The 72,089-nt window shown below is 38.9% G+C and overlaps 2 protein-coding genes across 4 annotated transcripts in view; both read right to left on the minus strand.

Moving 5' to 3' along the window:
• Positions 1-6,030: 6,030 nt before the first annotated feature.
• Positions 6,031-36,721, minus strand: rnf139 (ring finger protein 139). Its single transcript, XM_059979988.1, has 2 exons — positions 36,124-36,721; positions 6,031-8,203 (listed from the first exon to the last, which is right to left on the minus strand). Exons 1-2 carry the CDS (start codon positions 36,284-36,286, stop codon positions 6,375-6,377), a joined length of 1,992 nt encoding a protein of 663 aa, XP_059835971.1. The 5' UTR covers positions 36,287-36,721; the 3' UTR covers positions 6,031-6,374.
• Positions 36,722-67,128: 30,407 nt separating this feature from the next.
• Positions 67,129-72,089, minus strand: part of adcy8 (adenylate cyclase 8 (brain)) — a 129,668-nt gene continuing 124,707 nt past the window's right edge. For all 3 annotated transcript variants that reach the window (XM_059980008.1, XM_059980017.1, XM_059980001.1), the window contains one exon: positions 67,129-67,654. In XM_059980008.1, the coding sequence (XP_059835991.1) occupies positions 67,167-67,654 (488 nt within the window). In that variant the 3' untranslated portion in view covers positions 67,129-67,166. The remainder of the gene's footprint in view (positions 67,655-72,089) is intronic.

The raw sequence follows: 72,089 nt of genomic DNA on the forward strand, positions 1-72,089 counted from the left end.
GTACAAAGTAAATGGCAGGATACTTGGTAGTGTGGAGGAGCAGAGGGATCTGGAAGTACTTGTCCACAGATCCCTGAAAGTTGCCTCACAGGTAGATAGGGTAGTTAAGAAAGCTTATGGAGTGTTAGCTTTCATAAGTTGAGGGATAGAGTTTAAGAGTCGCAATGTAATGATGCAGCACTATAAAACTCTGGTTAAAAGGTTACAGAGGAGATTTATGAGAATGCTGCCTAGTTCAGAGAGTATGGATTTTGATCAAAGATTAAGGGAGCTAGGGCTTTACTGTTTGGAGAGAAGGAGGATGAGAGGAGACATGATAGAGGTGTACAAGGTATTAAGAGGAATAGATAGAGTGGATAGCCAGCGCCTCTTCCCCAGGGCACCACTGCTCTGTACAAGAGGACATGGCTTTAAGGTAAGGGGAGGGAAGTTCAAGGGGGATATTAGAGGAAGGTTTTTCACTCAGAGAGTGGTTGGTGCGTGGAATGCACTGCCTGAGTCAGTGATGGAGTCAGATACACTAGTGAAGTTTAAGAGACTAGTAGACAGGTATATGGAGGAATTTAAGGTGAGGGGTTATATGGGAGACAGGGTTTGAGAGTCAGCACAACATTGTGGGCTGAAGGCCCTGTAGTGTGCTGTACTATTCTATGTTCTATAATTAACAACAGAACTTTAGTTATCCTCCAGCCATCTCATCTACGCCCAAGGACAGTTTAAATATTTATCCACCTAGCTCACTTCCAGACAGCGAGTACCTCTTTCATAATCAGGATATGGTTGATGACCTCAGTCCTCTTGCCTCAGTTCTATAGTTCTGTGTCTCCCAAATATAGACACAAAAAATAGACATTTAAAATCTCCATATCTTTCAGCCCGATGCAAAAAATGACCACACTGATCTTCAAGATCAGTTGTCCCTTGCATCCTTTTGCTCTTAATATAGTTATAGAAGCCTTTGGGTTACTTTCAGCTTGTCTGCTACAGCAATGTTAATTTAGCCCTCCCAATTTCTCTCATGTTCTCTTGATTTCTTATACCTCCAGATACCTCTGTTGATCCTAACTGCCGCTTCCTGATATGTCTCATTTTCCCTTTGCCAGGGTCTCAATATCCCTCAGTAACCAAGGTTCCCTAAACCTGTTGGTCTTGCTAATTGTTCTAACAGGAACATAATGATTCTGTACTCCCAGCATTTCACTTTTGAGGCCTCCCACTTACTAAGCACCTCTGCAGAAAACAATCTATCCCAATTCATGCCTGCCAGATCCCTTTTGATGTCATCAAAATCAGCCTAATTTAAAATTTTAAACCACTGACCAGTCCTATCCTCGACTTAATTAGCTTGAGGCTATTGGAATTATGAACACTTAGTCACTTTGAAACTAATTGAAAAATTATTAAAGGCCTAGTAAGTTATTTTAACTTACTAAAACTGAAAAGATTGCAAAAACAAGGGAATGGAATTGCTGAACTAACACAGACTTAATGGACTGAATGCGTGGGTATTTCTTCTATCATAATAATTCTTACTCTTCTAATAGGCTGTGGTTAATGAGGGATGATACAAAAATCTAAGGAGCAGAATGTTGAATCCATTTGGGTAAAGATTATGAATAATAAAAGGAAAAAAGTCATTGGTGGGAGCTGTCTATCAGTCACCAAATAAAAACATACAGTGGCACATGCAATAAACAGAGAAGTATCTGAGGCATGTAAGATAGGTGAATCAGGTTGATTGAGGAAGACTTGTGGGCTTCATAGAATGCAACCACAAAGGCTTTGTTGAACAGCATGTTATTGAATCTATAAGGGAATGTGTCTTCTTAGATCTAGTTCTGTTTAATGAAACAGGTAAATTTAGTTATCTTGTAGTTAGGAATCCTCTTGGGAAGAGTGATCACAGTATGACTGAGTTTCTCATACAATTGGACAGTGCAATAGTTCAAGCAAAAACCAGTCTATTATGCCCAAACAATGGTATAAGGGAGGATTTGGCAAGCATCGATTGGAAACACAGGCTATATGTTGGGACAGCTGACAAACAGTGGAAGACTTTCAAAAGATTTTTCAGGGTGCTCAACAAAAGTATATTCCAGTTAAAAGCAAGGATATTAGGGTGGGGAGACCCAGCCTTGGATAACTAAGGGAAGACATCAAACTAAAAGCTCGTACATACAAAGTCGCCAAGATTAGCGGGGAAATAGAAACATAGAAAACCTACAGTACAATACAGGCCCTTTGGCCCACAAAACTATGCTGAACACATCCTTATGTTAGAAATTACCTAGGGTTACCCGTAGCCCTCTATTTTTCTCAGCTCCAAGTACCTATCCAGGGGTCTCTTTAAAAAAAAAACCTTATCATATCCGCCTCCACACCATCATATTGTTGGCAGCCTATTCCACAAACTTACCACGCTCTGTGTAAAAAACTTATCCCTGGCATCTTTTTTGTACCTACTCCCAAGCACCTTAAATCTGTGCCCTATCGTGCTAGCCATTTCAGCCCTGAGAAAAAGCCTCTATCCACACAATCAATGCCTCCCATCATCTTATACACCTCTATCAGGTCACCTCTCATCCTCCATCACTCCAAGAAGAAAAGGCCGAGTTCACTCAACCTATTTTCATAAGGCAGGCTCCCCAATCCAGGCAACATCCTTGTAAATCTCCTCTGCACCCTTTCTATGGCTTCCACATCCTTCCTGTATTGAGGCGACCCGGAAGACTGGGAAAACTTTAAAAAGCAAGAAATTACCAATCAGCAAGCAATAAAGGGAAGTATAAAAATTGATAGTAATAATTATTTATAATTGCATAAAGCAGAAAAGAGTAGCTAAATTGAATGTAGGTCCCTTGAAGGACAAGGGGAAATAAATATTGGGTAATGAGAAAATGGTATAGGCTTTGAATGACTATTGTATTGTCTTCACAGTGGAGGACATGACTAACATGCCGAAGAGTGATGTTACGGATGCGACAGGAGGGGAGGGCATCGATACAATAGCTATTACTAAAGAGGTAGTGCTGACCAAACTTGTAGGTCTGAAGAGACAGGTCCTTGGTCCTGATGGAATGCAGCCCAGGATACTGAAATAAATGGCAGATGTCATAGTAGAGGCTTTGGTGATAATTACCAAAATTCCCTGGACTCTGGGCAGGTACCGGCATATTGGAAGACAGCGAATGTCAAGCCACTGTTCAATAAAGGATGTAGGAAAAGGGCAGATAACTATAAGTTTAACATCTGTAGTTTGGAAAATGCTTGAAGCTATCATTAAAGAACAGTGAGGCATCTAAAAAGAAATGGATCCATCAGGCAAACACAGCATGGATTCAGCAAAGGCAGGTCCTGTTTGACAAACTTACTGGAGTTCTTTAAGGATATAATGAGTGCAGTGGATAAAGAGGAACAAATGGATGTTATTTATTTTGATTTACAGAAAGTGATCGATAAGATGCTACATGAAACAAGATAAGGATGCATGGGGTAATGTATGGGGTAGCATGGCCAGAGGATCGGTCAGCTAAAAAAAATCAGAGTTAGGGATACATAGGTGTTACTCCAGTTGGCAATCAGGTGATGAATGGTGTACCGCAGGAGTCGGTGTTGGGCCCACAACTGTTCATGATATACATTATCAATCTGGAAGAGGGGACCAAGTGTAGTGTATCCAAGTTTGCTGATGATACTAAATTGAGTGGAAAAGCAAATATGCAGAAGACATGGAAAGTCTGCACTGAGTGAGCAAGGGTCAGGCAGGTGGAGTACAACGTTGGTAAATGTCAGGCCATCCACTTTGGAAGGAAAACTAGATGATTATTATTTAAATAGTAAAAAAAAATGCAGCATGCTGCTGTGCAGAGGGACTTGGGAGTGCTTGTGCATGGATCACAAAAGGATGGTTTGCAGGCCATCAAGAAGGCAAATGGAATGTTGGCCTTCATTGCTAGAGGGGATAAATTTAGAGAAGGGAAGTTACGCTGCAACTGTACAGAGTACTGGTGAGGCCACACCTGGAGTACTGCATGCAGTTCTGGTCTCCTTCCTAGAGGAAGGATATACTGGCTTTGGAGGCAGTGTAAAGGAGGTTCACCAAATTGATTCCAGAGATGAGGGGGTTAGACAAAGAGAAATTGAGTTGCCTGGGACTGTACTTGCTGGATTTCAGAAGACTGATAAGAGCTCTTATAGATACATATAAAATTATGAAAGTGATAGAGGCAGGAAAGTTGTTTCCACTGGCAGGTGAGACTAGAAATAGGGGACACAGCCTCAAGATATAGAGGAATAGGTTTAGCACCGAGATTAGGAGGAACTGCTTTTCCCAGAGAGTGGTGAATCTGTGGAATTTTCTGCCCAATGAAGCAGTGGAAGCTACCTCAGTAAATATATTTAGTCAATGTTGGATAGATTTTTGCATAGTAGGGGAATTAAAGGTTATGGGGAAAAGACAGGTGGGTGGAGATAAGACCATAGCCAGATTAGCCATGATCTTATTGAATGGCGGAGCAGGCTCAATGGGCCAGATGGCCTACTTCTGCTCCTTTTTTTGTGTTCTGATTAATTTTAAAATATTACAGATCCTGTTAAAGAACATTAGATTTATGAATGGGAAAGGAATTGTGGCGGAAAAAAAGATTACCACTTGAGGAAAAAAAAATCAAACACTAAGGGGTCTTTAGTATAGTTACAAATAAATGTAATATGGAAAAGAGAACAATGTATTTCCTTGAGGAGGAACCATCAGTCATAACAGTGGCTTAGGTTCAAAACACGAGCTGTAGCAACTGCTGGCCAAAACTTCTACAAGCACAAAACCTTAAATGTGAGGAATGATTTTGTTCACAGTTACTTATGGCACTGAAGAAATAGTGCAGAATTAATTTATGGAATTGCTGTAGAAGATGGGGAGCTTTAAGATTTTGAGAATTGAATACCAAAGTTTGCCAGTGTGTGGAATCTTCAAAATGTACATCGGTATGTGAGGACATTAACAGTGACCTGCATAGGAAGTAGTGCACAAGGATAGTAATGTGAATGTGGACACCTACCTGGTCTCCTTGGAACTTTCCAGCACTGATTGCACACCATTTAATGCCAAACAGAACCTTCAAGGCAAGGCTTGCTTCACCTTTCAAGGTCAGATTAACAGCACTTGTTAACCACAAACCTGCAGTCTGACATTATGGCATCCTTCTCAACAGTAGTACAGATTACAGGTACAGAAGGGCCAACAACAATTCACTCATGGTGCTCTTATCAAATCTACAGATGATTTTTCAAGCACAATAGCTTGATTACCCATAGCTAGATGCCTACAAAAGAATAAATCTAGGTGAATTTTTAAAAAAAAGTCATACCTTTGAAGAGGTAGATGGAAGACAACTTGAGGGGCTAAGATACCTGCACAAACTGGCTGAGCTAATTATTTTTGTGATGTATAATTAATACTTTGTCAAAGGGAGCTGACCATTTCAATGCAAGAAATGGTAATTAATTTTCCCCAAAGGGATAAGATTTTGAGTTAAATCTATTGAACATTTTCTATTTTAAGTATTTGAGGGATTTAAATACTCAACTGCATATGGTTTCTTTAAAAAAAAACTGCAGTTTACAGCCTAGGACCAACACTGCAGACCAAGAGACTGAGTTCCCCCCAAAAAAACACCTGGTTTTCAACTTGACAACTTCACATAAAGATCAGATCTGTGATGAGTTAATTTCACGAGTTGGAATTGAGAACCATCTATTTACAATTCATTTCAGTAAATAGCTATGTTTCCACTCTCATACATATTTTGTACTGTTTTAATACTGATATGACAAATGTTAAAAACTTAAATCCACATGGAAGGATGACCACCTTATTGGCTATGTGCCAGCATTCCAAAATGCATCACTCAATACTGTAGAAAAAATTAATGATGCCTCCAATATCAAGTAGGCCCCTGAAAAGGCTGAAATTTATTACAGAATTACTTGTATATTTCTTGCATTAACTTATGCACTTTCTTGAAAACCAAATAAAGTCAAACATTTTATTTCATTTACAGTATACACAAATTTATGGTACACAAGAGGCCAGCAGTTTTTAAAGTAAACCATACAGCAGGTCATAATAAATAAGTTGGCTGAAACCATTACTTGCCATAACCAAAGTCTTTTCATACCTGTTGTGCTTTGTCCATTCAGCACTCCAGTGATAAGTGGAATGTAATTTTTCACTTCCTAAACCCTTCTGATCACTGGTTTGTTGGGACTTTGAACAATCACCCAAGCAAAAAAGTCACTTTCTTTCCTGATGTTTGGTTGGCAGTTTTTTTTTTAAATATACATATAAAAGTTCAACACCTCTACAATCAGAAGCCTCACTCATCACTTGCATCTGTATCATCATCAAGATACTCATCCACTACCCCTATATTGGCATTCTGAGTTGCCCACTCCTCTTCATCATACTCGATGCTGTCATTGTCTTCATTGAGATCACTGTCAGCATCAACAGCAGCAGCTGCCACCACTAGGTGTTCTACCATTTGTTGCGGAACATTTCCATTGTTATTGGCAAATGCGATGCTATCACTTTGATTCTCCTCTATGTACACTCCTTGATGGCACATAGGACATGTATCCTGAATGTACAACCATTTACGCAGGCAAAGCGCATGGAAATAATGATTGCAAGGTGTGATACGCGCTGAAGTGGTGAACTCCTGGTAGCAAATTGCACACACATCGCCAATGTCATGCAAATTACTGCCTTTTACTTCTGGCAAAGAATTAATTTTCTTAACAGCAGTCCTCCGATTTATAAATGTTTTCCATCCATTGCATGCTTGCAAATAAATGTTAAAGTAAGCATGTAAGCACATCATACAGGCACGAATTTTACTCCCAGATTCAAACATCATTGTGTAAGCTCCATTTCCAAACATTATAACTCCGAAAATAAATTCTATAACATTCCCCGTTGAACGAACATAGTAAATGTAATCATCAAGTTTTTCCCATAGCACATTGTAATATCCATCAATTATAAACAATGTATACACAGTGAGGGAAACAATTACTTTTAAGCACAATTCAACACAGAATGCTGTCACAGCAAACAACCAAGTATTCAATGTGTGGACCTGCCACAAGGTGCAGCTTAGTATAATTGGAAGAATGAAAAGGCTAATGGAGACCAAAAGAACAGGCAAGTGTCTTCTGAAGGAGGAAACGTGGGAGGCACTAAGTGACATCAGCACAGGATCTGTCATTCCATGAATGAAATGCAGGATTGCAGTCAATAGAAGGCACATGTTTCGACTAAGGCGAACTAGTCTTTCTTCAGGTTCCAGTCCACTCAATCCTGTCTGTAGTGCCAAAATGAAAAATAGAATTGGAGCCACAAACCCTAATCGTTTATCTTCTTCCTCAGTAGACCCAATGAAAGCTAGGATTCCAAGTCCCAGATAGTGTGCTAATGATGAGATGACTGCACTCATACCAAGAACAGTCAATGTCGAATCACAACCACTTATTATAAGATTGCAGAGCACTTCCCAAGTGTCACTCCAGGAAATAAAATAACTTTTGTTTCCTGACTCACCTTGTGTTACTTTAACAACATAAACTAAAATGATGGCCTGTGCCATTAGCCGAGTCAACCAGAAAACTCTCAATACATCAGGGAAACGAATCCTCTTCCATGTGTCCTCCACAATAACTTGTAATCCATAGATACGATACATATGCCGTACCAGCAAATAAACATATCTTATTGTATAATAAAACCATTTTATATTAATTGCAATGTAAAGTACAGTCTGTGCTGTTATATACATGCCTGAAAAGGCAACTAACAGATTCTGAAAGTCTTCTGGTAACTCCAAGGCCAGACCCAGTATAGGCAGTAGGAAATTTACCATAGTTAATGCAGAAAACATTGATGGAATGCACAGTAATGCTGCATAACCAACACCAAATGTGAGCTGAACAACAATAAGAGCCAACCACAATGTTGGACCATTGTGCGGCAACAGCTGCATCCCAAACACTGCTAAGTAGTAGGCGTTGTAGAAGTCTATGTGCAGAGTGGTGTAGTAGTTTACAAGGACAGAAGTTGTAGCAAGTAGAACAACACAGCCAAACATGTACAGTCTGAAGAGGGCTCTTTGGGATAAGATGAGAACAACACACGATGCGAGAAGACCTGAAAGACATTGAAAAACATTATTAATGTAAATAGATAAAATTTTAAATACAATTTCACAACATTCACATGTAATCGCTTATTTGATATATCCTTCACATTTGCAGCACAAAAACTAACAACAATGCTTCATCCAAACTATTTCTTTTCATTATCATTCAGTTACTTACCTGCTTAATCTTAAATGACAAATTTAATCAAGAAAAAGTATGTAAAGCTGAGGAACCTAGAATCAAAGATTATAAAAGAAGCCAGAAATGAGCTTGAAGGGTATTAGGAAAGGCAGGCAGGGCCAAGAAAATTCCTTGGCAAATAGAATCAAAGAGAATCTCTAGACATCCCACACATACATCAACAGCAAGAGGATAGCGAGGGAGACGGTAGGACTATTCAAAGGTATAGTAGCTTGGATGTGGAAGATGTGGACAAGAACCTTCATTTGTAGTTTACATCACTATTAGTTATCAACAAGGACATGGAGGAATTGAAAATGTATATGGGAGGGTTAGTAAGTTTGGAGCAGCAGAGGCCAAACTGAGATCTGAAAGAGGTTTAAAGAAGAATATGAGAGGCATAGAGTACACAAACAGTAAGTTTGCACCATGGTTGAAATATCTAATACCAGGGATCATGCATTTAAGGTGACAAAGGAGGTGGGAGGTCATTTTTTAATTTATATATATATATATATATATATATATATATATATAGTGGTAGGTGCCTGGAAATGCACTGCCTGGGGTGTGATACATTAAAGACCACCAGATACGTTAGATACTTTGAAGGAATATGGAAGGATATGGACATTCTGTAGGCAGAGGGGATTAGCTTAGTTGGCCACATGATTACTAATTTAATTGGTTTGGTATAACATTGGGGGATGAAGGGCTTGCTCCAATGCTCTATGTTCTAATATAGTTGCTTCAGTTATTCCATAAAATAATGGCATGTGCTTTTGAACCATATTTTGAGTAAAAATTTCTCACTAACTCCTAACTGATTTTACAGATCAAATGCCAGGAAAACTACCTGTCCAACATCTGCACTACCAAATATTCTTATACCATAAAGACCATTACAAGGTCATCTCTCGACCTAGGGACTAGTCTGTGCATATTTATTCAGAACATTCCACCCCCAAAAGTGAACCCCAATGTTTCATAGCCTGATTAAAGTGTCAGAAATCCATTCAGCCTCCAATTCCCACTGCTGCATGTAAAGAGTTTGTACATTCTCCCCACGACCAAGTGGGTTTTCTCCAGGTACTCTGGATTCCTCCCACAGTTCAAAGTAGTACCAGTTGGTAGGTTAATTGTAAATTGTCCCTTGATAGGCTAGGGTTAAATCAGAGGTTGCTGGGCGGTGCAGCTTGAAGGGCCTATTTCATGTTGTATCTCAATAAACAAATAAAACCAAGAAGGTCACAGACTGGGAGAATGCACTCAATCTTTTTCCCCAGAGTTGGGGAAATAAAGAACTAGAGGGCTTAGATTTAAAGTGAGTGGGGAAAGATTCAATAGGAACTGGAGGGCAATTTTTGTTAAAACAGAGCGTGTTAAGTATGTGGAACTAGCTCCCACAGGAAGTATTGAGGCAGGTTCAATAACATTCAAAAGATACTCGGACAGGTACATTGATAGAAAATGTTTAGAAAGTTATGGATCAACACTGACCGATGGGATTAACTTCGACAGGCATCTTGATCCACATGGATCAGCTGGGTTAAAGTGTTCTTTTCAGTGCTGCATGCTCTATTGTAATCTTCTAGATTCCTCATTTGACAGAATCAAGAAGGAAAAAAACAGCAAAGAAATGAGGCCATTATATTCTTCATACTTTTTTTAAAATGGTTGAAGAGCGGGTTAAGTGCTCAGCTTGCAAGTTCAAGTACTTGGTCAATTTTCCATAAAATGGACTACGGCAAGTTTTCCAGGACAGTACTAGCTTGGTAGCAGTATTTTTTTTAATATAAAAAGAGCGTTGCAATAAGAAATGGTCCCCTAAAATGGTACGAGGGGTTAGTTACTTCAATTACTGGAAAGTTTATTCAAAACCAAATTGATCCACAGAATTTAATTTCCCAAATCTCTATTTAATCTGCTTCAAGGAAATAATTTGAATGACTTTAGAACATTACCTATAATCAAACCCAAGCACGAGAATACAAAAGTCAGACTCATGAGGTTATATTTCATAACAAACTTGAAGGAATTTTTAAGGGCATATTAAAATAGTTTCCGAAGCTGCACCAATACAGCGCCTGCCACCAACGGGTGCAAAATTAGGTGAGCAGCAAAATGCAGTCGAGGATTGTGTTAGTAAAAGTCGTTAAGTTGTAAAATTTTCCAATGTTTGGTCTGAGATTATTCAACCTCAAAGTTACAATGACAGATCAATGGATGATTTTCTTTCCACAAATGGAAGTAATTTGACTGAATCATTCAGCTTCTGTAAATAATAATCAAAACCCAAATGAAGTGGGTGTTTAAAGAGAGAATTTATCACTGTTTTAAGCATGGTTTCTGGATTGCTGACTTTGAACCATGACATTAATGTGCAAAAGGGGAAAATGTAACAAGAGTCATCCTCATCACTATCATAGTGTTCAATTTGAAGCAACAAAGTGTGGTCAGATTCAAATAATCCATTGAAAATCTACAGCAAGTATCACATGGAATTATACACCACATAGAGAAAGCCCCAGTACAGAATGTCTTATCGAATGACTGGACTTTGCATTGTGGAATCAGTCTTTACAGAATTCTTATAGTAAAGGAGGCTGCATTCAAATCCATAATGGTATTATATAACAACAGTCCATTTGCAGTCCAGTTAGTCCACTGTTTTACAAATTATTTTCCTTGAGTTATTTATCAAGCTACTTCCTGAAAGCTACTACATCTACCAGTTGCACTGTCAAGACCCTAAATACACAGGTGCATACAAGTTACTCATATTTTTGATTCTTTTACCCCCTAGTCCTCAATCCTGCTGTCAAAAATCAAAAAGCTGCTTACAGACTTCAGGATGAGCCAGTCCTCAGAGGATCAGAGGTGGAGAGGGTTTGTTGTTGCTCTGTCATTAAGTCAAGTCCGACTCTTCGTGACCTCATTAACCATAGGGCTTTCATGGTAAGATACGGAAATAGATTGCCAGGCCTTCCTTCCGCGCAGATACTGCTACTGCCCAGGTTGGGACCTGGCTGGGTTTGAACTCATGACCACCTGCCTTGAAGTCCAGTGCTGATGCCACTACACCAATGGGTTAACAACTTTAAATTCTGAGATGTTACCATTTCAGAGAACCTGTCCTGGGCCCAGCACATATGTGCAATTAGGTAGAAAGTACGGCAACACTTCTACTTTCTTGGGAATTTGTGGAAATTCCACATGACACCTAAAACTTTGACAAACACCTACAGAGTAGAAGAGTAGATTGACTGGTTGCATCACAGCTTAGTATGGAAACACCAAAGCCCTTGAAAGGAAAATCCTACAAAAAAACAGTGGATAAGGCCCAGTCCATCACAGGTAAAGCCCTTCCAACCATTCAACACATCTAGATAAAATGCTGTCACAATAAAACAGCATCCATCACCAGATACCTTCACCAATCAGACCATGCTCCCTTCTCACAGCTGCCAGCAGGAAAGTGGTACAAGACCCTCAGGACTCTCACAACCAGTTTCAGGAACAGTTGCTACCCCTCAATCATCAGGCTCTTGAACAAAAAGGGATAACTTCACTCAATTTTACTTGCACCATCACTGAAATGTTCCTACAACTCATGGTCTTACTTTCAAGAAATCTAAATCTGATGTTTGACATTTATTTTTTGTTTATTTATTATTATAAATACCACTTTTTGTATTTGCACAGTTTGCTGCCTTCTGCATTCTGGTTGAAAGCCATTGATGGGCAGTCTTTCATTGATCATATTATTCTATAGATTTATTGAGCATGCTCACAGGAAAATGAATTTCAGGGTTGTATAAGGTGACATGTACATGCTTTGAAAATAAAATTTTGAAAAGGAACTGGCTCCCTCTACTCTGTCGATACATTGGCTATTTTAATTAGTTGAATCACATCCCATTACTGCTTTTGCTTACAGAAGATGTGTTTAACCTGTTACCCTGCATTTTAAAAGTTCATTCATAAGAATGCTCTGCTATTCAATGGAATCATGACTAATCTGGCTTTTCTCAAGTCCACTTCCTCAAACTTACCCTGTTACCCAATTTCCTTAATTAGAATTTTGGACTTCTATTTTTATAAATAGCTTTCTTCTGCATTAATTCCACAGTTTTTGCATCCTTCCCAAATTGTGAGGACTCTAGTAAAATTTTAATAACCTAGCATCCAATGGGTTAGAAATTATGGAGCTGCAATTGGCTCACCCAGAATGTGTACGGGTGAGTATAAAAACAGATTGTGAGCTAGAGCTAGAATGCGGTTGATTTGCAGCCAGTTGAGGTCTGGAGAGTTTGCATATTCTCAGTTCTCTTCAAACAAACCAGGAAAAGATAGTTATAACAAAAATAAAAAAATAGTAAATGCTGAAAATTTGAAAAAAATAGAAAAGACTGGAAGAAACCCAGCAGGCTAGGCGCTCTGAAAAGAAAAACAGAGTTAATGTTTCAAGTCAAAGAACCTTTGTATCAAGGTAGTTGGGACTGTAGAGGATTCAGAAATGAAGAAATACCAGGAAATCAGAGGAATGTGGTTTAGACAGAAGCAAGTCAGTCCAACATCGTCACATTAAAAATGAGTAAATTACAATATTACAATATTACCAACCGTAGTTTTGTCTGTTTTCTCACTGTTTCTATGATGCTTTATCATAATTTGGTATACTATTTTTCCCCATTATAGCAACAAATTTAATATAAGTAAAAAGCTCTAAAAAATCACTTTACCCTGATTTGTCATACCATTTGCCTTAAACAAACAGAATGAATGGAAATGTCTTCCATCTAAATACTGGAAAAACTATGGACTTCCCTTTGTTAATAATCTTCCAATTCTGTACTCTTTCAATTTTGACAAAAATATCGTTTGCTGGCTGGGTATAATGCTTTCTATGATTTATGCTCAACTACTCCCACTCTAAACCATCCTGTCTGTATTTACCCAATTCCCAACTAATGTTTCTCAAAATGTACCTCTTGAAACTTCTTCTACTGGCTCCTTCAAGTTAAAGACACTCTACTAAATGAGATAACTATATAATTAAATAATATATATTGCACTTGAAAGGTTGCCAATTTGGAACATTAATCTCTTTTTAAAAATCTCTCCACAATTGTTGAACATAGTACCTGTTAAGATGTTATAGCAAGAAAAGTCAACAATTCCCAAATGCATTAGGGCTTTAAAATACATTATGTACTGGTTCTCCTGTTCCAACGCAATATTCAAAGTTGCTGACGTCATCACTGTTATCGTCCAAATCAAAAGTGGTGACAAATCAGCATATAGAAAGGAGACTGAATGTCTGGCTGAGAGATGCAACAGCAACCACCTGTGATCAATGTCAGCAAACCAAGGAGCCCAGGAGGAAACCAGAGGTCCATAAGCCAGTCCTCATTGGAGGATCAGAGATGGAGAGGGGCAGCAACCTTAAATTCCTCAGTGTCATTATTTCAGAAAACAAGTGCACTTATGAAGAGAGCACTGTGACACCTCTACTTCATTGTAATTCTGTGAATATTTGGCAAGACGTCTAAAACTTTGACAAATTTCTATAAATATATGGTGGAGAGTATATTGACTGGCTGCATCACAGTCTGGTATGGAAATACCAATGCCTTTGAACAGAGAATCCTGCAAAAAGTAGTGGATATGTCTATCATGGGTAAAGCTCTCCCTACCACTGAGCACATCTACACGGAATGTTGTTGCAGGAAAGCAGCATCGATCTTCGGGGACCCCCACCACCCAGTCATGCTCTCTTCTCAGTGCTGCCATCAGAAGGTGGCACAGGAGCCTCAAGACTCAAACCACCAGGTTCATAAACAGTTACCACCCTTCAACCATCAGGCTCTTGAACCGAAGAGGATAACTTCACTCAACTTTACTTGCCCCATCACTGAAATATTGCCACAACCCATGGGCTTACTTTCAAGAACTCATATTCTTGATATTTATTGCTTATTTATTATTTCCTTTTGTATTTGTACAGTTTGCTGCGTTTTGCAGTGGTTGAATACCCAAGCTGCTCAGTCTTGCGTTAATTCTATTATGGTTATTATTTTATTATGGATTTATTAAGTACACCCACAAAAATGAATCTTAGGGTTGGCTATAGTGACAAATATGTACTTTAATAATAAATTTACTTCAAAGTTTATTCCATGCAGATGTCTAGACTTAGATTTGACAGAATGGAAGTGATCACAAATTTCTCAAAGTAGTAGAAGGAAGAAGATATACAAAGGAAAATAAACAGTACACTTTCTAGGAAATGACTTGTTCTTCATATCAAAATGGTGCATGTCAAATTATATTATTTTCTAAGGAAGTGCTACTTAAGTGATCTCTCATTCCATAAACCCCTAAGAGGAAAATCAGAAGAAATGAGCTTCCCCCTCCCCCCACCAAGTTTAAAAATAATTGACAGAACTAAACATGATATCTACAGTATTAGACAAATAAATATTTTTCATAGTGAGTACATTTTGATGCAAAGCCACTTCCATCCTCAAGTGATCCTAACATAAAAACCAAGATTGACAGCAGAAGAGCAAAAATATTCAAAAAGCATTGTAGAATGGATAAGAGGAGGTTCTTAGACCTTTGAAGACCTCTGCTACTTGAACTAATAGATACTTGTTTGTGAGTGCTGACATGCAGTTCTAGAACATCTACACTTCATTCTGCTCTACTTCATCAAACCCAACATCTTTTCTCTGAATGTCTTCTGGAATTTACCAACCTGAAAAATCTTCATTGGAGTCAAACAAGCTACAATTCCCCAAGAAACCCTTCACCGATGTAACTTTGTAAGGGTTATATCACCCCATGAGAATTATGTATCCAGCACACATACTCTTCCAAAATTTTTGAATGGCTAAACTATCATTTAGAAAGCGCTGAAAGCTGCAGTAAAATCCTGGTTTATGAGTCATAATGATGAAGGGAAGTTACCAGGACTAAAAATGTTCAATGGATGTTGTCACTGCATTCTTGATGTTGACCAGGTGTCCAGAAACATTAGTCATAATGAGCAAGGCCCTATTGTTCAAGTTTTTCTTTGTACTACATTGTCTAAAGAAAGGACATGGTATGATTTTGGAATAGTACTATTGCCCAGGTTTCTTTTAAGGTCACTTGAAGATTGGTCTCCAACTACCCCTATAGAGCTTTCAGTTTCTCAGTGTATAAATTTGCAGTCACCCCTTCAGCATTGTCTCTAAGTCCAAGGGAAGACATTGACACCTGAAGTAACTTACCCTTGTGTGAGAAAGTATTATATTTGATAATAACCCAGTATCATCTAGGGTTTAATTAACTAGTTGTACAGAAAAGTGTTTGTTGCTATTTATCAACACTTGCTGCATCTCCCAAAATTAAGTTAAGCTGCAAAGTGCACTCCATGAAATAGTTATTCACCCATGAATGGCTTGAATGTATTAGCACTAAGATTAATCAACCCTCAAGGCTTTTCTTCGCCCCCCCCCCCCCCCAGTCTTACCTGTTCCCAGGTCAATGTCAAATGTAGAATTATTATGGTCTTCCAACTACATGTTTATCCCTTTTTCTCTTCACTATAACATCATTGTCTTTACAACACACATAACACCTCCAAGAATAATAAGCATTCTAGTTCCAAACAGAAATAATTCCATCAACAGTCCACACACAAAAGCTGGAGGCACACACTGAGTAAGGCTGCATCTATGGAGGGAAATGAACAGTCAACACTTTTCATTGAAAAGCTTTATCAGGGACAGAAAAAGGGGAGATTGCCAGTATGAAAAGGTGAGGAGAAGGGTGGAGCAAAACCCAGTGGGTGATAGGTGAGAGAAGAGAATGGTGCAAAAAGCTGGCAGGTGATAGATGGAAGTGACCAAGGACTAAAGGGACCATGGAATAAAGGACAAAAGGTGGGGAGGTGAACCAATGAGAGGAATGTGTGCATGATGGAAAGATTGAGAAGGTGGAGGAGATTCTGAGTGATTACCTGAAGTTAAGAGAATTGGATGTTCATACCATTATATTGGAGAATATCAAGTTAGAATATGATATGCTTTTCCTCTAATTTGCACCTAGACTTTATTTGGCATGGTGGTGACTGTGGACAAACATGCTTGCATGGGAATGGGATATGGAATTAAAATGGCTGGCCACTGGGAGATCCCAGCTGGTTCAGTGAAGGTGCTCAATGAAGCAGTCCCCAATCTGCACTGAATCTCACCAATGTCTCTATCAACAGTAAAGAGGCTTCTCATGTCATTAGACCCTGCAACTGTTTTGTTGACGCAGCTGCAAATGGCATTTTAAATGCTACTTACTGCAAATATTGGTATAATCTCTTAACATTAAGGATTATTTGTGATAACACAGAAGCTTCATTAATTGAGAACATTCACCACAAAGAATGAATCATTTCATTAAAGCAAAAAAAGTGATCCTATGCAAGTGATTAAACCTAACTGCTTCTCCTCTGGATAGTCTGAGAGATTTACTCAAAGTGAAACAAATTCACTTCCACAACTTGTCTGGTCATGCTCATCTCCCCACCCTCTCTCCAATGCAGCTGGAGAGGGGACACAAAAACAAAGACAGACAAGTCAACTCCTCCATCTGACTCTGATGCAGGCTTTGTGTGGAATAGCTGCTCTAAGCAACATAACCTTCACTTTAAAATGGAAAATTCAAGCAGGCTACAAAGTTTCAGGAAGAAAATGTAATCAACCAGAGATACAATAGTACAAACATTTGAAGTATCATATTCAGTGCACCTTACTGAACCAATACAAGGTCCAGAATAATAGGTCAGAAGTTGTAAACTTGAAGTTGCCAACGGCAAGTTCAGAAAACTTGAAAGTAGGGATGTAAATGGTAAAGTTATTATAAATAAACTTCTGAAACTGCTCTAAAATTGACTGTTTGTCCCTTAGACAAGGAATCTCACGTAATTAATTCCCAATTCCCAAATTACTCAACTGAGTGCAATTATGAATCAAAGTAGAGAAGATCACAAGGGCTCCAGAAGAATGAATTTCCATCAGCGTTTGTACGAGCAGAAACAAATAAATTATAGCCTTGATAGTAATACCAAATAGTTTTAAAAAATATATAACTTAAGGAAAGTGTCGCAAGGAAAATGTTCCAAATAAGAAAGTAACTATTAGCAAGCCCAATTAGATATAACTGGAGGGATTTCAATCAAATACAGCTTAAGGAGAAATTAAATGGTGACAAGACAGGCTTGTTAATTTGTTAGCCAAAGTCTCCAAATAAAAACATCAATGCTACTCAGTAATATACAGCATTTCTCTCAAAAATAAAAATTCCATCTCTCAACAGCAGCAGTAGTATAGATGACACCAACAGACACTAAAATGAAGATAGCTTCACATATGAATTTCTGTAAGCAATGCTGCAATCAGGGATCATGTTCAAGTATGTGAAATGATCTGCAAGCTGCTACTTCACAGAATACATTGCCCTATGCAGCCGATTTTAAAAGTATGTACATGCAGAGAATTATGGAGAAATGTTAATGCTTTTGACTGCAGTTGTTTTTTAAAAAAACAGAAATAACTAATCGTTCTGAACAATAACTAAAATAAAACCAATGAGCCAGTCAAACCCCTAATCACACAATTACGCTTTCATTGAACTGTTCTGATTTTGCTTTACAATATATTTCTAGCCTTAATCACTAATTGGTTCACTATCTCCTTTGAGTTCATGTGTAACTCTAAATCACTTTGCTACTGAAGACAGTTGAATCTGTAAAGCTAAACTTCAATGTCTTTCCTTTTTGAAATAAACTCCAGTCCATTCAATGTTTGAACATTTCCTCAATGTGCTGAGTTTGAAAATTTCAAAGGGGTAAAGCTGATTATGGGGATGCAATTTCATCCTAGGCATTCTAAATCTATACCAAATCTTATCAACTTCATCTATAGTGCTATCAACTATACATTCCTTGGAATTTGAAAATAAGTCCCAAGCTTTAGTTTTCTGTACTTTCCTTAGACTTATTGTGGGGATTCACCTATTTAACTAGGGCTTCAATTTTTCCAGTTTTTATTTACATAGGGGTGTGTCTTCAGTTTTTAAATTGTTCAGTGAAATCATGTTTAAGGCCACAAGAGGAGCAGAATTAGGCCATTTGGCTTATTGGCTCTGCTCCACCATCCATCATGGATGGATTTCTTTCTTTTCTTTCTTTCTTTTTCAATCTTTTTATTGAGTTTCATATAAATATAAAAAAACATAACATAATAATGAATAAGTTATGAATACAATAGACTTAAGATTACATTAATAATAGGATAATAATATCCATGGATGGATTTATTATCCCTTTCAATTCCATTCTTCAGGCTTATCCCTGTAACCTTTGACACCGACTGCTCAAGAACCTACCAACTTCTGTTTTAAATATACCCAATGAATTGCCTTCCGCAGCAGTCTGTGGTAGTGAATTCCAAAGATTTCCCACCCTCTGACTAAAGAAATTCCTCCTTATTGCTGTTCTGAAGGCATCATCCTTCTATTCTGAGGCTGTGCCCTCTGGTCCTAGACTCTCAGTTATAGGAAACATTCACTCCTCTAAGTAGGCCTTTCAGTATATGATAGGTTTCAATGAGAACACCCCCCCCACCCCCACATTCTTGTTATCTCCAGCAAGTATAGGCCCAGAACCAAACACTTCTTATACATTAGCCTTCTCATTACCAGAATCATTCTGGTGAACTTCCTCTGGACCTACTCCAATGCCAACACATCCATTCTTAGATAAGGAGCCCAAAACTGCTCACAATGCTCTGAATGTGGTTTGACTAATGCCTTTTAAAGCCTCAGCATTGCATCCTTGCTTTCATATTCTAGTCCTCCAGAAAAGAATGCTAATATTGCATTTTTCTTCCTTAGCACCAACTCAACCTTCAAGGCAAACATTAGGAAATCCCGCACAAGGACTCCCAAGTCCCTTAACACCACAGATTCCTGAATTTTCTCCATTGAAAAATTGTCTTCGTCTATTCTTTCTACCAAAGTACACTTCCCTACACTATATTCCACTTTTTGCCCATTCTAATTATCTCAGTCCTTCTAGAGACTCCCTGCTTCTGCAACACTACCCACCCCTCCACCTATATTCGTATCATCTGTAAGCTTGGCCATAAAGTAATCAACTCCATTATCTAAATCACTGACAAGTAACATGAAAAATGTCCTAACAACAACCTCCATGGAACACACTCTGGAGACCAGCAGCCAACCAGGAAAGGCACCCTTTATTTCCACTCTTTGCCTCCTGCCAGTCAGCCACTCTTCTATCCACGCTGGTATCTTTTCTGTAATCCATGGACTCTTATACTGTAAGCAGAAACTACTCAGGGGTGCTTTACAAGCCCTTACCAGTTCAAAGCAACTGTTATTACTGCCAATGATTTTACATGCATTTAAAAAACAAAATTATGTGCAGGCTTGACTAAATCTTTTCCTAATGCCAAAGTAATATAATTCTCAATGATTTTGTTGGAATACAGATTGAAAGCTCTCAATGCTTAAGAGCTGCTTGACTTACCCATTTTGGCACCACAGAAGACAAATTATACGTATTGAAATCTGTCTGAAGGCATGCATTGTTTGCAATACTTTCCCCATTAAGTTCCTAAAAATCTATCATATATTTCAAATAAAATATACTCAGAATTACACGATTTGCATCCTTACGATAGCAAACCATCATGAGTATTAAAATATTGATAAGTTACCTTAAATATCTCTTCATCAATGAACTGTGAAATATACAAAGGGAGGTACAGAATATGCAAACTTAAATGAAGACTGCACCCAGCAGTCCAAGATACCACCAGAATGCAGGTGGTCTTGACTGAACATCTTAGGGTAGGACAGTAGTGCGGCTGGTAGAGCTGCTACCTCGGAGCAAAACAATCTGGTTCAAACCTGGTTATAACATGAATAAAAAACAATCATGGCTAGAGAATTGGTTTATTGGTAGGAGACAGTGAGTGGGAATAAAAGGATCCTTTTATGGTTAGCTGCTAGTGACTAGTGGTGTTCCACAAGTGTTGGTGTTGGGACCACTTCTTTCTATGCTGTATATAAATGATTTACATGATGGAATAGATGGCTTTGTTGCCAAGTTAGCAGATGATATGAAGATTGGTAGAGGGGCAGGTAGTGTTGAGGAAACAGGTAGGATGCAGAAGGACTTAGAGTAGAAGAATGGGCAAAGGAGTGGCAAATGAAATTCAATGTTGGAAAATGCATGGTCATGCACTTTGGTAGTAGAAATAAGTGTGTGGACTATTTTCTAAATGGGGAGAAAATCCAGGAATCAGAGATGCAGAGGGACTTGGGAGTCATTATGCAGGACACCCTAAAGGGTAACTTACAGGTTGAGTCGGTGGTGAGGAAGGCAAATGCCACGTTAGCATTCATTTCAAGAGGTCTAGAATACAAGACCAAGGATGTGATGCTGAGGCTTTATAAGGCACTGGTAAGGCCTCACCTTGAGTATTGTGAACAATTTTGCCCTCCACGTCTTAGAAAATATGTGCTGGCATTGGAGAGGGTCCAGAGAAGGTTCACAAGGATGATTCCAGGAATGAAAGGGTTATCATACGAGGAAAATTTGATGGCTCTGGGTCTATACTCACTGGAATTCAGAAGAATGAGAGGGGGATCTCATTCAAACCTTTCAAATGTTGAAAAGCCTAAACAGAGTAGATGTGGAAAGGATGTTTCCCATGGTGGGTGAGTCTAGGACAAGAGGACACAGCTCAGGACAGAAGGACGCCCTTTCAAAACAGATACGGAGAAATTTCTTTAGCCAGAGGGTGTTGAATTTATGGAATTTTTTGCCACCTGCAGCTGTGGAGGCCAGGTCTTTGGGTATATTTAAGGGAGAGACTGATAGGTTCTTGATTGGGCATGGCATCAAAGGGTAAAGGGAGAAGGCTGGGAACTGGGGTTAAGGAGGAGAAAAAAAAAGGATCAGCCATGATTGAATGGCAGAGCAGACTCGATGGGCCAGATGGCCTAATTCTTATGGTCTTATAAAATAAGGATTGGAATGAAGGTTGTGTAAAGGTTATAAAGACCTAAGCAATAATTGGGAGGTTTGTGAAGAAATGTATAAAATGTTGCCTTACAAGATGACCAGCAGTAATGACTCCAGAGACCACCCAATGAAGAAGACAACCCTGAATTAGGGAATAAAAGAATAACTTGCTAAGATCAAAATCTGGCCATATTCCTCAAGAATGGATGATATCTGAATACAAGTTCTGAGTTTTGGAAGTTATGAAAGTAACAAAAAGAATTGTGTAACTAAAGAATTAAGTAATTGTTTAAAACGATGTGGTAAACGTTTGAATTGTTTGAATCAGTTGTGATTAATAAGGACAGTAATTGTTAGGCACAGGCATTGTCCAGTATATTTATATCCTGTGCTGTATTTAATTGGGCACATTTGGCATCCTTGGATAAGCTCAACAATAAGTATGTTTATCGTCATCTCGAGCTGAATCACTCAAGTAAACTACCTAACTTTTGTGCTAAAAGTTGGGATGGTTGTACCTGCCATTGGTGGTTGCATTATAGCCACCAGCATCAGACAATAATGAAATCCAAGTGATTGTGACAGATAGTCTTGCAAAACATTTGAGTTACAAAATAGCCCAAATAGGTAAAAACCTTAGTTAAGGAAGACTCATCAGGGACAGAAGCCCTGGGGGATTTGTTCTGGGAGCAGGCTCAAACTATTGAGAGCAAAAAGGACAAAGAATTAAGTAAATCAATTGCATTTGAATGTGCATCACAAGAACTGAGAAGCTAAAAAGGAAAAAAGGCAAGAAACTAAAGCAACAATTAAAGAAAAATCAATTTGAGGGGTCGCTGTTTGAACTGCTTCTTTTAAGTGCTGTATATCAACGATTTAGATGCTGGAGTAGATGGCTTTGTAGCCAAGTTTGCAGATGATATGAAGATTGATGGAGGGGCAGGTACTGTTGAGGAAAAAGGAAGGCTGCAGAAAGAATCAGACAGATTAGGAGAATAGGCAAGTATGGCCAATGAAATACAATGTTGGAAAATGCATGGGATCACACTTCGGTAGAAGATATAAATGTGCAGACTATTGACTATTTTCTAAATGGGGAGAAAATCCAAAAATCTGAGATGCAAAGGGACTCGAGAGTCCTTGTGCAGAATAACCTAAAGGTTTACTTGCAGGTAGAGTCGATAGCAAAGGCAGCAAATGCAATGTTCGGATTCATTTCAGGAATACAAGAGCAGGGACGTGATGCTGAGGCTTTACAAGGTACTGGTGAGGCCTCACCTTGAGTACTGTGACAGTTTTGGGCTCCTCACCTAAAAAAATGTGCTGGCATTGGAGCGGGATCAGAGGAGGTTAACAAGGATGATTCTGGGAATAAAAGGGTTAACATACAAGGACTATTTGATAGCCCTGGGTCTGTACTCACTGGAATTTAGAAGGATGGGGGGGGGGGGGGGGGGAAAATCTCATTGAAATCTTTCGATTGTTGAAAGGCCTAGATTGAGTAGATGTGGAAAGGATGTTTCACATGGTGAGGAAGTCTAGGACAAGAGGCCACAGCCTCAGGATAGAAGGGTGCCCATTGAAAACAGAAGAGGAGAAGTTTCTTTAGCCAATAGTAAATTTGTGGAATTTATTACCATGGACAGCTGTGGAGGCCATGTTGTTGGGTATATTTATGGCTTGAGGCTTTTGAGTGGACTCAGCATCAAAAGTTATAGGGAAAAGGTCAAGGAGGGGAAAAAATGGATCAACCATGATTGAATGGTGGAGCAGACTTAATGCTCCTATGTCTAATCCCAGCCTTTGGTATAACTAGATTTTGCATGTTTTTCTGGTGACTGTGAGGTGCTCCTCTGGGGGGGGGGGGGGGGGGGGGTTCAGTTTCCACCTAAATTTGTATGGGTTGGCAGATTAAATAGCCATTGTTACTGCCTCGATTTGTAGATAAATAGCAGAACATGGGGAAGGGCAACAGATGGGAATTCGAGAAGAAAATGGATGTGGTTAGGATCACTGAAGTTAAAATGTGTACTTGATGGTTAGCACAAACTCAAGAGGCTGAAAGGTCTGTCTCTATGCTATCTCACTCACTGAAAATATGAACATGTTTATCCATTGAAATCTTTAAAAGTGACTTTACAATAACATTTATGGGGACTTCCGGTAAGATGGCAATTGCTTAGCTGCTCCGAACTTTTGTTCCGTTACTGTCGCTAACTTTGCACTAAATGTCTCCATTTTTTAAACCTCAGTCGGGAACTTTTTCGGTACCTCTTACTTGCCTGTGAACTCCTCTAACTTACAATGTCTAGCAAGAGCTCTAAATCTGGGAGAAAGGAAGCTCCGGCTCTCTCAGACGAGACCCTGGCTGCGCTCGGTCAGCTCCGAGACGAAATTTTAAAGGAATTCAAAACCGCTTTCAAACAGCTGGAGGTCAAGATTGATCAAATCAACGACAAACATGCCCAACACTTATCTCGCATCGATTCGACTGCTGAAGATTTAGAAAGTCGTGTTCGATACTTGGAGACTCTCTGTTCCAGCTTGGAGGAAAAGTGTAACAAACTCCTTTTCAAAACGGTGGATCTTGAAAATCGCAGCAGACGCTGCAACCTTAGAATTCTTGGATTGCCAGAGGCCACCGAACAGGGATCAACAGTGAAGTTTTTCGCCGAGTTTCTCTGTGAGATATTCGGGAAAGATTTGCTCCCGAACCCGCCTGAGCTCGAACGGGCACACCAGGTCCATGTTCCCGCCGGAATTCTGGGCAACCGCCCGCGACCAGTAATCTTGTGCTTCCATCAATACCAGGTAAAACACCGTCTGATCGTAGAGGCATGTCACAGAGGTTCTTTTATTTTCCAGGATACAACCATTCGCTTTGTGGAAGATTTTGCACCCCAGACCTTAAAGATGCGCGCTGAGTTTAAAGGCGCAATGAAAGTACTTTTTGATCGTGGTTTTAAACCTTTGCTTCGTTCCCCTGCTGATCTACGAATCAAACTTAACACTGGGAAATACAAATGGTTTAAGTCAGCCAAGGAAGCTGAAGCATTTGTGGCAAGTCTTCCGGCTATCCAGCCATCTTCGGAACCCGATCAGATCTCCTAAAATGGTGGATAAGTACTTCTCATAGTAAAATTACTTTTTCTGGACTCAGACTTTACTTGAATCATTCAGACATTATTCAGCGAAACTCTAAGGGCTGTTGACAATCTCTCCCTGGATTTGGTGTGTGTGAAATCTATATTTTATTGTTGTACAACTTTATCTACAGAGTTCTACAAATGACTTTAACTTGTTTTGGAGGTTTGAAGTCTTCAGTGAAGGCCTTCCTGTTTGTTGGTTCACAGTTTAATTGCCGATCTACTTTTCCTTCTTTTTATATTTATTTATTTTATTATACTTTTTTCTTTTCTTCACCCCTTTTTTCTAATTTCTGAATTTTTTTCTCTCTTCTCTGTAAATGGTTGATAAATACTCGTCTTGAATTTATAATTTTCCCCTTCCTCTCCTTTTTTTATCCCTTTTTTTCCTTTCTCTTACTTTATTCTTCTATAATTTTTTCGCTGGCAGGTTTTGGTCCTCTTCTGATTTTCTCTGTATTAAGTTTTATATGCCCGCAGAAGGTGTTCTAATCTGTAGTTATGTTTTTTAGTGCATAAACTAGTTACTATTTATTATAGTATTTATACGGAACTGCTGTTAATGACACAGATCTGGAAGTTGTATTTGGGTTAATTTTTTTGGTAGAGCTAGCTACTTGTTTTGGTAGCCGTCTAGTTTTGGGTTGTGTGGGTGGGGTGGATTTTCTAGTTCCAACATCACTCACTGTATATATTATATCTCTTTATTGCTCAGGACATGTATATGTGTCGATTTTACGAATCTATGTTTACATCTCTGCTCCCAGACTGCTATTGTACTGCTTGACTTTTTATATGCCTTCTGCCTTTTATGCATTAGTAATCGATAATGGCTAGTGCACTTAAATTCGTGAGCTGGAATGTGAAGGGATTGAATCACCCTGTTAAAAGGAGGAAGGTATTCTCACATATTAAACAACTCAAAGCTGACATTGCTTTCCTTCAAGAAACTCATATTCGTTGCTCTGATAACTCCTGGCTTTTGTCAAAGTGGGCGGGTCAGCATTTTCATTCATCCTTTACCGCTAAAGCTAGGGCAGTCTCCATTCTTATTAACTCAAATATTCCTTTTGAACTCCATAATAAAATATCTGATATAAATGGCCATTTTATTGTTTCTGGTAAACTATATAACACTAAAGTTGCACTAGCAAACCTGTATGCCCCCAACTTTGATGATGTTTATTTTTTTGAACGTTTTTTTCCCTCACTACCAGACTTAAACTCATACTCTCTTATACTGGGTGGTGACTTTAAATGTTGGTTAGATCCCAATTTGGATCGATCGTCCTCTGTTACTAGACCACCTACTAAATCTGCCTTAGCTATCCAATCGTTTCTCTCTAATTATGGTATCTCTGATATATGGCGTTTGCTCCATCCTACGGAGAGAGATTATTCTTTTTTCTCACATGTTCACCATACCTTCACTATAATTGATTATTTCTTACTCGATAACCAACTTATTCCATTTGCCCACTCTTGTGACTATCAGAGTATACTGATCTCTGACCATGCCCCAATTACTCTCTCTCTGAATTTGCCTGGTCTCCCTCAGAGGAATAAACACTGGCGTTTTGATTCAACTTTACTATCGAATGATGATTTTTTAAAATTTATTAAGGATCAGATAAACTTTTATTTTAACACTAATACATCACCTGAAGTGCCATCCCAGATTGTCTGGGATGCCATGAAAGCATATCTGAGGGGGCAAATAATCTCTTACACAGCAAATCTCAACAGAAGATCTCGTGCAGATCGATTAGACCTCATTAACCAGATTAAAGAATTGGATCAAATATATGCCCAAACTAAGAACCCTGAATTATACAAGAAGCCTGTTGAACTCCAAACTAAATTTAACCTTCTGTCCACTTAACCTGTCGAACGCCAACTTCTTGAAAGCAAGAGTCGCTTTTACATTCATGGGGATCAATTTGGTAAATTCCTAGCCAATCAGCTGAGGCGTTCCAAAGCCAAACAACATATTACAAAGATCCGGAAGGAGAACGAAGACTTTACATCGGATCATTTAGAAATTAATGACGCATTTAAAAATTTTTATTCTCGGCTTTATTCCTCTGAATCTCTGAATGACAATATCTCAGTTGATCAATTTTTACAGAATCTGAAAATCCCCTCACTTTCATCTGATTTCAAAGCCAAACTCAATACGCCTATGTCTTTATAAGAAATATTTAATGCAATTTCTGCACAGTCCTCAGGGAAATCTCCTGGACCTGATGGGTTCCCTGTAGAATTTTATAAATCATTCTCTTCCCTTCTTTCTCCTCAATTACTTTCAGTATTATCTGACTTGTTTAATTACAGCAAATTGCCACCCTCTTTCAGTGAGGCATCTATTATTCTTCTTTTAAAAAAGGGCAAAGACCCAACAGAGTGCTCCTCGTATAGGCCGATCTCTCTGCTCAATGTTGATGTAAAGATCTTAGCTAAAGTTTTGGCTCATAGATTAGAAACCGTCATTCCCTCCATTATCTCTGATGACCAAACAGGCTTTATTAAAAACCGCTTCCCTTTTTTTAACATTCGGTGTCTATTTAATATCTTATACTCACCTCCAACTGGGATTCCTGAATGTGTTATTTCCCTCGATGCGGAGAAAGCATTTGATGGTATAGAGTGGAACTACCTTTTTGCAGTTTTAGAAAAATTTGACCTTGGTCAAAGTTTCATCTCTTGGATCCAATTGCTGTACCTGTGTCCTACTGCCTCTGTTTTAACCAATTTTCAGAAATCCCAAGTATTTAATCTCAAACGTGGCACCCGCCAGGGATGCCCCTTAAGCCCCTTTCTCTTTGATTTGGCTATGGAACCTCTGGCGATAGCATTTCGAAACTGCCCTGAATTGACTGGGATTTGGAGAGGGGGTGTTGAGCATAAAGTTTCTCTCTATGCTGATGACTTATTACTCTTTCTCTCAAATCCGTCTACATCCTTACCTCTAATATTTTCACTTCTTGACCAGTTTAGCCAGATCTCTGGCTATAAACTTAATTTACATAAGAGTGAACTTCTCCCAATTAATAAAGAAGCACAAGAACTAACATTTCATGATCTCCCTTTTAAAGTAGTCCATAATCAATTACTTATCTTGGAATTACAGTCACAAGGAAGTTTAAAGATCTCTTTCGTGAAAACTTTGCCAATCTTTCATATGCTATAAAACAGAGTCTGGTACAATGGTCACCTCTATGTCTTTGGTAGGTCGTATTAATGTTGTTAAAATGTATGTTCTCCCCAAATTTTTATACCTATTTCAATCTATCCCAATTTTTATTCCTAAATCTTTTTTTGATTCCTTAGACTCTATTATTTTGTCATATCTGTGGCAGAATAAGCGCTCTAGAATTAATAAAATCCATCTCCAAAAATCTAAAAAAGAGGGTGGCATGGCTTTACCTAACTTTCGTTTATATTATTGGGCAGCTACCTTCTGGTCTTTCTTCCATGGCCAACCCGAATGTCCTAACTGGGTGGCGGTGGAGCTGAGCTCCACTAAAGAATTGTCTATCTCTGCACTTCTTGGCTCTGCACTCCCTAGTAGTCTGCCCAGATCAATAGCTAATCCTCTTGTTAGACACACTTTGCATATATGGGCTCAGATCAGGAAATGCTATGGTTTCCAGGGGTTTTCCATTTCCAGCCCTATTGCTCATAATCACCTTTTTTTTACCTACTACATACGATTCAGCACTCCAGGTTTGGTATAGGAAGGGCATTAGACATTTAGAAGATCTTTTCATTGATAATCGCTTTGCTTCTTTTCAGCAGCTCTGTTAAGTTCAATCTGCCCAATGCTCATTTTTTCAGATATCTCCAAATCCGACACTTTATTGCTCCTTTAATTCCTAACTTTCCTGAAATGCCTGCGAAAAATGCTATGGACCTATTTCTTTCCATGAATCCACTAGGTAAAGGCTTAATATCAATCATCCGAGATAAACTAGCAGCCTTACGATGGACCCCCATGGATAAAATCAAAATGGCCTGGGAGCAGGATTTAAATATCTCCTTATCTGAGGAGAGCTGGGATTCAGTTCTCAAATCGGTTAACTCAACCTCTCTTTGTGCTCGCCACTGCCTTTTACAGTTTAAGATTGTTCATAGAGCCCATATGTCTAAATCTAAACTATCTCAATTCTACCCTAGCGTTAGTCCGCTCTGTGATAAATGCAAGAGGGGCGTGGCCTCTCTCATCCATATGTACTGGTTCTGTCCTAGCTTGGAGAAATTCTGGAAAGATGTCTTCACTACGTTATCGTGTATTCTGAATCAGCACCTAGAACCAAACCCCTTAATTGCTCTGTTCGGTTTTTGGGGCGAGACAGATTTATGTCTGGGTCCAACCAAATGCCGAATATTATCCTTTGCCTCTCTCCTGGCTAGACGCTTGATCCTCCTCAGATGGAGAGATGTTGCCCCGCCCACTCATGCTCAATGGCTTAACGACATCATGGCCTGTTTGGACCTCGAAAAAATTCATTATTCAGTTCTCAATTCGGATCTAAAGTTCCATAAGGTCTGGGGACCTTTTATCGAGTACTTTCATAACCTTCTTCTTGACTAGGGTTTTTTTTTCTTTTCGGTCCCTTGCTTTCAGCTCCTTTTTTTTTCTGGTAGAAGGCATTATTACCCTCTGTTGCTCAGTGTATTCACAGTCTGGGAGTTTGGTTGTCCTGACTTATACTCTCTATATTGTGTTGTGGTTGGTCTGGAGTTGCTGTTGTTTTTTTCTTGTGTTGTGGGGCTTGGGGAGGACACTAAGCTTACTTGTCCTTAATTCAGGTGCTTTTTTTTTGCTAAATTCTCTTCCTTTGTAGCATATTGTTATTGTATGCTTAATTTTGCACTGTTTTAATGTTCCTCATTGGGATTTGGGGTTTTTAATTTGTAAAATGTTTTGAAAAACTAATAAAAAAAATTTTAAAAAAACAATAACATTTATAGTGCCATGAAAAATAATTCAGACCCCAACCCTTTCTTCACATAAATGTGTATCATAACCAAGGATTTTGATCAATTTAACAGGAGTTTTTATCTGTGAATCACATGCTCCCTTTTTCACAATAGAGCCCCCAAAACATAAAAAATTATAAAGCTTGAAAAACTAAAAATTTAAAAAATGAGATGTCAGCAGTTTAAAAGTAGTCATCCGCCTTTGCTCAGTACTTAGTTAAACCACCTCTCATAGCTATTACAGCCAGTAGTCTTTTTGGATAAGTCTATATTAGCTGTACACAATGTGATGGAGAAAGATTTGTCTATTCCTTCTTGCAAAATTGCTCAAGCAGTGCCAGGAGTCGGGAAGTGGTGGTGGAAAGCAATCTTGAGGTCTTGCTGTAAGGTCAAAACTCTGACTGAGCCACTGAAGGATATCAATTTTCTTCATGTGAAGCCACTCCATGGTTTCTCTGGCAGTGCGCTTTGGGTCATTGTCCTGCTGAAAGACAAACTTCCACCCCGAGTTTAAGCTTTTGACAGAAGCTAGCAGGTTTTTATCCAGGATCTCTCTGTATTTAGCAGCATTCATCTTTCCATCAAACCTGCCCAGATTGCCAGTCACTGCTGCCAAAAAGCTTCTTCAAACACGATGCTACCTTCACCATACTTTACAGTAGGGATGGCGGAACCTGACTGATGTGCAACATTAAATATACACCACATGTGCCACTCAGTGGTGAGGCCAAAATGTTCCACTTTAGCCTCTTCCAACCACAAGGCCTTCTTCCACATCTTTACAGTATCTTCTAAGTACTGTAAGAATCAAGTAATATGCAAAAATCAGTCAAGGACATTTGTTTCTTTGCTAGAGCTTCTTCCTTGCCACTTTTTGATAAATACCCTTTTAGTAAGGCATTAGAGACTGTGCAGCCATTAAGTTAATCTCTAGTTGCAGCTGAACGTCTGCAGTTCACTCGTGACTGCTGGCATCACAGTAGCCTCTCTTATCAGTGTCATTCTTCGCCAGTGAATGAGTTTAACGGGGCAGCCTCACCTATGCAGCGAGGCTGTGGTTTCATAATTTTCTCCCCACAATGGACTGCACTGAGCTCAGAGGCAAGTTCAGTGTCATTGAGATGGTCTGGAACCCTTCCCCAGATTTGTACTTTATTTTAATTTCCCTGACTTGCCTTGAATGTTGTGTCTTCATTTTGGTTTGGTCTGTTGAAAATCCAACATATTGTTGGACTTTACAGAGAAAGGGGGTATTTATAGTGTTCTTATGAACTAATTGAAAACAGGTGACCCTCCATTTTCTACATCAACAAATTGGGTGAGTTGGTATGAGAAAAGTTAGTGTAGTAATTACTAAAGGGATGAATACTTATCCAGCCTTAACTTTTAATGAATTGTTGACAGGTTCTGGAATTTTTCTTTTGATTTGACATGATGCACAATGCTTTGTAGATTAGTTCAAAAATGCTACTTCAATACATTTTAAATTTAGAAAATGTGACAGCAAAATGAGACAGGGCTGAATACTTTTTCAAGGCACTGTATGTAGTCCTCTGGCACGAGTTCCAAAGGCAAGAACTACAGCAAAACTGTCAGAGTCTCTCATTTACCCTGGTTTCCTTCAGCCTGCCTGGAGTAGCATTTCCACTTCCTTATTTTGAGTTTTTCCATTTCAGCAAACCTATCACAGAACTTGCTCCACTTTGTTCACTTTTGCTTTATTCCATCACAAAACCAAATACAAGCTGCTCATGTTGATTTATAAGAATTGCAGATGCAGCAAATATTAAATAACTAAAAAGCCAAAAAGCTCAGTATGTCAGGCAAAGTCTGTGGAAAGAGAAACTAATGTTTCAAATATCCCAGAGCAGCAGAAGCTGAGGAGAGACCTAACAGAAGTTTAAAGATTACAGGAGGCATGGATAAAGTTGACAGCTGGCATTTCCCCTTCAGGGTTGAAACGTCTGGTACAAGAGAGCATGCATTTAATATGAAAGGGGGCAAGTTCAAAGGAGATGTGGGAAAGATATACACAGAGTGAAAGATGTTTGGAATGCATTCCAAGGATAGTGATAAAGGCAAATATATCAGAGGCATTTAAGAGGCTTTTAGATAGACACAGGAATATGCAGAGGTTGGAAGGAATATGGACATCATGTGGGCGAAAGGGATTAGTTCAGCAATGCACAATATTATGGATCAAAGGTCCTTTTCCTGTGCTGTGCAGTTCTATAAAACTGGCCCCTTCAGCTGAAATGAGAAAGAGGGTAACAAGTTAACTTTGGTAGGAGTGAAGGTGAGGCAGATTCAAAGGTCCAATTGAATGTCAGAGAAATATATACAATATACATCCTGAAATGCTTTTTCTTCGTGTGTTTTTTTTAAGCATGTTGCACCAGTCAGCCATTCTTGTCTGGCACGTGGTGTCAGGATTGGTCTCCTTCCCGATTAATCGGGTCAAGATATGAACGTTCCTGACTCGACCCTTGTATTTTCTTTTTACGAGGCTGAGTGGTTAGCTCGGATGGAAAGCGTGCTCAGGGGGCGGCTCAATTTGGATTCGAACTCGGGAACCTTTGCTCCAGAGTCCGGCGCTGATACCATTGCACCACCAGCCAGCCTTTTCCTTCGGTGATTGATAGAATGAACAAAACTTCTTACAGGAGGTAAATTATGTGGCAGTTCAGTAATACGTCACATGGAGAAAGCACCTCATGTTATATGCTATGATCCACCGTGTCACAACCTGTAGGTCAAATGGTATCATCTCTGCAGCCCCATGAGAAACTCCGTTAGCCTCTCTAACTCTGTCTTCTCTACATCTTACAACTTCATCAAATTTTTTATTCTTCTTTTAATGCTTTGTCACACTTTTACATCCCTTCACAAAGGCAGCCTCTTTTTTTATACCCAACTTAATTTCCTTTGTACATTAGTCTGTTCGTATGTTCCCATTATTTAAGTTTCATTATTGACTTTTGTGCATGTGATCATTCTGCTAATTGATGATTGCTTGTGGCTATTTGCACTATTGCCAGTTAATTGAGCCATTGGTTAATCAAGACAGCCAGTTAATCAATTTGGTACAACTTTCAAGGAACAAAAACTAATCCAGAAAATAGTCGGGATTCCCTTCATTTATTTGGCACATTAAGTTGCTAAATAGTTTCTCACTAATGTCAGGTATATGTACTAGTGAAGCCATTAGACATCAAACCATGCTCGGAGCAAACAGATTTTAAACAGCACATACAAAATGCTAGGGGAACTCAGCAGACCAGGCAGCATCTATACAAAAGAGTAAACAGCTGACATTTTGGGCCAAAACCCTTCATCAAGATGCTGCCTGGCCTGTTGCGTTCCTCCAGCATTTTGTGTGTGTTGCTTGGATTTCCAGCATCTGCAGATTTTCTCGTTTGAGTTTTTAAAATAGCGTCAGTTGTGTGCACGTGCTCAAAAAGCAGTGATTATTGTCGCTGATAGTTGGGGAGAATTAGCAGTAAAACAATTTGGAACTGTCTTGCTCATTATGACATTCAGGCTTGGAGATGGATAGGAGTGACTATGAAACGATTTTATTACTTCAACAAAGGTAGGAACTACAAATAATTTGAAGTTATTGACAATCACTTTGAATGCTACAAATGAAAATGAAGACTTGGAGGATAGCATTGTATGAGTCAATTATCTACACTAGATGTCTGCACTGATTTTGTTCATTTACAATTAAATGAACGCAGCAGCATACAGGTACGCTGGATGAATTTGTCCGTCAATAACAATTAGGAACTTCTGCAATTTTATAGTACTGATAGTGTTGTAATTTGCTCCACATTTCATTTAAATACATAATTTGTTACTCAGTTAAATAATGGTAATTTCTTTTTTTAAAATACCTTTTTCATTATTTCCATCAAACTGGATAATTAGAGCAGCTGATTAATTGGGCCAAAAGTCCCAAAGTGTCCCAATTAACCTGGATCACTGTATAGGGCATCAATGGAACCACACCTCTAGTGTTGTACACAACATTAGTCTTACCCAAAGCGTATACTTATTACACAGGGTGTGCAGTGAAAATTCTAGTTCTTGGAATGGCTGTTCTGTCACAACAGGAAATTGAGATTAGGCCTCTATTCTCTTAAATGTAGAAGAACAAGCAATCTCACTAAATATTTATAATTCTCAAAGTCCATCAAGTAGGATGCAATAATTCCTCTGGCTGAGCAACCCAAAGTTCAGTCTTCAAACTGTACAGTTTCTCAGCCGACATGTTAAATCTTTGGAACTGTCACCCCTGAAGAGTGTTGCATTCAAAATAATTGTAAGATAGATATATTTCTGGAAATTAGAGCTTATTATGAAATATAGAGACAAAGCTGAAAATCACCTTTGAGATTGACAATGTCATGATTTCATCAAATGGCAGAGCAGACTTAAAGGACCAAATATCCTGCTACCTCCCATAAACACAAGAGATTCTGCACGCTAGCAAACCTCAAGCAACACACGTAAAACACTGGAGGAACTCAGCAAGCAAGTCAGCATTAGAGGAATAAGCTGTTGACATTTTGGGCCAAGACCTTTCATCAGGACCTGAAAGGGGCAGAAGTCAGAATAGGGTTATGGGGGGGAGGACAAGCTGACAGATGGCAGGTGAGACCAGGGGAGAGAGGAGAAGGAGGATGGATTGGGAAGTGGGCAATGAAATGCTGGGAGGAAATATTTGGAAGAGGTGAACAGCTTAAGTAGTAATTTAGGACAGTGAACTATGAAAAAAGTCGTCTAAGAATTGGTCACACAAGTCTTAACTACGCATTATACAGAATAGGGAAACATCTAACTGGGTTGTGTGAATACTAATCAACCAGAAACAGTTGAACACGTATTGATAAAATGTAAGTAGTATGAAAGAGAAAGAGTGAAGATGATAGGAGCGATTAAGATGAACAAAAAACTGCTGTGGGTATAGAAGACATTTTAAGAGGGAGTTCAAGATAAATACGGACCTATATCATGGAGTATCTGAAAGATTCTGGTTTATTATATAGAATTTAATGCAATTCTTTTTATTCCTCCCGTTTATCAAACGATCCACACTCCACTCTAGAAGGTGGCGGTAACGCACCTTAAAGCTGGCTTGCCAACTGCCATAAAAGAAGAAGAGCTATGAAGAATGGGAGGAAGGGAAGCAGTGGCAGGTGATGGGTAGTTGAGGAAAAGAAGAGTGAGCAGTTAACCAGAAAGAGGAAAGAGAGAAAGAGAGAGAAAGAGGACAAGTAACCAGAAATTAGATAAACTGATGTTCATGTCAGCAGGTTGGAGACTGCCCAGCCAGATGCTGTTCCTCCAATCTGAGTTCGGACTCATCAAGGCAGTAGAAAAGGCAATAGAGAGACATGGTTAATGGTAAGACAAATTGAAATGGATAGCAACCAGGAAATGGTGTATTTGTAGCGGATGGAGCAAAGGGTGCTTAAAAAAGCAGTTCCCCAATCTGCATTCCATCTTATTGAAGTAGAGGAGGCTACACCAGGAGTACTGGATACCGCAACAGAACCATAGGCAATGTGTCACCTCACCTGTACGGAGGATTTGAGGCCTGAACGGTGGTGGAAGAGGAGATGTAGTGGCAGCTGTAGCTCTTAGCACATTTGCAGGTACAAGTACCAGGAGGGAGATCAGTGAGAAGGCCATGGAGGTTCACTGGTGAGTGTGTTCAAGCCACTTATTGTATCCAGTGCACCCAGAGGGGCTTCCCTTACATTGGTGAAACCTGACACAATCTGGGGGACCTATTTGTCAAGCACCATTGCTCCACCCATCGCAAAAGGCAAGACTTCCTCGTGGCCACTCACTTCAATTGGACTTCCCATTCCAATGTACCAGTCCATGCCCTCATCCACTACCACAAAGAGACCACACTCAGGTTGGAGGAACACCAAAGGGAAGGGGGAGAAATAATCAGTAGCTGGAAAAATCAATGTTCATGCAATCAGGTTGGAAACTACCCAGACAGAATATGATTCAGGTTCACTTCCCTCTAAAGCCTCTCCTCCTTCCGTTTCTTCCATAGTCCACTATCCTTTCTTATCAAATTCCTTCTTCAGCCCAAAACCTCTTTCATCAATCTCCTCCCAGCTTCTTAATTCGTCCTCCTCCTTTCCCCCTCACCTGGAGTCACCCATCTCCAGCCAGCTTGTACCCCTCTCCTTCCCTACCTTTTTGTTCTGGCTTCTACCTCACTCCCTTCCAGTCCTGACGAAGGGTTTCCGCCGGAAACGTCCACTGTTCATTCCCCTACATGGATGCTGCCCGACTTGCTGAGTTCCTCCCGCATCTCCACGTTTCTCAGACCAACTTCTGTTACTTTTTGAACTGAGGGCATTCCCCCCCCCCCTCTAAATCAAAGAGATGAACTCATAGTGAGTGGACAGAGCAGAGAGAGACGGCAAGCAAATGCACTCCAGGCCTTTCCTGCCCCACTGCGGCGCCTCAGAGCGTCCAGCTGTCACTCACCCAACAAGCGCTGCGATACCTGCCGAGCCACCACGGGCAACGGCTCCTCTCCGTCATAGTAGGAGTTCAAGATGGCGTCGATGACGAAGATGCAGGGGACCCTGAGGGCCACGTCCAGGACCCCACGCAGGTGGCTCCCCACTGACACCCACTGCGAGGACATCGTCAACGATCCCCCCCGTCCCTCACTGAAAGCCGTCGGCGGAGCCGCCACGCAACCTGCCGCTCCAGATATCCGCAAAGCTGGCGGAGATGTGGCCGCCGGCGAGTCAGCTGTCTGCGCTGTCTTGCTGCCCTCCTGCCGCCGCCGCCGCTCCTCTCCTCGCCCCCTCCATACTCGAGGGCCGTGACCAACGCTACAACCCTTTTCCTCACTCCTCAGAGAACGTCACACAACACTATACGTCATAATCAGAGCCACCGAAAACCCGAGGCGGCGCGGAGGAAGGAGACGCACGTTACGTTCGGCGGGCAGGAGACGTCTGCGACGTCATAGAAGCACGCACGGCAAGAGTTTGACTTGCCGTGGCGTGCGGGGCAATTGTGAAATATCAAGCTGGAATGTGAGCTATGCTTCTCCTACCTGACTTGTTGAGCATTTTTATCAGTTACTGTTATTATCTCAGCTGTGGTATTTACTTACGTTTTCCGAAGATTTGACCCTCTCGTCTCCCTGTTTCAAAGCAACTTTCATTGTGGCCACCTTTGTCACGGGTCGCTGAATCAGGAGACTGCAAGGAGCAAATATATACTGTTTACGTGACCTTTGGGTGGATGACAAGATAAATCAGAAGGATCATATGTTGCCCAAAATATTGGAAGATTGAAAGGAAATTTACAAAAGATGGAAAATTGGAGCAATGAACATTGATAACCATCACAGACAAAAGGGATATCAAGCCTAATGCTCAGAACAGAACACTTACTCTGAGAATAAACCTCAAAGTCAAAGTAAATTTATTGTCAAAAAATACTGTATATGTCACCATATTATACACCCTGAGATTCATTTTCTTGTGGGCATTTACAATAACCACAAAGAAACGAACCGATGAAAAAAACACAAGTAAACAACTAATGTGGAATGTACAAATTGTAAATACAAAAAGTAAATAATAATAAATAAATAAGCAGTAAATATCAAGAACAAGAGATGATGAGCCCTTGAAAGTGAGTCCATAGGTTGTGGAACAACAACACACACAAAATGCTGGTGGAACACAGCAGGCCAGGCAGCATCTATAGGGAGAAGCGCTGCTGACGTTTCAGTCCGAGACCCTTCGTCAGGTCTCGGCTCGAAACATCGACAGCACTTCTCCTTATAGATGCTGCCTGGCCTGCTGTGTTCCACCAGCGTTTTGTGTGTGTTGTTTGAATTTCCAGCATCTGCAGATTTCCTCGTGTTTGCTCCATAGGTTATGGGAACAGTTTAGTGTTGGGGGGAGTGAAGTTGAACTCTCTGCTTCAGATTGAGGGGCAATAACTGTTCCTGAAACTGGTGGTGTGGGTCTTAAGGTCTCTGTACCTCCTTCCTCATGGCAGCAGTGCGATGACAGCATGGCCTGGATGGGATAGGTCCTTGAGGATGGATGCAGCTTTTCTTGTAGATGTGCTCAATAGTGGGGAGGGCTGTTTCCACTGCTTCTTATAGGTTTTTCCTTTTCAGGGCATTTGTGTTTCCACACTAGACAATGATGCAATCTCCATCTCACAACTATAGAAATATGTCAAAGTTTAATGCTGAATCTTCACAAACTTCAAAAAAAAGCAGAAGCACTGCCTTTGCTTTCTTTGTAATGACACCTGTTGGCCCCAGGACAAATCCTCTGAAATGATAACTCTGATGAATTTAAAGATGCTGACCCTCTCCACTTCATATCCCTTAATGAAGACTGCATCATGGACCTCTGGTTTCCTCCTTTTGTAGTCAATAATCAGCTCTTTGCCTTTGCTGATGCTGAATGAGAGCTAGGAACAGACGAGATTCTGTGGGTGTGATAGAGACACCAGGATGGCATGTTGCCTCGCAGGTGCCAGGGTCAGGAATGTCTTGGATTGGGTCCATGGCATTCTAACGGGGCAGGATGAGCAGCCAGAGATCTTAGTACATATTGGCACCAATGACATAGGTAGAAAAGGTGAGGAGGTCCTGAAGAGAGATTTTGGGAAACTAGGTAGAAAACTGAAAAACAGGACCTCTAGGGCAGTATTCTTTGGATTGCTGCCTGTGCAAGATGCCAGTGAGGATAAGAACCAGGATGATTTGGCAGGTGATTTTGGCTGAGGAACTGATGCAGGGGGCAGGGGTTCAGATTTCTGGATCATTGGGATCTCTTCTGGCTTCTTCTTGTACGAACTGTAAAAAAGGAACAAGTTACACCTGAACCTGAAGGAGATCAATATCCTTGGGGCAGGTTTGCTGGAGTTGTTCAGAAGAGTTCAAACAAATTTGGCAGGGGGATGGGAACCAGTGATAATGCTGAGGTTGAGGTAGTTGGTTTACAAACAGAGGCAGTGTGTAGTGAGACTGCTAGTAAGAAGAGGCAGGGGACAGGACAAAATTGCAGTCAACAGGATGAATTGCAATGTAAAAAGGAGACAGAATCGAAAATGGCGAATACAGGACTGAAAGTGTTATATTTGAATGTGCACTGTATACAGAAAAAGCTTGATGAACTTGTAGCACAGTCACAGATTGGCATGTATGATGTTGTAGGCATCACTGAATCGTGGCTGAAAGAAGATTATAGACATTCAAAGATACAGATCGTATCAAAATTGGGAGAGGGGGTGGCATGGCACTGTTGGTAAAAATGAAAAATCATTAGAAAGAGGTGACATAGGGTCAGAAGTTGTTGAATCATTGTGGGTACAGCTAAGGAATGCAAGGATAAAAAGACACTGATGGGACTTATATGCAGACCCCTCATCCCCCCGAACAATGATAACCTCCAAAAAGACCACAACTTTGTTGTGGTTAGGAGTCATGTGTGTTTCAATGACCTGAGAGCTATGTTGGCTGGAGTCAGGACTTTATGCTTTGACTCTTGATAGGTCACTCATTCTAAACAGGTCAAAGGGTAGAGGCCAGACTAAGAGTGGCCCACCAATCCTCCAGGTTTAGGGGGAGGGGTCAGCTCAATGCTATCAACACTGGCTGGTCAAACAAAGCTGTTCCGGCAAGAGCATTGAATAATCCTTCTACATCTGTGTGTGATGGTATTGCTGGGTCTCTAGCCAGGACTTGCGTGACTGACAGTAAACCAAATGGAAACTAACACGATGAAGGAAGTCGTGAAAGCCCTCAGAGATGGAGGACCATCATTGCTGTCCTAAATGCCAGTGGAGTAACCGGCTAGAAAAAAAAGCAGTATTAAGGAAGTGGTCTACAAATTCCAATAGGAGATAGAAAATACATGCCGAATTGGCAATGTTACAATAGTCATGGGGGATTTCACTACGCAGGTGTGAATGTGTGTGTATATATATATCCTAAAGGCAAAGAAGTATTCTACAGGCAAGATAACATAACCATAGAAAACAGGAGAAGTCAAAGCCAATATAAAGCCAAAGAGAGGGCATATAATAGAGCAAACGTTAGTGGGAAGTTCAAGGATTGGGAAGCGCTTACAAACCGACTGAAGGCAACTACAAAAGTCACTAAGAAGGAAAAGATGGAATACGAAAGTAAGCTAACCAATAATGCTAAAGAGGATATATACAGTTTCTTCACTTACATAAAGTGTAAAAGAGAGGTGAGAGTGGATACCTGACCACTGGAAATTGATGCTGGAGAGGTAGTAATGGGGGACAACAAAATGGTGGATGAACTGAATAAGTATTTTGCATCAGTCTTCTCTGTGGAAGACACAAGCTGGAAGTTCAAGAGTGCAGGGGGCAGGTGTGTGAAGCTGCCATTACTAGGGAGAAGGTTTTTGGGAAATTGAAAGGTCTGAAGGTACATAGGTCACTTAGACTAGATGGGTACACACCAGAGTTTTGAAACAGGTGATTGAAGTGATTGTGAAGGCATCAGTAATGATCTTTCATGAATCACTAGATTCTGGAATAGATTTGGAAGACTGGTAAATTGCATATGTCACTCTACACTTCAAGAAGGGAGAGAGGGAGAAGAAAGGAAATTATAGAGCAGTTAGTCTGACCTTTGAGATTGGGAAGATATTGGAGTTGATTGGTCAGGATGTGATTTTGGGGCACTTGGAGGAAGATTCTAGCCTGGATAAACAAGGATAGTCCTTGTGCATGACTCCATAAAGGTTAATTTGCTGGTTGAGTCAGTGGTGAGGAAGGCAAAAGCAATGTTAGCATTCATTTCAAGAGGATTATAGTATAAGGGTATAGAAGTCAGACTTCATAAAGCACTGGTTATGCTTCACTTGGAGTATTATGAGCAGTCTTGCGCCCCTTATCTAAGAAAGGATGTGCTGACATTGGAGAGGGATGTCCCTCTCCAATGTCAGCACATGAACACCTATTTCATGAAAGGATGTTCATGAAAATGACTCTGGGAATGAATAGAGCAAACACGAAGAAATCTGCAGATGCTGGAAATTCAAACAACACACACAAAATGCTGGTAGAACACAGCAGGCCAGGCAGCATCCATAAGGAGAAACGTTGTCGATGTTTCGGGCCGAGACCCTTTGTCAGGACTAACTGAAAGGAAAGATAGTAAGAGATTTGAAAGTAATGGGGGGAGGGGGAAATGCGAAATGATAGGAGAAGACCGGAAGGGGTGGGATGAAGCCAAGAGCTGGAAAGGTGATTGGCGAAAGTGATACAGAGCTGGAGAAGGGAAAAGATCATGGGACGGGAGGCCTCAGGAGAAAGAAGGGGGGGGGAAGCGCTAGAGGGAGATGGGGAACAGGCAAACAACTAAATATTGTCAGGGATGGGGTAAGAAGGGGAGGAGGGGCATTAACGGAAGTTAGAGAAGTCAATGTTCATGCCATTAGGTTGGAGGCTATCCAACCGGTATATAAGATGTTGTTCCTCCAACCTGAGTTTGAATTCAATTTGACAGTAGAGGAGGCCATAGATAGACGTATTAGAGTGGGAATGGGACATGGAATTAAAATGTGTGGCCACCGGGAGATCCTGCTTTCTCTGGCGGACCCAGCATAGGTGTTCAGCGAAACCATCTCCAACGGGATTCCACTACCAAGCACATCTTTCCCTCCCCTCTCTTCCTGCTTTTCACAGGGATCGCTCCCTGCATGACTCCCTTGTCCACTTGTCCCCCCCCCCATCCCTTCCCACTGATCTCCCTTCTGGCACTTAATCTTGTAAGCGGAACAAATGCCACACCTGCCCTTACACTTCCTCCCTCACCACCATTCAGGGCCCCAAACAGTCCTTCCAGGTGAGGCGACACTTTACCTGTGAGTCGGCTGGTGTGGTATACTGCATCTGGTGCTCCTGGTGTGGCCTTTTATATATTGGTGAGACCCAACGCAGACTGGGAGATCCTTTCGCTGAACACCTACGCTCTGTCCACTCAGCATTTAATAACATCATTCCCACAATCCTGATTGAGAAGTTGCAGAACCTGGGCCTCTGTACCTCCCTCTGCAATTGGATCCTCGACTTCCTAACCAGAAGACCACAGTCTGTGCGGATTGGTGAAAACATATCCTCCTCGCTAACAATCAACTCCGGTACATATCAGGGATGTGTGTTTAGCCCACTGCTTTACTCTCTGTATACACATGACTATGTGTCTAGGCATAGCTCAAATACCATCTACAAATTTTCTGAAGATACAACCATTGTTGCTAGAATCTCAGGTGGGACGAGAGGGTGTACAGGATTGAGATTTGCCAACTAATGGAATGGTGCGGCAGCAACAACCTGGCACTCAACGTCAGTAAGACGAAAGAGCTGATTGTGGACTTCAGGAGGGGTAAGACAAAGGAACACATACCAATCCTCATAGAGGGATCAGAGGTGGAGAGAAAGACCAGCTTCAAGTTCCTGGGCGTCAAGATCTCTAAGGATCGAACCTGGTCCCAACATACTGATGTAGTCATAAAGAAGGCAAGACAGTGGCTATACTTTATTAGGAGTTTGAAGAGATTGGGCATGTCAACAAATACGCTCAGAAACCTCTATAGTTGTACTGTGGAGAGCATTCTGACAGGCTGCATAACTGTCTGGTATGGAGGGGCTACTGCACAGGACCAAAAGAAGCTGCAGAAGGTTGTAAATCTAGTCAGCTTCATCGTGGGTACTAGCCTACAAAGTACCCAGGACATCTTTAGGGAGCGGTGTCTCAGAAAGGCAGTGTCCATTATTAAAGACCTCCAGCACCCAGGGCATGCCCTTTTCTCACTGTTACCATCAGGTAGGAGGTACAGAAGCCTAAAGGCACACACTCAGCGATTCAGGAACAGCTTCTTCCCCTCTGTCATCCAATTCCTAAATGGACATTAAAGTTTTGGACACTACCTCACTTTTTTTAGTATACAGTATTTCTGTTCTTGCACATTTTTTAAAAAATCTGTTCAATGTACGTAATGATTTACTTCTTTATTTATTATGTTTTATTTTATTTATTATTATTATTTCTCTCTCTTTCTGCTAGTTTATGTATTGCATTGAACTGCTGCTGCTAATTTAACAAATTTCATGTCACATGCGGTAATAATAAACCTGATTCTGATTGTCATTCTGTTTTAACTCATTTTGTGGAATGACTGAAACAGCCAAACCAGTATCCAATTTCATTTTAATTAATTTGCTGTTCACGTCTGGTGTAAGCCATATTGTCTGTCTCCTTTTCCAAACTGTAAATCTGAAGGGCATCCTGTCCTGTTTCAGTCTCATCATTATCAGATTTTTCATCAATGACATGCGTTTTGGTACTCTTTTAAAAACTGTAACTTGGCCTTCTAGCTTTTTCTCTTCTCTGAGCAATCCTTTATTTTTGTCAGCCCAACATGCTCTTTGTACGTTTGTATTTGACCTACTTTGTTACATTTTCTGTAAGTTTCGCTTTTAAATCTGCATTTGTTTGGTGTATGTGAGCCCCTGCCACAACAGTAACACAGTTTATTTGTCCAGGCTGGTTTCTGTTTAGATGCTGCAATTTCATTCTGATGCACCATCAATAACTCTCGGAGACGGGAGGCGAACGATAGGCTTTTATTAGTAGCAAAAGTGACCACAACATCTTGGAGACTGAGGGAGGAGCAGTGCCTCCAATCGCCTTTATACAGGGGTCTGTGGGAGGAGCCACAGGAGCAGTCAGCAGAGGGGCGTGTCCAGACAGGTATACATATAGTTTACCACACATTCACGCTCACTTTCATTTCTAACTGCAACTCAGTTGTGTCTCTGTCTGAGGTTTCCATTGAAAAAGCGATTTCAATTGCTCGTTGGAATGTTCACTGTGCTTCAGTTGTGAACTGCTTTTGAATGCTTTCTTGTGAGTTTCCACAAACAATCTCTTAGTGCATTATTAAGCCCACTACCGAACTGACAATGCTCAATCCAGCCACGTACACCGAAATGGACTCCCCTTCATTTTGATTCCGTTTATGAAACCTAAAGCATTCTGTAATCAACAACAGCTTTGGTTCGAAGTGTTTCTGCATCACTTGGACAATTTCAGCAAAGATAACATCTAATAGTTTGGTTGGAGCAGTTAAACTTCAAAGCAAACTGTATGCCTTTAAACCTAATGTGCGTGGCAAAATTGACACTCACTTCTTGTTGCAATTGCTTCAAAATACTGTTCCAATAGTTCAGTATACATGAGCCAGTTACCTGTTGTGTAATCAAACGTGTCAATCGTTCCAATGATCCATCCACTTCTGCTATTTTTTAATGATTATTATCACCCAGTCCTCACTTTTTATGAACACTGAAATTGTCCATTAATGGCCTTTAAAAAAACTCGATAATGTATCCATTCCGAAGAGTATGTGCTAGCTGCTTTTGTTTTAAATTCAATTGTCTCTCCCTGTTTTCAAATTTGACCATTCCTTGCATTTTTTTTAGTTTTAATGCCTCGCTGCACACCAATAGGTTGATAGCCATCTTGAATTCATTTTAAAAATACCTTGTCACCAGTGTTATGTTATGGAACTTCAAAACATTAAACTAATTCGAGGATGATACGGGTAGTCTGACATGCAGGTGTAGCTTCATCTTTTACTTTAAGCGAGATGCACACTTTGCACTTGGTAGCGTGATGATGAATGCAATTAATGTAATTTTACATATAACACACAATTAATTATTTAAATGAACAGGAATACTTAATCAACCAATATTTATGCAAGATTACTCAAATATTATTGAAATATTAAATACACAACAAAATGTTTAAGGGGAACATGAGGGGAAATTTTTTCACTCAAAGGGTCTTGAGAGTGAGGAATGAGCTGGTAGCGCAAGTGGTGCATATGAACTCGATTTCAAAGTTTAAGAGAAATTTAGATAGGTACATGGACAGTGGGGGAGGGGTGGTATGGAGGACTATTGTGCAGGTTCAGGTCCATGGGACTAGACAGTTTAACTGGTTTGGCACTGACTAGATGGGCCAAAGGGCCTGTTTCTGTGCAGTACTTTTCTATAACTCTATAAGGCTGGTCTCAGATTACACACATCTGATTTATGGATAACTATACATATGAATGACCTCCCATTATATTACTAAATTCAAAAGTATGATAAATATATGCATATTTGTTACAAGTATATCCTAACTACTTTACACACTCCACTTCTAGTAATAGTTTTTTTCTTCCATCTTATGTGTTTTTGAAGTATTACAATACAGTGGAAGCATAGTTGCCATGTTTAGTGATTTTATTTTAGTGTATTTTCTGATTTATGGACAAAGTCAAATGCCTGTAAAAACAGAACCTATTCATTACAAGCGGATGGCCTATAATTTTTTTTAACATATTGTTGATATGGTTTGGAATGTACTTTTTGAAAGAGAAGCATAAATACTTGGCAGCAAATATTTTCAGGGCTACATGGAAAGATTAGCATATGTCCTGATAAAGGGTCTCGGCCTGAAATGTTGACTGTCTTCTCTTTTCCATAGATGCTGCTTGGCCTGCTGAGTTCTTCCAGCATATTGTGTGTGTTGCAGGGAATGTTTTTATTGGCTGCTCTACCAATGATTCATTACAGGAATGGTGATTTCTTTCCTTGCAGTGATACAGAATGATCCTATTTGGTACATCAGTTCAAAGTTACCTTCCAGCATAGCAATTAGTCCCATTGTCCCACTCATAACTTCCTTGTACCTTGCATATTCATTCACTCACAGAAATACAAATCAACTCTGCAATTAATTTTACCACTAACCTACATTAAGGAATAATTTATGGTACCCAGTTAATCTACAAGCACACACATAAGATGTGAGAGGAAACCAGAGCACCTGGAAGAAACTGATGCAGCCATCGAGAGAATGTGCAGACTCTGAGCTGACAGCCACTGGGACAGGGTAAGAACGTATCAGGATCAAAGCTGGGTCTCTGGGCTCTGGGTAGTACCACATACTACCTTATGTTGTATCATTCAATGAGGAGAAAAACATAGAGGAAGTGTAAGAATAAATGGAAATATACTTATCAATTTAAGCTCTCACAGTGCCAAACTACCAGGGAAGTCAGGTTTAGTGCAATGTCCTATAAATGTCTCCTTTTAAGAGAAAGAAAATTCTGAACCATTAGAAACAAAGTTAATGTGGGTCAAACTTGCTATCACTGATCCTGTGGCCTTTTTATTTTATGCTTGGTGGGAAGGGAATATTTAATTGAAGACAGTGGGATAAGAATAGGCCTGAATGCAGTTTTAAGCTTGTTCTGCATAACGGAATAGTTTTAGTTTTAGTAAAGTTCTATCAGAAAACAAAACTGCTCTTCTCTATAAAACCTCAAGGAAATCTCTGCCACCTTGGGCTTCCCTCAACTATCCTCAAAACCTACCCAACTCTTACTCTAATAAAGAATGCTACAGTCCAAATAATCCATCATTGGCAGCAGCTCTTAGCACTTCAAATCTCCCTCTTTCCCATAGGCTGGCCAATATTGTTCTGCTGCTGGTCTTGAATGAGATTTATGGAACATGTGCAGTTGAGGTTTGTGTTACAAACTGTCATTTTTTTTTCTGCTTCTGCCCCTGGCCACATGATGACTTTAGTGCTTGACATTTTGTTCTATATAAATGCCTGAGTTCATAGTTGCCCTTTCTGATGGATTGAAAGAATGCACTGACACAAAACCTCATGCTCTGGTAATTTTTCTCTGTGAAGAACTATCCCTGTTCCAGATGCCATCTGCAGAATATCCAGCAGCAAATGTGCAGGTTTGTGGCAGCCTCCTTTGTGAAACAAAAGTGAATCTAGGCTGATTTTCAGAGGCTACAAACGTGGGGCTTAGAAAAGTGAATCTCAAGTTTCAAAGTAAATGCTCTTATTGATTTTAAAATGTTCCTTTATTTCATGCAACAGACATGCTTTGGTGATAATAGGAATCAGAATTATGTTCTGGGCCGTTCAAGTCAAGTTTATTGTTATGTGGACAAGTTCAATGAGGTACAATGACAATAAAAAAGGTGCAGCACCATCAGAGGGACCTAATTTCAGGCAACACACAGAATATAAGTTATTCATAAACCCTATATAAATTAAAGAAATGAAAAGCTGTACAAAAACAAGATGATAGCACAAAAAATAAACACAGAGATCAGTTCGTGGTAGTGCAAGAGGAGTTTTAAGTGCTCCATTGCTGAGGTAGGGTTAGGGTTGTGCAGATCACTTCAAGAACCTAATGACTGTAGATCTGGGACTTCAGACCTCTGTACCTCCTGCTTGACAGTTGCAGCAGGGAAGGGCATGACCAGGATGGTGGGGATCCTTGATGATCGATGCCACCTTCTTGAGGTAGTTCCTCCTACTGCTGTCAGTGGTGCTGTCCACTACTCTTTGCAGCCTCTTGCGTTCCTGAGCTTTGGAATTTCAAGGGTTCCAAGTGGATCTAATGATGTTTCATGGTCCCAGTTGTAGGTAGATTCATGTAGAGTTCTAAACCAAATCAAAATTCTTCTCCTGCTTTATAAGAAATCTTGCTGAAAAGGCCTAAACATCTCGTTTATCTGAACAACCAGGATGCTATGCATGGAATATCTCTATAAATCACTATATTCAAGCTGAGGAAAATTTTAAATTATTAAAAGGTCATGAATTTCAGTAATATGGTGTCACTTTGATTCCAGTTGTTCCAGTGGGAAATATTGTGTGATGCTAGTGTGGCATGTGGGAGGGGGTTGGCGTTTCTATGGTGTTCTCTCCACCAGAATACAGTCTTTGAAAGCTACTACTTACATGTTTTCAACAAATGACTGACCATAATATCTTGTAATTGTGGTAGCTCACCCGATCTCTCGCAATATGTATTAATTTTAGGCTAGCTGACATGGTTCCAATTGGCTACTTTTCATGCACTTCTCAGTATCAGTAGTGCTGCTGAAAAAATTAATAAGAATGTAATTTGGTAATAAGTGGAAAATGTGGATGATCAAGAGAATTATAAAATGTAAAGCTGCTACCAGCTGCAATGCTTTGAAATGCATCAATGCCTCAAATTTTCCACCTTATCACACAGATTAGAGTACCTTAACCACAAAGACTCTAAAAGTTCAACAAAAAAGTTCACCACCGTATCTGCTCAAGGCAAACATTAACTGCTGACCTTGCTAATGATACATCCTGAATATCAATTTTAAAAAAAGCATTATGGCCATTTAGACTTCTCAAAAGAATTTAAATGCTCAAAATCAATTGATTTGTTTAATTGAATCTGAAGGTTGACAAAATAAAAGTGATTTAACACATAGAAGTTCTAGGTCATACAGTGACAATTTTTTTCTCATTTATTCCTACCAACACAAAAGGCAACCTACTCTCTTAATTTTTAATTAAGTCTTAATTAAGCCATCTCTTAACTCTTAATTAAGCCTACTGTTAATTTTTACATCTAGCAGATCACCCTGGTTTATTTTCATGCCTACCATCCTTTCAATATGACATTGTTTACTAACAGCACTGCTTACTCTTTTATGGCCACATCTTGTAAGTAAGTATCTAGGCCTGAACTTTTGAAATCCCATTTAGCTGCTCACCTCGAGAATGCATGCTTAGCGCACTGCTCTACTCTCTCTACCCCGATGACTGACGGAGCACAGCTCAAACTCCATCAGTAAATCTGCCCATGACACAATGATCGTTGGCATAATTTTAGATGGTGAAGAGGAGGTGCATAGGAGTGAGATAGATCAGCTGGTCACAACAACAATCTTGCACTCAACGTCAGTAAGATGAGCTGCCAACAATGGCTGGCGAGCCCCATCTGCCTGAAGCAATTGGTTTTAAGGCACCAGTAGCTCACCTTTTCTTCTCTTGTCAGTAGAAACAGTTCCACTGGGTTTCGTAGCTAAGCCACACATGAAGGCCAGGAACTGGACTTGGTTGTCAAAGGCTTTTTGAGATGCACATTATTGGGAGCATTTAATAGATAGTGGGAGCTTATCCCCACCCCCACCGCAGCTATAACAATCTTAAGGAACTACTAACAGGAATACTAATTTGGATACTATTGGGGGACATGTCCTAGCATAGGAAGGCGTAAGTGGTCTGGTCTCTGGCATAGAGTGACACAGAAGGGAAGGGAGAAGACAAAATGAGCTGTACTGATAGGGGATTCATTGGTTAGGGGAATAGACAGAAGGTTCTGTGCAAAAGAACAAGATTCCAGGATGGTAAGTTGCCTCCTGGGTGTTAGGGTCAGGGACCTCTAGGATTGAGTCCACAGCATTTAATTTTTTTTAATTGAATTTTCAAATAGGTTACAGAAAGAGAAAAAAAATTGAAAAGAAAATATTAACCCTTCCCCCCTCCCCCCTAACATATCCCTATAGAAAAAGAAAAAAAAAGAGAGAAGAAAAAAGAACGAAAGAAAGAATGCCTGGATATCGGAAGATCCCCACATGCTCCATGGAGTTCATAATAGCTTTAGTATATATATTTATTCTTTTCCCCAGATAACCAATAATTTTATCTTCAGAACACCTATATATTTAATCCTATCTTTTGTAAATAAGGGCACCAAATTTTCAGAAATATTTCATATTTATCTCTTAAATTATAAGTAATTTTTTCAAGTGGAATGCAGCTAAAAATTTCATTCTTCCAATGATCTATACTTAAGTATGAATCTGATTTCCAAGTAACTGCAATAACCTTTTCGGCTACTGCCAATACATTTTATATGAATTCTTTCTGATATTTATTCAATTTGGATTTCGGTTTTATCCCTTCAATATCGCCTAGTAAAAATAATGTTGGATTATGTGGAAGTTGTGTTCCAATAATTTGTTCCAATAAAACTCTTAAATTTGTCCAGAAAGGTTGAATTTTAAAACAAGACCAAGTAGTGTGTAAAAAAGTACCAATTTCTTGATCACATTGGAAACATTGATCAGATAAATTTGGGTTTAATTTATTTACTTTTTGTGGTGTAATATATAATTGATGTAAAAAATTATATTGCACTAATCTTAACTGGACATTTGTTGTATTTGTCATACTGTCAAGACATAGTCTTGACCAACTTGTTTCTTCAATTTTAATATTCAAATCAGTTTCCCATTTTTGTCTTGATTTATGAATTTAAGTAAAATGTGTGCGGAAGTTCCTTTAGAAAGGTAAGGTGTCAAGAATATCGTTTGAAAAATTGACATGGAAATTTGACCTAGGAGGGTTACAACTTCCTACTTTAAGAGTTATTATAAAGCAAATCAACTTAGATTTATCACATCTTTTTTTGATGAAGATAAACCGGCATGGATTAGAATAGAACTAGAAAAAATAGGAGAAAATATACCAGAAGATTTTATGTATAAGTGGGAATCTAAATGGATTCGGGAAAAGAAAGAATCTCTTATATTTAAACATTTGATTGATTTACGGGATAAGATAAATGTTGATGATGAGATAAAGAAATCTTTATTAGCAAAGAGACCTTTAATTCAAAATAAACTTATTCCTTTTACAATGAATAACCAACTTTTATACAATTGGTTTCAAAAAGGGTTTAGATATATAGGAGATTGTTTTGAAGGAGGTATATTAATGTCATTTGATCAATTAAAGAATAAATACAAAATATCAAACAACACTCTTTTTTGTTATTTCCAATTAAGGGCTTATTTAAGAGATAAATTGGGTCAAACAATTTTATTGCCAAAACCTAATGAAATAGAAACTTTAATTCAAAAAGGAAAAACTAAAAAAATTATTTCTTGTATGTATAGTTTGATTCATAAACAGGCAATTAAACAAGTCCACAGCATTCTTAAGTGGGAATGTGAGCAATCATAGTCCATGTTGGTACCAATGACATGGGCAGGAAAGGTGACGAGGTCCCTCAAAGTGAGTTCAGGGGGTTAGGTGCTAAGATAAATGAGAGGACTTCCATACTGTAAAAGGGCTGGATGGGATAGAGTTTGTTAAGTGTGTTCAGGAAAGTTTCCTTAATGAATATAGATAGGTCCCAACTAGAGACTGTAATACTAGATCTCCTATTAGGAAATAAGACAAGGTTAATGACAGAATTTTCTGTAAGGGAACACTTTGCATCTATTGATCATAATGCCATTAGTTTTGGAGGCTTGCGACTAGTGGTCTGCCACATGGATCAGTGCTGGTTTCATTGTTGTTTGTCATCTATATCAATGATCTGAATGATAATCAATCAACAAATTTACAGATCAGACCAAGATTGGGGGTGCAGAGGACAGTGTGGAAGACTAACAAAGTTTGCAGCATGATCTAGACCAAGTGGAATGTGTGAATTATTACACTTTTGGATTGATTTCAACATTTAAGAGAAATTTGGATAGGTGCATGGATAGAGGGCTATAATCCGTATGCAGATTGATAGGGACCAGATTAATATTTTGGCATACACCAGATGGACCAAAAGGCCTGATTCTGTGCTGTACTATTCTATGACTCTATGACTAAAGGTATTAAACACTACCATTCAGAACATATACCAGTAGAGTACAGACTCGTTTAGACATTTAACCTACTCTAAGATCAATCTAACCCTTACTTTCCTTATAGCCCTCTAGTTTTCTTTCAACTATGTGCCTACTAAGAGTCTCTTAAGTGCCTCTACCACTCCCCTTGGCAAAGTATTCCATACACCTACTATTTTGTAAAAATCTTACTTATGACTGTACCCCCCCCCATATCTTCCTCCAATCACTTTAAGATTAAAATTGCCAGCTGCATTTTACATTACCAGTGACAATACCTCAGAACTATTTAGTCAGGTGTGAAGTGTCTTGGGTCTTCCTGACAGGCATATGAATGATGAAACATAAATATGCCCTTGCTTAATTATTTTCCATTGATTCTTTATTATGCACAATTGTAAAATACCATTAATACATAGGAACAGAATTAGGCCATTCAGCCTATTGAAGCTGCTCCACCATTTGATAATAGCTGATTTCTTTTCCATGTCAATCCCATTCTCCTGCCTTCTCCATGTAACCTTTGACACCCTTACTATCAAGAACCTATCAACCTCCACTTTAAATGTACCCAATCATTTAACCTCTACAACTATCTGTTGTAATGAATTCCACAGATTTTCTATCCTCTGTCTAAAGAAATCCATCCTCAACTCTGTTCTAAAGAGAAATCCTTGTATTCTGAGGCTGTGTTTCTTGGTTCTAAATTCCATCATCATTATCAACATCCACTCTGTCTAGGCCGGGGGTCGGCAACCCGCGGCTCCGGAGCCACATGTGGCTCTTTTACGTCTGTGCTGCGGCTCCCTGTTGCTTTGGGAAATAATTGGTTGTGGCGACCCTTTTCCTGGCACATCCGAACCGACTCACAATTAGATAGCCTACGGGGGTTTGCGAGCACAGAGCTTTGGAGCCTCTGCGCCATGGGAGGCAGGTTGAGGGAGGCTTAAAAGTGAGGCTGAAGATTTCGAATAAAGTTTTTTCCTTCGACTGCAGTTACCGACTCCGTGTCGTAATTTTAGCGCTGCGTGTAGCACACCGCTACATGGTCAGTATTTAATTAAAATGTATTTTATGTTAGTTTGTTAGTTTTTGAAATGTAAATCTAAATTTGAAGATTATGGTGATCTTGTACAATCTAAATAAGACGTGGTGGCGGGCGACCCATTTCCTGACACATCCGAACCGGCTCACAATTAGCCAGCGTTCAGGCTAAGGGAGATAGCCTACGGGGGTTTGTGAGTACGTGTCTTTTGCAGCATCCGCGCCCATGAGGGGCGGGTTGAGGGAGGCTTAAAAGCAAGGCTGTTTAGTTCGAATAAAGCTATCTTTGACTGCAGTTTACTGACTGCGTGTAGCACACTGCTACAACGTGTTTTTATCGCTGGCTGTCCAGAGGGGAGGTGCTGAAACGCTTTGTCGCGTGTCTGGAAGAAGTGAAAACTTTCCTGGGCAGCAAAGGGCTCACCTTTCCTGAGCTGGAACAGCCAGAGTGGCTGGAAAAGCTACACTTCATGGTAGACATGACAGCGCACCTGAACACGCTGAACACAGCTCTTCAACGGGGTAAGGACATACAGCCCTGCACATGTTGGAGGATGTTTCAGCATTCGAGCGCAAGTTGACAGTGCTTGCCAGAGATTTACAGAAAGGCACATTGTCTCACTTCCCCAATTTGAGAGAGTTCAAACAAGGTCACGACATGATAAATTCGGGGTATTTACATTCTGCAATCATCGCAATGCAAACATCGTTTGGGAAACGCTTCTGTGAGTTCAGAGAGTTCATTATCCTTCCCGGTCACTCCCCTAAGCATCGATCCATCCCTACTGAATACGACTGCATTGTCAGGTGTGAGTCAACCTGAACAAGGATGATAAATATTTTAATTGCCTATTATTTAACATATATTCATATGTTTTCATTGTTCAGTGAAATAGTCCTTTTATTTTTCAGGTTGACAGCTGGCTGACGTTATTTTTGGTTTGCTGCTGGCGGCAAATTTAAGTTTGGCGTTTTTCATAAATACAAGAAGGACTCAAATAGACGTCGAGTATTTTACTTAAAAGTACCCTTCAACCCAACGTCTTTTTTTCAGAGGTCAAAATGTTTTTGTTGCATGCAGAAATGTAATTTCGTTTTCTCTGCAGGAGTTCATCAATTTCATAAATGCAACACATTATAGTTTGTTTATACATAACATAAAGGCAAAACAAAACGTTGTATGCAGTGTTATTTCATTTTAAATGTCAAACGGGTTTTGCGGCTCCCAGTGTTTTCTTTTCTGTGGGAAACGGGTCCAAGTGGCTCTTTCAGTGGTAAAGGTTGCTGACCCCTGGTCTAGGCCTTTCAATACTCTATAGGTTTTAATGAGACCATTGCAATGATCTTGACTATCATCTGTTCTGAAAATCCATCTCATAGACATTCTACAAATTCCCTCTCTAGTGATCCAGGACCAAACGAATTTTCCCAATCCACCTGCATGTTGAAATCCCCATGATTATTGTAACATTGTCCTTTTCACATGACTTTTCTATTTCCTGTTATAATTTGTACCTCACAACTTTGCTCACTGTTCAAAGGGTTGCATATACCTCCCATCAGGGTCTTCTTACTCTTGCAGTTTCTTAATTTTACCCACAGGAATTCTATGCTTTCTGATCCTATGTCAGTTCTTTCTAAGAATTTGATATCACCTTTAACCAACAAAGCCACCCCTTCCCCTTTGCCCACGTGGCTGTCCTTCTGATATGATATGTACCCTTGGATTTTAAGCTCCCAGCTGTGATCTCCTTTCAGCTACAACTCTGGTGCACACAACATTCATATCTGTAAATTTCTAAATGTGCTACAATGTCATCTACCTTATTTGGTGTACTCTGTGCAGTCCTGTATTCATCACCCTTCTTTTCAATTTTGTCTCAATCTTGCCTGAAATTATACTTTATTTTGGGGATTTCAATAGCCTCTGCTGCTTTAACCTGCCCTTTTACCTTATCCATACCTTTTCAAGCTGTTGGATCAATCTCCCTGTTAATTAGCTTAAAGTCCTGTCTACAGACCTAGTTATGTGATACGAAGGCAGATTGTAGCTGTGGTATGTAGCTGATAACTTCCAGCTTTCTTTAGGAGAAGATAAGTTATTATCAAGGCCTCTGCCTCAACTAATTTAATTGGGCTTTAGTTCCTCTGTGATTATTGAGTTATTATAAATTCATGTCAAATTTGGCAATGACTCTAATTCTAATGCATCAATTGATGTGAAAGCTGTGTAGAAGTAACTGAAGTTCAAGAAAAAATTGTTGTTCATTCTAAGAATTTGCAACTGATGGTATTGGGCTTGCAGACTGTGAAGATTCTAAACTCAAACAAAGATTTGGATATACAGTAAATAACCACAAATACCTTCACTAAAGGGAGATTATACTGTACCTACCCATTTCTCAAAGATAAATTCACTTCCTTGTTTATTCTCCGCAGTGTTTAGCTGCCAATACTCACTATTTGAGCAGAGGACCCCCTGCCTATCAAGGAGAAGATATTTCCAGCTAACATAGTTTCAAACACAGTTCATTTATTTACAGTGATACAGATTTAAATCCATACATTCTCAACACACAGTTAAAGCTCTCAGAGGGTTTCTATCTTAAATGTTTATTTCCCAATTAGAAACCATTTCTAAAACACAAAGCATTTCTTAAACTCAAGGGATACCCAAAATTCCTATATATTAAAAAGACATACATGATGTGGACAAGCAAACTGTCTGTTGCGGAAACTGAAGCTAGAGGAATAGATTCTATTCTCCTCCTCTTCCTATCATTCTTCTTGATATTCTTCAACTACTCCTAGTAAGCCTGAGCTGCTCTCTACATTTGTACCCTTTTTCTACCTCTTCACATACATATAGTATTTCCTTAGATGTCTTTTCAATATGAATGGTCTAAAAACATTTTGGAGACATAGTTCTTCAGCCATCTACCATAATGTATAAAGCTATGAAGCTAACTCCCTTAAGTACATAGAATCTTCCAACTGTAAAAACATCATAGTTATTGATATGCTAAATAATATATCCATCTGTTCTGCAAGCTTCTTTGAACCAAATAACTTAAGAGTCAGCCTGTTTGTTTGAAAAACACAAATTAAACAACCCATTGTCTTATACAGCATACACGAGGAAATCTGCAGATGCTGGAAATTCAAGCAACACACACAAGATGCTGGTGGAACACAGCAGGTCAGGCAGCATCGAAGGGTCTCAGCCCAAAATGTCAACTGTACTTCTTCCTATAGATGCTGCCTGGCCTGCTGCGTTCCACCAGCATTTTGTGTGTGTTGCTTGTCTTATACTGCACCTTGAGCAGTGATAAAGCAGGTATAGTGAGCTGAACTTTACTACTCCCAGACTGAATGTCTATTATCCACAAAGCTTGTGTGCAAAGCTGGTCTGTTGACAATACCCGTTTTAACCTCAAGGTGATTAGTGCTTGCTATTTACATTTCAAGAACTGAAGACTGACTTCCGTTTAGATCAAAAGTTAGTTGGAAGTTTACTTACATTTGTTTGTTATATTACAAGTGGAAGATGCTGTGTTCAGAAAGTAATAATAGCAAACACCAAGGAAGAGAATGAAGCCTATTGGTCAAGAAGTGAATAGCTCTTGCACAACAGTCTGTTCATGTGCTCATCCAGTACTCAATATATAGAGTTAATCTTACCTTGTGGGGGGGACGTCACGTGATGACGTAGGATCGAGACGCTGGAACTCAGCCCTCCCGTAAAAAAGTTAATGTTTAAGTGAAGAAAAGTCAATCAATACTTTTTTAAGGTTACTCATAAACTACTCTGGATTGTTTTAAGCTATGCCTCATAAACAGAGGATGAAGAAAACTACTTCCGCGAAGACCGCTCAAGTTGGAACAGAATCAAGGCCTACTTCTACCGAAGAACCGCGGACTCAGGTACAACACACCACCGGTGAAACAGAACAGGAGACCGCTGCAGCATCGGCCATTGCTAAAGGAAAGGATCAACGAGAACTGCGCATGCGCAAACGACTGCAACCAGAACTACAAAACCCAGCAACGACTGAAACCGACAGTGAAAGTGAGTCTGAGAGAGAGTCGGACTCTCTGGAAAAATCAGACGAAGATGGAGATGAAAGTTCCTCTGAAAATACAAAAAAGACATTGAGGCAAATAATGCATAAATTAAATGCATTAAAAGTAATTAAAAGTAACCAAAAAGTAATTAAAGAAAAAATAATAAATATGGAGGCTATGTTTGATAAAATGACAAAGAAACAGGAAAAAAAGAAAATTACAGATTTGGAAGTCAAAGTGGAAGAAACGGATGGAAGAATGAAGAAGATGGAAGATGATAATGATGCCTGGACATCAGAAAGAAAACAACTCATGGGAAAAATTGATAAGCTCGAAAATTTTAGTAGACGCAACAATATTAAAATTGTTGGACTTAAAGAAGGTACCGAAGGAGAAGACCCAATAAATTTTTTTCAAAAATGGATTCCTGAAAAATTGGAAATGGGAGAAGAAACTTCAATTGAGATTGAAAAAATCTCATTTGCACAGAGCCTTAAGACCAAGATCTCAAGATGATCAAAATCCGCGATCAATTTTGATAAGATGTTTAAGATACCAGGATAAAGAAAAGATTTTGAAGGCGGCTGCCCAAGGTGCTAAAAGAAGAAAAGGTCCATTGATGATAGCAGAGAAACCAGTTCTTTTTTATCCTGATATAAGTTATAACCTTTTGAAGAGAAAGAAAGAATTCAATCCAGCTAAAAATGTTTTATGGAAAAAAGGTTATAAGTTTTTAATGCGTCACCCAGCAACACTGATAATTTTTTTGGAGGAGGGAAAAAGATTTTTTCCTGATTATCGAGAAGCGGAGGTGTTCGCACAAAAACTCCCATCTCTTCGCTAATTAAACGTAGAGACTTCTAAATGTAATGGTTAAAGATGAAGACAGAGATAGCGAATGGAACTGATGGACATTTAGGGATGATATAAGGGAGAAAAGTAAAATTTTAGAAATAATAACTGAGAATAGTATGTTTTTTTATATATATACTTTTTATGTTGCGGGGGGGCTGTGGAGCTCTGAATCGGTTACTACGGGATTCACGTGTGTAATCATGGCGACTGCCATGACCCGTACAATAGAGGGGGGTAATGTTGTGTTTTTTTTCTTTCACAACATTAGTAGGGGGGTATTTTGTTTTTTTCTTTATTTTCTATTTTTCTTCTATTCTTTTGTCTGGATGGGGGGGACACACATAGCAACATGAAGACTTCTAAAAAGATTTCCCAGGATACAATGAAAGTTGAAAGATTAGGTATTATTATAGATTGGAGTAACATAATTAAAAATAATGACTAATCTATTGAATTTTTTAAGTTTTAATGTTAATGGGCTTAATGGACCAATAAAAAGAAAAAGAATTTTAACATATATTAAAAAATGAAAATAGATATAGCTTTCTTACAAGAAACTCATTTAACGGATATAGAACATCAGAAATTAAAAAGAGACTGGGTTGGAAATGTTATTGCAGCTTCATTTAACTCAAAGGCGAGAGGAGTTGCAATTTTGGTTAATAAAAATTTACCAATTAAAATACAAAATGTATTAACTGATTCGGCAGGAAGATATTTAACTATACATTGTCAAATTTTTTCACAACTATGGACTCTTATGAATATTTATGCACCAAATGAAAATGATGTAAAATTTATACAGGAGGTCTTTTTGAATTTGGCTAACGCACATGATAAAATATTAATAGGTGGAGATTTTAATTTTTGTTTAGATCCAGTTTTAGATAGATCAACAAAGGCTATTACAAAATCAAAAGTAGCAAAATTAACTCTATCATTGATGAAAGATTTAAATTTGATTGATATATGGAGAAGAATCAATCCAAAAGAAAGGGATTATTCATTCTATTCAAATAGACATAAAACATACTCAAGGATAGATTTTTTCCTATTATCAACAAATACTCAAGATAGAGTGAAAAATGTGGAATATAAAGCAAGAATATTGTCTGATCACTCTCCTTTAATAATGACAATGATAATGATAGATAAAGAGGAATCAATTTATAGATGGAGATTTAATTCAATTCTACTAAAACATCAAGATTTTTGTGATTTTATGAAAAGGCAGATTCAGTTCTTTTTAGATACAAATTTACATTCAGTTGATGATAAATTTATATTGTGGGAAGCAATGAAAGCATATTTGAGAGGCCAGATAATAAGTCATACTTCTAAAATTAAGAAGGAATATATGATAGAAATAGATCAATTGGAAAAAGAGATTATAAAATTAGAAAAAGAATCTCAAAGAAATATGACAGAAGAAAAATGAAGACAACTTATTAATAAGAAGTTAAAATATAATACACTCCAGACATATCGAACAGAAAAAGCAATTATGAGAACTAAACAGAGATATTATGAACTAGGTGAAAGATCACATAAAGTTCTTGCATGGCAGTTAAAAACAGATCAGATTTCCAAAGCAATAAATGCAATTCGAACAAAAGTGAATGAAATTACTTATAAGCCTCTAGAAATTAATGAGGCTTTTAAGAATTTTTATTCTGAGTTGTATAAATCAGAATCAAAGAATGATGATGTTAAGATAGAAGAATTTTTATCACAAATAACTCTTCCAAAATTAAATACAGAAGAACAGAAGGGATTAGATACGCCTTTTACATTGAAGGAAGTTGAAGAAGCTTTGGGATCACTTCAAAGTAATATATCTCCAGGAGAAGATGGTTTTCCACCTGAATTTTATAAAAAGTTTAAAGATTTATTAATTCCTCCTTTTATGGAGTTAATATATCAAGCGGAAAGAACGCATAAACTTCCAGAATCTTTTTCAACAGCTATTTTAATAGTATTGCCAAAAAAAGATAGAGACCTTTTAAAACCAGCATCATCTAGACCTATTTCTTTATTAAACACCGATTATAAAATAATAGCAAAAATCTTATCTAATAGATCATCTAAATGCTTACCAAAATTAGTGCATATGGATCAAACAGGATTTATCAAAAATAGACAATCGGCAGATAATGTAACCTGGTTATTTAGTATAATCCATTTAGCGCAAAAGAGGGAGGAAATGAGTGTGGCAGTTGCTTTAGATGCAGAAAAAGCATTTGATAGATTGGAATGGGATTTTTTATTTAAGGTATTGGAAAAATATGGATTAGGAATATCATTTATAAAATGGATTAAAACCTTAAATACTAATCCCAAAGCTAAAGTAGTGACAAATGGTCAAATTTCAACATCATTTCAGTTAACAAGATCAACTAGGCAAGGTTGCCCATTATCACCTGCATTGTTTGTGTTGGCAATAGAACCACTAGCTGAATTAATTAGAATGGACCCAGATATTAAGGGTTTCAGAGTTAATCAGGAAGAATACAAGATTAACTTATTTGCTGATGATGTTCTACTTTATTTAACAGATCCATTACATTCACTACGCAAATTATCTTATAGATTAGAAGAATATGGGAAAATATTGGGTTATAAAATAAATTGGGATAAAAGTGAAATTTTATCTTTTACTAAAGGAGATTATAATCAATGTCGATTAATAACTCAATTTAGATGGCCAGCAAATGGTATAAAATATTTAGGTATAAGAGTTGATAATGACATAAAAAACTTATACAAATTAAATTATTTACCACTTTTGAAAAAAATTCAGGAAGATCTTGATAAATGGATGGCATTACCAATAACATTAGTAGGTAGAGTAAATACTATAAAAATGAATATATTCCCTAGACTACAATATTTATTTCAATCATTACCAATACAATCACCCCAGAAGTTTTTTCAAGAGTTAAACAAATGTGAGGAAATTTCTCTGGAAAGGTAAGATGTCAAGAATATCGTTGGAAAAATTGACATGGAAATTTGATCTAGGAGGATTACAACTTCCAAATTTTAAGAATTATTATAAAGCAAATCAACTTAGATTTATTGCATCTTTTTTCGAGAAAGATAAACCGACATGGGTTAGAATAGAACTAGATAAAATAGGAGAAAACGTACCAGAAGATTTTATATATAAATGGGAATCTAAATGGATATGGGAAAAGAAAGAATCTCCTATATTAAAACATTTGATTGATTTATGGAATAAGATAAATGTTGATGATGAGACAAAAAATCTTTATTAGCAAAGAGATCTTTAATTCAAAATAGACTTATTCCTTTCACAATGGACAATCAACTTTTATATAATTGGATTCAAAAAGGGATTAGATATATAGGGAATTGTTTTGAAGGAGGTATATTAAAGTCATTTAATCAATTAAAGAATAAATATAAAGTATCAAATAACACTTTATTTTGTTACTTTCAATTAAGGGCTTATTTAAGAGAAAAATTAGGTCAAACAATGTTATTGCCGAAATCTAATGAAATAGAAGTTTTAATTCAAAAAGGAAATATTAAAAAATTTATATCTTGTATGTATAATTTGATTCAAAAACAGGCAATTAAACAAGGAATCCATAAGTCAAGACAAAAATGGGAAAGTGATTTGAATATTAAAATTGAAGAAACAAATTGGTCAAGACTATGTCTTGATAATATGACAAATACAATAAATGTTCGGTTAAGATTAGTGCAGTATAATTTTCTACATCAATTATATATTACACCACAAAAAATAAATAAATTAAATCCAAACTTATCGGATCAGTGTTTCCGATGTAACCAGGAAACTGGTACTTTTTTACATTCTACATGGTCTTGTTCTAAAATTCAACCTTTTTGGACAAATTTAAGACTTTTACTGGAACAAATTACAGGAACACAATTTCCTCATAATCCAATATTACTCTTATTAGGTGATATTGAAGGGATAAAACCAAAACTCAAACTAAATAAATACCAGAAAGAATTTATAAAAATTGCACTGGCAGTAGCCAAAAAAGCTATTGCAGTTACTTGGAAATTGGATACATATTTAAGTATAGACTCTTGGAAGAAAGAAATCTATGGTTGTATTCCATTAGAAAAAATTACTTATAATTTAAGAGATAAATATGAAACATTTCTGAAAATTTGGAGCCCTTATTTACAAAAGACAGGATTAAATCTATAGATGCTCTGAAGATGAAACAATTGGTCATTAGGGGAAAGAAATAAATATACATATTAAAGTTTTTATGAATTCCATGGAGCATGTGGAGATCTTCCAACAACCAGACAATCTTTCTTTCTTTCTTTTTTTTTCTCTTTCTCTTTTTTTTTCTATAGGGCAGTTAGGGGGGAGGGGTTAAGGGGAGGGGGAAAGGGTTATATACATTTTTTTCATACTTCATTTTGTAACTACTTAAAAATGCAATAAAAAAAGTTTTCAAAAAAAAAATCTTACCTTGTGACTCTTTACTGTAGCTGATCACTGTTCTCCAGGCCACCTGGGGCTAATTCTGAGGCACTGTTTGATTTTTTGCAGACACCATTTTGATGGATCCCTTTTAGATTACTATTTGCAGACTAATGCACTCAGCAGGCGTAAAGAAAATAAATAAGCTTTTTAAAGGACAAAACTCAAAACTCCACTTTTTTTGTACATTAGGATATAATAGTTATAAATATAATTCAATTAAACCAATTTACATTATATCTGTAATATGCGAGTACAGTATGTACTTTACCACAATGCTTTCCCCTGATTCTTCATGGTTTGTTTGTAATCTCTTTTACTGTCACTGTATGAAAGGAAATGTTTGGGTGATTGTCAGCTAATTGATATTCTGTTTCCTTTTTGTTAGTGTATTAGGTGTGCAGCTGAACTAGCCATATACAGCACTGCAAGTTTTGTGTCTTTGTTTGCAACTCTTCTCATTTATATACGTATACCCATTCACAACATTCCTCCGATTTAACCAGTTTTAAGATACAAAGTTGGTGAAATCGAGCAAAATGAATAACCACCCTGCAGACCAGCCATTCCTGTTCATCTATAATCCTTTTATCTCTGGTCAATTTCTGTTTATGGTTGATAACAATTTCACTGTTTACATACTAACTGTACAGAAACTGAAACACAACAGCTTGTAATCACACTTCTGCTTCTGGAACTTGCAATCTGGTTGCCATTTTCCCTTTATTGCAACCAGGACTATATTTCAAAATATACTTCTCCAGCTATAAAGCACACAAAGGTGTCTGAGGTCATGAAAGTAATCATATAATTTTATATTTTCTCCATTACACCATGTGGTATAGCTGTGCAGCTAAAACCTTCTAAAGACGGTGCTGTTTCTGTAGAAACCAGACTTAACATTGAACAAAGCAACTTCATATCCATTTTTAGATGTCGAGCTGCCTGGCAGGGAGTTTAACTTGTAATTTTTTAAAAAACATAGAAAACCTACAGCACAATACAGGCCCTTCGGCCCGCAATGTTGCACAGAATGTGTACATACTTAAGAGAATACTGGGGTTACCCATAGCCCTCTAATTTTCTAAACTCCATGTACCTATCCAGGAGTCTCTTAAAAGACCCTATCATATCCGCCTCCACCACCATCACTGGCAGCCCATTCCACTGACTCACCACTCACTGCATAAAGAAACTTATGCTTGACATCTCCTCTGTACCTACTTCCAAGCACCTTAAAACTATGCCCTCTCGTGCTAGCCATTTCAGCCCTGGGAAAAAGACTCTGACTATGCACACGATCAATGCCTCTCATTATCTTATACACCTCTATCAGGTCACCTCTCATCCTCCATCGCTCCAAGGAGAACAGGCTGAATTCACTCAACCTATTCTCATAAGGCATGCTCCCCAATCCAGGCAACATCCTTGTAAATCCCCTCTGCACCCTTTCTATGGTTTCCATGTCCTTCCTGTAGTGAGGCAACCAGAACTGAGCACAATATTCCAAGTGGGGTCTGACTAGGGTCCTATATAGCTGTAACATTACCTCTCGGCTCTTAAATTCAATCCCACGATTGATGAAGGCCATTGAACTGTATGCCTTCTTAACCACAGAGTCAACCCACGTAGAAGCTTTGAGTGTCCTATGGACTCGGACCCCAAGATCTTTCTGATCCTCCACACTGCCAAGAGTCTTACTATTAATACTATAATCTGCCATCATATTGGACCTACCAAAATGAACCACCTCACACTTATCTGGGTTGAACTCCATCTGCCTCTTCTCAGCCCAGTTTTGCAACCTATCGATGTCCCGCTGTAACCTCTGACAGCCCTCCACACTATCCACAACACCCCCAACATTTGTGTCATCAGCAAATTTACGAACCCATCCCCCCACTTCCTCATCCAGGTCATTTATAAAAATCACAAAGAGTAGGGGGTCCCAGAACAGATCTCTGAGGAACACCACTGGTCACCGACGTCCATGCAGAATATGACCCGTCTACAACCACTCTTTGCCTTCTGTGGGCAAACCAATTCTGGATCCACAAAGCAAGGTCCCCTTGGATCCCATGCCTCCTTACTTTCTCAATAAGCCTGATGTTATGTGTGAAGCCAAGCGGAACTGCAGAACAAGAGATACTGCTAAATAAGAGAGAGATAAGGGTGAGCCATTCAAAATGCTGATAAGAGAGAGATAACGAGAGAGAGAGAGAGAGAGAGAGAGACACACACATAATTCAGCATCTTGGCGTCTGCAGTGATACTGCCAAGGACATTTTGCTTTGAATATGTACCGCTCGTTAACACTCCTGCTGAGACAAAAGGAAGTGGTGAAGCTTGATGGACAGGTGATACCCCATCGGGGGGGGGGGCGGGGGGATAAAATAGCAGGTTTGCTAAGACACAGGCAGATATGCCACGAGACCCTGAAGAGAGAATTGTGCCCCTATAAGTTGGTGGGAGTTTGGAGGACCGATTTGCGGGAATTGGCCAGAGGCTCACAGAGTGTAAAGGTACGACTGGTGGGGACCTGTTGTGTGTCCACCCTTGACTGGGTGATGGGTTCACCACAGAAGGACGGTCGCATCTGGAACGGAGGGGTCACAGTCGGTGACCACAACAGGACAAGAAGACAATGGAAGGTTTGCCTGAAATCTCAGCTGTATCTCTCACTCTCTCTCTCTCTCCAAAGGTACCACAACAACTACCTCAAACTACACTAAACTGAACTGAACTCTGCTTCATTTGACTGATTATTTACCCTTAGACTTCGATAGAGCTTGGCTGATTCCTATTCCTATATTTCTGTGTATACGTGTATATTATCATTGCTAACCTGTTACATTTATATCCTTGCATTTAGTGTACTGTAATACTTAATTTGCGAATAAACTTTATTAGTTTCTAGTAACTACAATGAGTGTTCCATTTCTGCTGGTTTGACAACCCAGTTACGGGGTATGTAACACTTGCATGGGGTACCTTATCAAATGCCTTGCTGAAATCCATATACACTGCATCTACTGCTCTTCCTTCATCAATGTGTTTAGTCACATCCTCAAAAAATTCAATCAGGCTCGTAAGGCGTGACCTGCCTTTGACAAAGCCATGCTGACTATTCCTAATCATATTATGCCTCTCCAAATGTTCATGAATCTTGCCTCTAAAGATTTTTTCCATCAACTTACCAACCACTGAAATAAGTCTCACTGGTCTATAATTTCCTGGGCTATCTCTACTCCCTTTCTTGAATAAAGGAATAACATCTGCAACCCTCCAATCCTCTGGAACCTCTCCCGTCCCCATTGATGATGCAAAGATCATCGCCAGAAGCTCAGCAATCTCCTCCCTCACCTCCCAACGCGGCCTTGGGTACACCTCATCCAGTCCCGGAGACTTATCCAACTTGAAGCTTTCCAAAAGTTCCAGCATATCTTCTTTCTTAGTGTCTATATGCTCAAGCTTTGCAATCCACTGTAAGTCATCCCTACAATCACCAAGATTCTTTTCTGTAGTGAATACTGAAGCAAAGTATTCTTTAAGTACTCCTGGTATCTCTTCTGGTTCCATACACACTTTTCCACTGTCACACTTTATTGATCCTTTTCTCTCATGCCTTATATTCTTGATCTTTGCATACTTGTAGAGTGCCTTGGGGTTTTCTTTAATCCTGCTTGCCAAGGCCTTCTCATGGCCACTTTTCTGGCTCTCCTGATTTCATTCTTAAGTCCTTCCTGCTAGCCTTATAATCTTCTAGGTAATGATCTGTATCATTACCTAGTTTTTTAAACCTTTCGTAATCTTTTCTTCTTGACTAGATTTTCAACAGCCTTTGTACACCACGGTTCCTGTACCATACCATCCTTTCCCTGTCTCATTGGAATGTACCTATGCTGAACAGCACGCAAATATCCCCTGAACATTTGCCATATTTCTGCTGTACATTTCCCTGAGATCATCTTTTCCAATTTATGCTTCCAAGTTCCTGCCTGATAGCTTCATATTTCCCCTTACTCCAGTTAAACGCTTTCCTAACTTGTCTGTTCCTATCCCTCTCCAATGCTATGGTAAAGGAGATAGAATTGAATTTTTGGTTAGGCTTTATTCCCTGCACCTTTCTCCAGTCTAAATCACCACCATGTGTAGTGATCACTGAAATTCACTTCTTGCATGAATTTTAACCCTATTTGCTTTAACAATGACAGATTTAAACACTATCCTCACCTACCCTAAATCCATGCTATTTAATGAGCCTGATCTGCGATCTTCTGTGATTTCAGACAGAGTTTTACCCATGAACCTGGTCAGTTTGCATGTGGAAAGAAAGGTCATAAGCACTCTAAACTACTGAACATGAGCTTGATGCTGGAGATACCTGCTAGCCTCTTGAGTTTGCTGCTCACTGCCGTATTACAGAGATCACTCAAGTACGTAACTCAAAGACAGAATATTTCATCCACTTTTCCTTTTTACCTACTGGAGGTGACAGTGTCGATATATAGGAATTTATTTGGATTGCAGGTTTCCCAAAGGTGCAGGCATTCTTAGGTTGTATTCATTTGGTATTACTCCTCCCTGGCAGTATTCTCCTTGGAGTACCATGGCTACCTTACACAAAGAGCATGGCTATTGCTGATACCGTCCTTCACCAGCCCTCAGATCACATCCACTTTCAGCCTTTCATCACTGCAGACTCTATTAATTAAGCAGCTACACTCTCCTGTGGCTGGAAGAGTGCTTTTATATTCTGGGAGTGAAGTAATCACACATTTTGGACAATTGCCCACAGCTGTAGATAAGTCTATTTTACCTTTTGAGTTTTTGGAAACACCTATCCAATTAGTCCCACTTCTCTTGTTTCCAATAGCTTTGCAGATGGTTAGATTTATATAGAATCTTCACATCCATTTCAGGTACTAAATCAATTTTTACATGCCGAGATAAATGATAACCAAATAATCATCTTTTCCAATATTGATTAAAAGATTGTTTTTGACCAGAAAACCAGTGGTAACCTCCTTCAATTCTGCCAAATGATGCCTTAATCCTTTATATCTATCAGATTAAATAAGTGGTGTCTTTGTTTAATGGCACCTCCAGAGTTTATAACAATGCACTTTAAAAAGTGACTATTGATTTAGATTTTTCCATCCTTTCAAAAAGCAACTCTTTTTATTATAACAACTCTTTGTAAGATTTCATTTCATAAACTATATTACTATTCTTAATTTATAGTAAGCTCATGAAAAGTATTGAAATATTGAATGAAATACATTAACTCATTTGTGGTAGTCGTGTAGATTGGTATTTTTGACTACCGAAATTAGTTTCTCAGTGATAGCAAGGCACACTGTAAAACACTAGACCAGTTTTAGAAAAGTAAACCTTTTTATTATATATTTATATGTGTGTATATATATTTATTTATATTTATATATGTATATAGATATATATAAAAGAAATACAAAATTACAACACAATGAAAATTTTGTCATGGCATTTCAGTTTTTTCTGAGCCTTCAACCTGTGGCACAGTCTCAGGTATATTGGGAGTAAGTAATGTCCTTCTGTTGTAATGTCCCTTAATTATGCCAGAGTTGTTATTTTCATTCAGCATTTGTTTTTGTTTTTGTCTATTTAATGACTGTACAAGTCCAAGGACAACAACAGCTAATGAGTATTGACTGGTTAGCTTTCTTGGTTGCATGATAAGTGGATTCGGTTGCACTCTTCCCAGAAGAAAATATGTTTTAATCTTCCCTTCTTGTTCACTTATCCCTTTGACATATATTTCACCTCTGTACTCAAAGGCAAACCCTTTGTCTTTTAGGATAAGATATGTATCTTCCGGCACTTGGATTCTTCCACTGATGCCTGTGCTGTCCATACGACTTGCCAGATTTACAGTTTTACCCCAGATATCATATTGTGGTTTCTTAGCGCCAATAACCCCTGCAACGACTGAGCCATGGCTAATACCTGGAAGAAGAAGAAGAAGTGCATTATCATGTAAATTATTCAGCAATTTCAATGTATTAAATCTTCAAAAGTGACAGTTGATGGCATGGCTTCTGAATTACGTTAATCACCAAACCTTCCATGTTGAAATTTTGTTATTTCTTGAAAAAAATTATGGAATAAAGTTCAATAGGATTTATCATTCCTATTGATCCTATTAAATGTACCTATTAAACACAATATTGTCTAAAGAAGTATGTTTCATAATCTCAGAGAAAGAATTTAGCAACTATCACACAATACAGCAGATATAACAGATTAAAACTGAGCTTGATTTGCTCTTCATTATTTTAAAATTCATTAAAAATTTTCTTCAGAGATTAGTGAACACTGATTATGAGTAGAAATTGGGTTTCATCTATTTTAAGCTCATGTTTACTAGTTTGGATTAAGACATTTGGCACAGATCAAGGAATAATTATGGCATCGTCTTGATCTGTAAAATTTTATATTTCAGAATGATACAGAATTGTGGGTGCACTAAGTCATCACGTGAACATACATTATTAACTAAACAGCAACAATTTCCAATAGCATGCTGCCACTAATATAGCAAATATTACCAAGAGTTTTACCAAATAAAAGAATTGAGTGAAAGCCAGGAGTGGCAAATTTGCCACTCTGTGATGTTCTTAAGAATCACCAATAATGATTAAGCGTAATTTGAAAATGATGTACTGTATGTAAACAAAACGCATCCAGTTTACTGAGTATTGATGATTGAATTGGCTCTAAAACTCAAGGTAAATTACTTCAATTATATCAACATATTCATTTTGGAGCATGCAAAAAATCATAGCACAATACATTCATGTCTCGAATTGACATTATCTTTGAAAATATTGCACTAATTGCAGCTGAATCATCTTAGGCCTGTTGCTCAGAAAATCACATTTCTTCTTTTGCAGGAATACCTTACTATTATCATGAAGCATTTTATGCAGTACATGTTACCTGCCACTGTGCGTCATTGTAATACTTTATAACTGAGAGAATAGGGAGGTAATAATCAAACATATAAATGAATGATTTAAACCCATCAGACATGTAAAATTAGTATAGTAACAGGTTTATGTATCATACTGGTGTTGGGCAAAATGGGAGATCAAAAGATTTACAGCCACTAAGCCAATGAATAACAGAATGAAGGACATAAATATTTACTTCAAATATTAGTGAATTGTAATTAGATACTTAAAAGAATAATCTTAATTTTGGATGGAGGAAGAATTACCAGTCGAAGTAACATCTAGTTACCTGAAGATGTCTTTCTATTATAAATCAGTAATTGATTAGAAGTGGTTCCTGATCTCAATGGCGTGGTTAAACAGAGAACATAAAAGAAAGAATATGGAACAGTACAGCATAGGTACAGGCCCTTTGGCTCCCATGTCTGCACTGATCAAGCCAATTTAAATCAATCTCATCTGCCTGCATATGATCCATATCACTTTGTTTCCTGACCATGTGTCTGTCTGAATGCCTCTTTGTTATGTATTCTTCCACCACCTCCTCAGCAGCACTTTCCAGACACCCTGCAAATATTCTTTAAAATTTCCCCCCTCAGTGTTCTCTGTATTTGACATGTCCACCCTGGGAGACAGACACTGACTTCGTTCTGTATCTATGCCTCTCATATGATAAGGTCACCCCCCCACTCCCCCCAGCCCCTGTTGCTTCAAGAAAACAATCAAATTTTATTGGTTATTTATTATTATTGTTACTGTGATCATTGTTGAAGTAACAGTGCTGGTTATTCATTACTTCTACTTCCCTCTAGTTTTAATGACTTCTGGTAAAATGGCAGCACACTTGGGTTCAGCTGCCTCTACAGGGCCAACCAAAGGCATTATTGTCTGTTTTTTAAAATTTTTTTACTATTCTGAGACACTCCGGGACATTAAGAACTTCAAGTACTGCAGGTCTACCCCATCAGCGAGTTGCTTGTTAGCAGAGGTTTTGAAGGAGCTGGACTTGGTATGGACCCTGTTGCTGCCTGCTATAGGAAGGCATCAGAGTCGGTGAGCAAAGACAGTATGCAGTCAAAATATGAGTGATTGTCTTGGTCATTTTCCTTGTGATTGAAAGACCCGGTTGGACATCGGTAATATGGAATGCTGTGAGCCTGCTTCACTGGTTTACTGGTGGTTACTAAAGGCAGGGGAGCTGCATGGTCAGTTGTAGCACAGACTAGGCTTCATGCAACAGTGTGGCCTGTTGCAGCCACCCAGGAGAGGTGACACCAAAGCCAATCTGGCGCAGTATCCATGATGGCATTGTGCTGCACTCCAGTGTTTGCTCGGTGGAAGACAAGCTGGATCGCTTTCATCTGCAGACTGCTGCAGGCTTTTTCTTGCCGATAACATCCATGGACTCAAGGATAAGCTATATTACGCTGTATTTTTTTGACTGACCGTTATGTCTACTACTATCTTATTTGTGCTATATGTGTTTTGTGCTGTGTATGACTTAGCACTATGTTTTGTACCTTACCCAGAGGAATGCCGTTTCATTTGGTTCTATTCATAGGAATTTATGTATGGTTGAATGACAATTAAACCTGAACTTGAACTTAAATATTTCCATTGATTTAGTTAAATGCATGACTGCCTTCTGTTGAGAAGGAAGCCATTAATGAAAAAGCTGAAGACGGTTGTATGAAGGACAAGCCTTTAAGAACCTTTGCACTAATGTTCTGGGGCTGGACTAATTGATCTCCAACATTCATTGGCATCTTCTTTTCTGTGAGGTACAACTCCACTTAATTTCCTTTGATACCCATTGGTTTCAGTTTACCTACCTTCTTAGTAGCACTCACTGTCAAATACCCTTCTTCCCATTAGCTATCTAGTTATCCATCATTATTGATGGTTAGATGTGTTCTGATTATAAAGCTGTAGTTTGATCCTTTGGTTGTGAGATTGCTTGACTCTGCATGTAGTATACTGTTTTAGGCTGCTAAGTACAAGTGAGTAGCTTTGTTAAAAAAGGTAACAGTACATTCTGTCCAAAATTTATTCTGGTCATGGCTAGAATTAACTGCTGTCTGATCAAGAACCTAGATCACTGCAATTTGTCTAGCACAGCTACATGCTTATGGTGGATGCAATCGCAATGGCTCTCCACTCTGCTTTGGAGCGTCTAGATAACAGCAAAACATATGTACTGCTGTTTATTGATTACAGCTCAGTGTTCAATACCATGAACCCATCAATATTAATCATGTAGCCTGCAAACTGAGTCTCTGCACCTCCTCCAGCAACTGGATCCTTGATTTCCTCATCAGGAGAACACAGTCAATATAGAAACATAATAAAATCTGCAGATGCTAGAAATCCAAAGCAACATTTACAAAATGCTGGAGGAACTCAGCAGGTCAGGCAGCATCAATGGAACAAAAAAACAGTAGATGTTTCAAGCCAAGACCCTTCTTAAGGACTGTCCTGACCTGCTGAGTTCCTCCAGCATTTTTTGTGTGTTATAGTCAATATAGACTGGCAATAACATTTCCTCTCAAAGACTGTCAACACAAATGCACCTCAAGGATGCATGCTTAGCCCAGTGCTCTACTCCTTCTACATTCATGACTGTGTATCTAAGCACAGCTCAAATACTATCTATAATTTTGCACACAACACCACTGTTATTGGTTAAATGTGGAGGCATTCTGGAGATAGATAGGCATAGAAATATAGAAAACCTACAGCACAATAAAGGCCCTTTGGTCCACAAAGTTGTGCCGACCATGTCCTTACCTGAGAAATTACCTAGGGTTACCCATAGCCATCTATTTTTCTGAGCTCTATATACCTGTCCAGGAGTCTCTTAAAAGACCCTATCGTTTCTGCCTCCACCACCATCGCCAGCAGCCCATTCCACTATCTCACCACTCTCTGCATTAAAAACTTACCCCTGATATCTCCTCTGTACCTACTTCCAAACACCTTAAAACTATGCCCTCTCATGCTAGCCATTTCCACCCTGGGAAAAAGCCTCTGACAATCCACATGATCAATGCCTCTCATCATTTTATACACCTCTACGAGGTCACCTCTCATCCTCTGTTGCTCCAAGAAAAAAAGGCTGATTCACTCAACCTATTCTCATAAGGCATGCTCCCCAATCAAGGCAACATCCTTGTAAATCTCCTCTGAACCCTTTTGATGGTTTCCACATCCTCTGGTTGAGTGATCTGCTGGTTGAGTGGTGTGACAACAAAACCTTTGCAGTCAATGTCAGGAAGACTAAGGAATTGACTGTGGGCTTCAGGAAGGCGATGTTGGGAAAATACAACACCAGTCCTTATTAAGGGGGTTAGTGTTGGAAAGGGTGAGCAGCGTTTAGTTCCTGTATGTCAACATCTCCAAGTATCTATCCTGGGCCCAACATGTTGATG

The sequence above is a fragment of the Hypanus sabinus genome, chromosome 1 (assembly GCF_030144855.1).
Source record: "Hypanus sabinus isolate sHypSab1 chromosome 1, sHypSab1.hap1, whole genome shotgun sequence".
NCBI classification, from domain to species: Eukaryota; Metazoa; Chordata; class Chondrichthyes; order Myliobatiformes; family Dasyatidae; genus Hypanus; species Hypanus sabinus.

Excerpts from the sequence above, each read along its gene's own strand:
- rnf139 (XM_059979988.1), bottom strand. The coding sequence starts at position 36,286 with ATGTCCTCGCAGTGGGTGTCAGTGGGGAGCCACCTGCGTGGGGTCCTG. Across the intron at positions 8,204-36,123 it reads GGTATCGCAGCGCTTGTTGG|GTCTTCTCGCATCGTGTGTT; the intron begins GTGAGTGACAGC and ends AATGTCTTTCAG.